At 33.5% G+C, this 54,401-nt stretch overlaps 5 protein-coding genes and 1 pseudogene across 10 annotated transcripts; 1 reads left to right on the top strand and 5 right to left on the bottom strand.

Annotated features, from left to right (window-relative positions):
- Positions 1–3,239, bottom strand: part of LOC129310178 (probable phospholipid hydroperoxide glutathione peroxidase) — a 4,502-nt pseudogene extending 1,263 nt beyond the window's left edge.
- A 5,061-nt stretch (positions 3,240–8,300) lies between these two features.
- Positions 8,301–10,568, bottom strand: LOC129308335 (uncharacterized). Its single transcript, XM_054949419.1, has 2 exons — positions 10,012–10,568; positions 8,301–8,559 (listed from the first exon to the last, which is right to left on the bottom strand). Exons 1-2 carry the CDS (start codon positions 10,566–10,568, stop codon positions 8,301–8,303), a joined length of 816 nt encoding a protein of 271 aa, XP_054805394.1.
- A 10,086-nt stretch (positions 10,569–20,654) lies between these two features.
- LOC129308189 (CMP-sialic acid transporter 3) lies at positions 20,655–29,121 on the top strand. 2 transcript variants are annotated; one of them, XM_054949234.1, is made up of 17 exons: positions 20,655–20,982; positions 21,168–21,334; positions 21,476–21,680; positions 22,397–22,513; positions 23,841–23,897; positions 24,377–24,454; positions 25,049–25,093; positions 25,995–26,054; positions 26,235–26,357; positions 26,510–26,587; positions 27,135–27,204; positions 27,479–27,586; positions 27,727–27,860; positions 27,980–28,059; positions 28,279–28,324; positions 28,411–28,473; positions 28,691–29,121. In XM_054949234.1, the coding sequence occupies exons 3-16, from the start codon at positions 21,513–21,515 to the stop codon at positions 28,459–28,461; spliced, it is 1,215 nt and encodes a 404-aa protein (XP_054805209.1). In that variant the 5' UTR covers positions 20,655–20,982; positions 21,168–21,334; positions 21,476–21,512; the 3' UTR covers positions 28,462–28,473; positions 28,691–29,121. The 2 variants fall into 2 exon arrangements, with proteins under 2 accessions (XP_054805209.1, XP_054805208.1); XM_054949233.1 differs by lacking the exon at positions 21,168–21,334 and having other exon boundaries at positions 20,656–20,982.
- Positions 29,122–29,652: 531 nt separating this feature from the next.
- Positions 29,653–36,277, bottom strand: LOC129308188 (uncharacterized). 2 transcript variants are annotated; one of them, XM_054949232.1, is made up of 7 exons: positions 34,808–35,972; positions 33,775–33,830; positions 32,804–32,913; positions 32,515–32,674; positions 31,437–31,529; positions 30,315–30,446; positions 29,653–29,946 (listed from the first exon to the last, which is right to left on the bottom strand). In XM_054949232.1, exons 1-7 carry the CDS (start codon positions 35,553–35,555, stop codon positions 29,893–29,895), a joined length of 1,353 nt encoding a protein of 450 aa, XP_054805207.1. In that variant the 5' UTR covers positions 35,556–35,972; the 3' UTR covers positions 29,653–29,892. The 2 variants fall into 2 exon arrangements, with proteins under 2 accessions (XP_054805207.1, XP_054805206.1); XM_054949231.1 differs by having other exon boundaries at positions 29,653–30,446; positions 34,808–36,277.
- Positions 36,278–36,414: 137 nt separating this feature from the next.
- Positions 36,415–40,993, bottom strand: LOC129308190 (PTI1-like tyrosine-protein kinase 3). Of its 2 annotated transcripts, none has more exons than XM_054949236.1 (8): positions 40,761–40,993; positions 39,341–39,515; positions 38,717–38,970; positions 38,480–38,606; positions 38,127–38,400; positions 37,441–37,573; positions 37,241–37,327; positions 36,415–36,944 (listed from the first exon to the last, which is right to left on the bottom strand). In XM_054949236.1, exons 2-8 carry the CDS (start codon positions 39,429–39,431, stop codon positions 36,822–36,824), a joined length of 1,089 nt encoding a protein of 362 aa, XP_054805211.1. In that variant the 5' UTR covers positions 39,432–39,515; positions 40,761–40,993; the 3' UTR covers positions 36,415–36,821. The 2 variants fall into 2 exon arrangements, with proteins under 2 accessions (XP_054805211.1, XP_054805210.1); XM_054949235.1 differs by lacking the exon at positions 40,761–40,993 and adding an exon at positions 40,351–40,649.
- A 5,248-nt stretch (positions 40,994–46,241) lies between these two features.
- Positions 46,242–54,116, bottom strand: LOC129308187 (2-isopropylmalate synthase 2, chloroplastic-like). Of its 3 annotated transcripts, none has more exons than XM_054949228.1 (13): positions 53,164–54,113; positions 52,658–52,871; positions 52,501–52,581; positions 50,540–50,632; positions 50,358–50,444; positions 49,216–49,316; positions 48,160–48,193; positions 48,012–48,086; positions 47,663–47,746; positions 47,439–47,573; positions 47,114–47,259; positions 46,827–46,996; positions 46,242–46,605 (listed from the first exon to the last, which is right to left on the bottom strand). In XM_054949228.1, the coding sequence occupies exons 1-12, from the start codon at positions 53,892–53,894 to the stop codon at positions 46,837–46,839; spliced, it is 1,941 nt and encodes a 646-aa protein (XP_054805203.1). In that variant the 5' UTR covers positions 53,895–54,113; the 3' UTR covers positions 46,242–46,605; positions 46,827–46,836. The 3 variants fall into 3 exon arrangements, with proteins under 3 accessions (XP_054805203.1, XP_054805204.1, XP_054805205.1); XM_054949229.1 differs by having other exon boundaries at positions 46,827–46,960; positions 53,164–54,111; XM_054949230.1 differs by lacking the exons at positions 46,242–46,605; positions 46,827–46,996; positions 47,114–47,259 and having other exon boundaries at positions 47,440–47,578; positions 53,164–54,116.
- Positions 54,117–54,401: the final 285 nt, after the last annotated feature.

A 54,401-nucleotide genomic window follows, 5' to 3' on the forward strand; every position in this document is an offset into this window, starting at 1 on the left:
ATTATAAATATTGCTAAATAAGAGTGTATAGGACAAAATAAAGAAAATAACATATCCCTATAATCAGCTGATTGCAAAAATACAACACCGTGTGTCACCAAAGAGATTATGTAGTAAAGAGTTCAAGTGTCCGAAGATTTTGAAGTTATCACTGTCATAGAGGTTTCTTTATAGTTAAGCTATAATTCATGATTGTCAGAAGTTGGCACAGCCAACACAGAAATCGTCCATGTTTTGGTCCAATGTCCTTGGGGATTGATTCCTATTAAACATACCAGTGAAGGTATTGTGGTATACAGAAATATTTTCATTTCTCTTCACGTTAAAACTTTAGAATTAAGATCCATGTTGATAGATTGAAATTTATTCTCCATCAAGAATATTCGGCAACCAGACAAAGGGCACCAAATAAAATCAACATTGTCATAAAAAGCTTTCAAGAATTCTTGTTTCTAATAGTATATCACTATCACAAGAATGCTTCCCCTAAACATATCTGAGACATGCTTGAACATTAAAATTGCAGTAAGGGAATCATTTTTGCCACAAATCAAGCAATGCAATACCAATGCACGAGTCAGTACTACCAGGGATATGAGTCTCCTTCTCCTTTTCTAATCATAACCCATTATCTACGATCCGAAATGAAGACAAACTTTTCAGAGTTCAATTATTTCACTAGAAAGCAAGCTTTGGACATTAAATAAAAGTATCTATTTGAATCTTTCTTCTGTTCTGGTTTAGCCTATTGCAATTGAATAGCATCTTCTAAAGCATCAAATTCAATAAGAGAATGCATATATGGATCAACAAAGTAAAGGCATGAAAACAAGGAGATGGTACTTTTTTATGCCAAGCAACAGAGAATGAAACTGATACAGTTTTAAGCAACTCTCAACATTGACCCTTTGATTACATAGTGATTCTTCAAACAGCAACCATATTTGAAAAATTGATGGATCAGTTGCATAACTGAACTTGAAAATGAGATGTAAAATTTAATAACTTCTATTTTTATTAATTTAACACAACTGGACTTCCTCACTTGCTATCTCTGAAAGTGCTCCATTGTCCGTGAGAGGTGATTGATGATGCAAGGCAGAGCAACATAGACCATAATTTTGAACACCATAGAGAAGGTTGAAATGCACATACACATAACACACTGGAGAAAAATAGGTTATGAAACAATTTATATTACCAATGTGACGCAACGTTCACTATCAGGAGGACCTTCCCTCTGTATTCACTGAGATTAACATCATTTCTTCGTATGTCCTGCAATTATAGTTCATACCAAAATAACATAAGGAAGGAAAGTTGTGAATAAAAATGGGGGAAACGAATTCAATAAGACAGATGAGAGATCAACATGCAAACCCTGCAGTGCCAGGCTGAGCAGAAGTTGAAGTGACAAGGTCATTAATTGCTAACACAATTGCCAAACTCAGCCTCCTGTGAGGTTGAGAGACTCCACTTACTTCTAGAGATCACCATTAGTCAAATAAAACCAATTACTGAAAAATAGATGAGTCATTGAACTGGTCAAAACACTAGTTGAAGGGTCAAAACTGTAATTGAATTATGGTAGTCTGTTTATAAATAAAACATTTCATTGAACATTTATTCAACGATTTATTGGTTTAACTGATCAATGATTTTCAACACTATGAATAAAACGATGTATTTATCTAGGCAAAACAAAAACAAAAAAAAAAGGGAATCAAAGGAATGAAACGATGAAATTCAAAGCAGGGAGGCTTTTTTACCCCCTACTTACATGGCAACCCAACACCATAAAATTAACACAAATTGCTTTCATTGGTAGTATCTTTGAATTACAATAGCTCTGAAACTTGAGGGTGTCAAATTTGGGTTTCCATTTTTTGGTGCCTTTTTTTTTTTTTTTCAAGTTATTAATGTCTGGTTTCATGTTATATGGATCCCCATGATCAGGAAACCAAACCATGGAGCAGAATAACGAAAGTTCAAACAATTTTCACTACATCGAGTTTCAACGTATAGCAAAAATTGAAAAATTTTAAGTGGAGAAAAGAGACCTTGACAGTGAAATCGTAAATGGATTGCTGAGCCATGTGAGAATGAGGAGATGAATAGGGGTGGAGGTAGAAGAAGAAGGCAAAACCCAGAAAGAGAAGCGACGCCCGATTCCGGAATGCCCAAAACTGCATTCCCGCGGACGTGGCGAGGTCTTGGATTATCACCGATGACATGGAAATAGCAACACGAATCTCCTGGAAACGCGAAATCCAGTTTTCTTTCAGTCATGCGTCTCTAATGGCTCGGAATATTATATCAGGGGATAAAACTTGCATATTAAACCTTATATGCTTAACGTGTTTAATTTTAATTAAATTAAGATATATGAATCTTTTATAAAATATTTATTTTATAATAAATTTTTATTATTAATTTTATTAATACATAAAAATTTACCTGTTATAATTTAATTAAATATAAGTATATAAATATATAAAATTAAATATATAAGAGTTATCCATTATATTATATTGGATGACAAATTAACAATACTTACAGGAATAGGTGGAATCCATACAAGAAAAATCGTGTTCAACACCAAATCGGGCTTTACCCATTGGCAAACAGGTCTTAATTTAAAAAAATTGATATGGACAGTAAAATTGTAAATAGGAATAAAATTTTAAAATTACGTTTGATTGGAGTAAAATATTTTTTTATTTTATTTTATAATTAAATATAAATTATAAAAAAATTATAATATTTCTTAAAATTAAAAAAAAAAAAAAAACCTGTAACCCTAACTCATTCCATCACTCTCCTTCTCTCCCAAAGAGCCACAAGGTGGTGCAAGAGGCTTCTTCTCGTCCTCCTCCTCCTCGTTGTCTTCTTCCACTTTTTCTTCTTCTCATCGCTCTTTTTGTTATTTTTCATGACCCTAGAAGCAGTTCAAGGACAAAGCCACAGGGAGGGATTGAATCGTGAAAGGAGTACAATACTAAAAATGGTGAGGATGCAAATGACGATGAGGATGTAAATAAGAGCAAGTTCATGTGCAATTTTTTACTCTTGGGTCATCGTCGTTCTCCTCCTTCTCTCATCTTCAATCTTCACCTTCACCCTTTAGATTTGGCAGTAGCATCGGTGGAGGAGAGGCTAGCGTCAGCATCACTTGGTCTGAAAGGAGGGAAAATGGTGAGAGGCGTCGACTAAGTGAGGGCAAAGGGAGAGAGTTGGGGGGCAATGTGTTCTGAAAATAATTAAATTCAAAATTAATTTTTCAGTACTATAAGAGTGATGATATCAGGTAATCTCATTTAGATGAGATTAAGATTGAAATTAAATTCCTCATTCTCTCATATAAATTATAAAAGGTGAGATTATTTTATCTCAGTCTTAGCCCTACTCTTCTAATCCTTCCTACCAAACAGAATCATAGAAAAAATTAATATGGAAACTTATTATTTAAGGACCATTGTAGCTAATTTATATTAGTCAAGCATTATAAAATTCTAAAATTTCATTGCAATCCCTAGCTTTTAGCTAAAATTATTTTTTCACATGAAATGACTTTATTATTCCTAAAAGTTAAAATAATAAAAAAAGTCACCCTCACTATTATTGATGTTGGCCACCAAGCCCATTTAATTATATATGGCAAAAAAAAATATACATGTAGTAATTCAAGCAAATCTATATCACTTCCAACTTATAACATAATTGTGTAATGTCAATTCCAAAATGACACTTATTATTTTACTAATATTATTTGTTAATCTAATATGGTCAATTATAAATTAAGAGTTTTAAAACTTTATACATTTTATTTGTTAATGTCCAAACATATGATTGGTAATCATGAATGAATTGTTATTAAAATATGAATAGATACTTGTTAATAAATATTTAACACTTGTATAATTAAGCACATTTTATCAATTTTTCTAAATTGTTAAAACTTGAATGGATGGTTGTTAATTTTGAATGAGTTTTCACTAAAACTCGAATAGATACTTATTGATGAAAGACTAACACTTGTATAATTAAACACATTCTATCCATTTTTCTAACTTGTTAAAACCCAAAAAAATGTTGTTAATTTTAAATGATTTGTTGTCAAAACCAAAATAGATATTTGTTGTTGGTGATTAAAGGCATAAGTCTAGTGAAACAAGTGTATAAACAACAAGTCATTCGGATTTTGATAATAGTGCATTATAAATCAACAACAATTCATTCAAGTTTTAACAAATTAGAAAAACGAATAGGATTGGTTGGATTGTGCAAGTATTGGTTTTTCATCAATAAGTATCCATTTTTATTTTAACAACAATTCATTTAAAATTAACAATAATACACTCAGGTTTTGACAAGTTAAAAAAAATTGATAAGATAGGCTTAATTGTACAAGTGTTAGTCCTTCATTAACAACATTCTTTCAAGTTTTGACAATAATCCATTTGTGATTAGTAACAATACATTCAGACTTTAATAAGTAGAATGCATGAAATTTTGAAGCTCCCTATTTGTAATCGATTGTGTTAGATTAACAAGTAATATTAGTAAAATAACAAGTGTCATTTTGAAATTAATAATATACCATTATATTATAACATAGAAGTGGTTTAAAAGATTAGGTTACTTCACGGACACACACACACACACATTGCCATATATGATTAAATAAGTTTAGTATCCTGTGGTAATCAAGTTTTTTAGATGGTCAAGGAATCGTGGGATCAAACCTCCTTAGTTACCTTTACCAATTATCCTTCAATAAAAGTGTCACCATCATCGGAGCTCTAGTAATTAGCTGTCGGCCACCTCTTTAGTAGTGGTCTGATGGTCGATACTGGTGCCAGTGTGGGTGATTTTTTTTTTATTATTTTAAACTTTAGTGATAATTGAGTCATTTCACCTAAAATTAATTTCATTTAAGGATCAAGGGGTTGGAGTGAAATTTCATAATCTTATGGTCCTTGACTGATATAAACTAACTACAATGATTCTTGATTGATATTTTCCCAATTAATATCTTCAAGCATTGATTGCTATGCATGTGGAATATAGTAGGATAAAATTAAAGGTTAAGGGGTAAAAATGTCCTGAAAATATTCTAAAAAGAGCATTAAGTATCCTTGCTTTTTAATTAGAACAATTTTACCTTGAAACTTATAAAAAGGACATAATTTCTCCTGTTGTTAGTGAGACCGTATGTTGATTATTATTTGACTTTTTTTTTCAGGTGGTAGACGCCTAGCATTTTTTAAGAAATAAAAAAAATCCCTTACATGGAGCAATAGCATTTATGATCTTTCCTTCCTAGAAACCAAATTTAGATTGATGCTGAGAAGGAATCAAAATAACGGCAATGACTCATTTTCATCCTCCATTTTCAACCATCATTCACCAATTTTAAAAGAGCACTTGACTTCATCACTCACCATCATTGAGTTTCTAGGCTCGCAATGTCCAATCAAGTTATTGCTTCTTTGTCAATAGTTAAGTGTAAGCATGTTGGAAGCTCATGCTAAGATGGGATGACATGTTGTGGCTTCTCTTCATTGGAATCGATGATAAGGAAGGTAGGTGGTGCCATCTCCACAGTAGATGATAGTAAGGAGTGTTCTTCGAAGTCTCATAAGTTGTAACCAATAAAGGTCCAATTTAACCCATAGGGGAACTTTGTAGCTAGTTTTTATTAGTAAAGTGGATGACGGTGATGGCTAAACTTTGTTATTGTACTTAGCCTTAATGGCTTCACCAAAACACCCCCCGAGCTTGCTCATGTTATTCAACAAGACTAGTTGTAATTCAGGTCCCATATCAGAGGGACTTGGACTGGGTCCTGGCTATATAAGCAGATGTGTTGCATGCCCTAATGAGCTAGCTTGTTGGGGAGAGAGTAATGATCTCGTAATAAAGTGGTATCAGAGCCAAACTCAAGTTTACTTAATTGATGGGCTTTTCTAGTGGGCCACTCATGGCTGAGGCATTATGGATTGGCCTGAAAAGCTGTCAGATCTTATATCAGAGGGATTTAGAGAGGGTCCTGATTATATAAGCGGATGCTCTGTACATCCTAATAAGCCAGCTTTTTGGGGAGAGCATAATAGCCTTGACATGTAGCTAAGAGAGACCTTCATAAAAAGCTGCGTGGCTAGGATAGTTTTGTGAGTTGCCTTTGTTTATCAAATTAAAAAAAATAAAAAGAGGAAGCAAGAGGAATGAGAAGGCGACATGTAAAGTTATTAGTGAAAAATAAGGTTTAATGATCGGCAATTAGTTTAGATTAATTAGATTAATGGTGGAGCAAAATTACTCTTTTTTAAAAGTTTAAGGACAAAATTGCTTCAACTAAAATGTAAGAGTATTTAGTACTTCTTTTAAAAAAATTTAAAACATTTTTCCCCTTAATCCTAAAATTAACCATGCTGAACATGGATTGAAAAATGTATACACTGAAAACTTGTACTCTTATTTATAGTCACCATGTCAAATCCCAACATAATAAAAAATTGCCAAATGATAGTCTTAAATCAGATAGAGTCTCGTTGAAATACTCAATACATATGCCATTATCCCCGAACATATCCATGGAAGCGTAATAATTAGAACTCTTTCATTGCGCAAAGCCACGATGCAAGCAATTTATCAAGGCTTCTTATCAAGATAATCTATGCACCGACTTTCAACCTTATTTCATGATTAGGAGATGGACATGGAAATTGAGTTCATGAAATTCGTGGAATGAAGCTTCTTAATTTGATTCACACTTCCATTATTCTAAACGTACAACCGTACAATGCACGTATTGATTAGGCAAGCCTATGTAAGTAACTAATTTACAATATCGGTCGGTTCACATCGTCAAATCTTCCCATAAAAAGTAAACATTTTTTCTTTTTGTAAACTAAAAAGTAAACATTTTAATTGTAACAAAAGATATGTCGGCCAAAAAAAAGGAAGGGATATGATAAATATAAAAATAAAAAATTGACAAAGCAATGGTAGAATTTGGTGGATTTGACAGAGAAACTGTCAAGACAGTTCACTGATTAAAGAAAGAGAGAGATTTGACAGTAGCAGGCAACCAATATGGACCATCATCCACACCGTGCTCTGCTTGAACCTTGTCGGGAAGAACCTGAAGATAGACTTGTCTCCAAAATCAAAACCCATAATTTAAAAAAAAAAATCCATAATCCGAGAGAGTAATAATATGATTTGAATAACCAAAATTTAGGTATTTAAGGCGACCAATTTGCTCAGACATTCAAATGCTCCCAACATTCAATAACAAGTAAGGGAAGTCCGTTCTTTTTCTTTTTAATGTCCATGTTTTATTTACTTTTTTTATTCCGTATATCAAACATATCAACAGGATGCAGATTCTTGAAACTATCAAGAAAGAAAAGTTTGAACTCAAATCAAGTGAAGGACCAGCCGTCTTTGACCACATAATACCATCAAAAACGTTTATTGTAAGAAAGGTGCCAAGCATGGTGAACTGTAAAGAGCTCGCAACTTTCTCAGGGTATGCAACTTCCAAAGTCAAGACATCTTGCTTCCACATAACACCATCAAAATCTTGCGTGTGGCATCATGAATCACAGAATTTGACGATCCATTTAAGTAGAGTAGGTCCTTGAAACATCTTGCTTCCACACAGTTTTATTCTCTAAATAATCAAAAGAAGCAACAAAATGCCATTAGGCTGCAAAATTGATTGCTTGATTTCATGTTAGAGACCACCAAAATCATGGTCATGATTATTTCCAACACGAAATCAAGCATGCGCATACACTTATTACAGCATCAACATCGTCAGCTTCCTCTCACAAGGATTGACACAGGTTATGATCTGAATTGAGACAGGACATAATTATATAGATGGAAATAATCAAATAACTCTGGCACCGCCCTATGGAATGCTAAAATTTACAGCGAGAGTAATACTAAGCTAGATAAGTCAAGCATTCTAATGATAGCATGCAAGCCTTCACTTCGAGAAAGATTGACATCAGTCTCTATCACATAGGAGTTACCGAGGGAGAAGTCAAACACTGAATCACTGGGGTTTGTTGTGAACCAACTTTACCAAGGCCCAAAAGGAGCTTGTAGCCAAATGAAATTAAGGGAGCCATAATAAAAATTTGAGCAGAGGCAACTCGAAAAATGAGAAAATAGAAGTTAACACAGAAGATGGTGAACTCTATAATGTTAGAATTACATCTCACCTCTGGGTTTCCACCACTTGTGTGTCAGAGTCAGAGATGAGTTTGCAAGTATCTGCAGCCTCACTTATCCTTTTCTTCCTTTACAATTATTCTTCTGTTTGATGTTAGTTGTCTTCTTCTCATTTGAATTTGACGAACATATTCTGCAACTATGACATGAAACTTAGGAGCCTGTTTACATGCTAAGGAATTGTTTAGGCCTGCCTTCTTCAAGGTCCTTGTGAGATGCTTCTGAGCCTTCTGAAAATGGACGTTGCAGAGAGAAGGAGTAGTGGATCTCAATATAGGTTTTCCGCATGTTATAGGTCCAGCCTGGGCACTGAATATAAACAGAAAATCAATTACAAAGATATCCCATCAAGAACTCAAACTCTCCTATTTATTCATCACAAGGAGTAACCGTTATCATTTTAGCAAAAAATTGATCAGATTTATTTCAAATGGCTATACGTTTAGTTAAAGAGACTTTGAAAAAGCAGACAATTCTAGAAATCAATCCATGGAAATAAGTATAACTAGCACAAGAATTGGGGGGAGGCAGTCAGGCAAAAAAGAACAACAAATTGAAGTGGTATTTTCATTTGGTGTAAGTTCTTGTGAGATGGTAAGCAAGAGTATCCAGGCATCACCCACCACAAGATTAGAAAGCCCAAAGGCTGCCAACAGGAATATCGATTTGATCCAAAGTACAACCACTGGAATATTTGTCCATAACCACACACAAACACAATAAAATACAATTTCCATTGTAAACTCAAGAAGAAGGAAAAATTCTGCTCTGCGTACTGAACACCGAGTCTTTCTGTACTTCACAATGTCCTTATCTAGTATACTTGTATTTGACATACGCAAGAGGATAGGAGCCATCGTGTTCCTACAATCCAAAAGGCATGTGACAACATCTAAGAGAAATCAGAACCACTTCAAGAGTATGTTTGTCCCTAACTTGACCATTCTATACAAAAAGAGTACTCAGCAAGTTCAAAATATACATAAATGCATATTCAGCAATGAGCATTCACACCAGCAGTTGTGCCCCCATTATACACTTATGATACTTCATTCAACCTTTGCTGGTCAAGACATTGGTAGAACTAAATCATTCATAACGTTGACACTTACAGACTTAGTGAACCTCTAGACCAGCAACGGTTAACTTCCAAGATCTTAAATTCAAAAATTTGCATTATCCCATCGCACTTCTGTTCCCCGCTGTTGCAGGGAATTCCAAATATTGAGCTATAAGGTAAAACTTCTATAATAACATCAGACAACAAACTTTTAAGTGGTACCAGATAACACATGGACTCAACTGTTAGAGAAAATGTTCATTATACTTGACCAAGGTATTGGGTTTACATAGTTTCCATATGTATTTTAAGTGAAACTATTAATTTCTCCAAGTTTTCACTGTTGATTTCTCCCATTTATCAAAAGCCTGAGGAAAAGAAAATAATAATGGAAACTAAGGTGGTATTATCTGTATTATTAACATACAAGATTAAACTATAGCTTCAGGTTCAAACCTACAAACTTGCTGCTAAGACATTCTCTCAACAACAGATATTTGTCAGAAACTGAAGGAAACAAAACACATTAATCTACCATTTTAAGACTAATTCAAACACTCACATAACGCAGCTATTCATTTCAGCGCATCACAATTAGACCAGATGCAATTTACCATAATTCACAAGCATCCTATCAAACAATAAATGTCTTTGACAAGTGAATAAATCGAAATTGAAAGCGGCATTAAGCAAAAAGAAACCTCTTGATAACATAATTGCAAGCCTTATAAAGCTTTTGCTTGCAATCGGAAAGAATATGCAAATGGCAGAAGCTTGTCAATGGCATGGCCTTCAACTTACAACCCACGAAAGCGCATCTCTGATTGTTCACAACATCCAAAACAGCTCGACTATTGGATCCATTACAGTCGTTATTCTCACCATTGCCTTCGAAATTGCCTCTTTCTCTCTCCTGCATGTTGCCTTCCCTGAATGGGCTTAGCCCATACTCCCAGGAGTATTCTCTGTACTGGGTCTTGAGGTCCTCCATGAGGGCCCAGTATAAGTCTCGGTAGCATTTGGAAAGCTGACTGAGATAGTGAAAACGACGCTTGAGAAGCTCATGGCGAGTGAGGTAGGAGGCGCGGGAGAGGGAAAGGTTTTCGTGAGAGATTGTGAAAGGAGAAGAAGAAACAGTGGGATTGGGAATGGAAATAGAAGCGGGTTTTGATTCGTCGATAGAAATTTTGGGAGGTTTGGAAGAAGAAGAATAAGAAGAAGAAGAGAGGTTGAGATGCTTGGAGGCAGAGGCAGCCATGAACGCCACCCAGGGGTGAGGAGGGAGTTCGCGCTTCGGCTGAGGAGACAAGGAAGGGATTTATAAATCATAATATAAAATTGTCATACATGGGCGAATAAATAATATATAATTCAACAAATCATTCGAGATTAATTTTATTTCTTGGTTATTTTATTTTTCAAACGTAAACAATTATGTTAGTGATCCATCATTTAAAAATACATTCATATTGTATTTAAACATGAGTTATAATTATAATACATATTAGGGTAAAATATACTGATTACCTTTTTATTATACTTTAATTATATAGATTTTTCCTTTATTTTGAAAATCATATAAACCTCCTTCAAAATTAAAGTACATACTTTCTCCATTTAAAGATATAAAGTATTTTTAATTAAATTTCATTTTAACAATATAATTATTTATTTTTAAACTAACTTTATCTTTTTATATTTATTCTTATTTAATAAGATATTTTATCCTAAAAAATATGAAGTAATTTATTCAATAAAAGTACTTTTGAAAAGCAAAGGTCACGATTACATTTTAAAAGATTAAAAATACTTTATATTTTTTTAAAATCTAACACTTTAAAAAATATTTTATATTTTTTAATGGAGAAAGTATTACATAAACATCCCTTATATATCTAAAATTTAATTTTCATTCCTTTAATCATTAGTTAGCTGTTAAATTTGATTTTTAAACTTTTAATTTGGTCAAAATATCCCTTTTAATAAGAATTATCTAAAAATATATATTTTTTAAAAAATATTTTTCTATATGACTAAAAAATTATAATTAATGTATTTTAAATTTTTTATTTTATTATAAAATTTATTAAATTTTATCATAGAATAAAATTTTATAATTTTAATTTTTATCAAATTTATTGAAAATTATTTATTTATATTTTTAAAAAAATTTAAAAACATATCTCAAACATATTTTTATTTGTCACATAATATAAAATGATATAAATTTGATAGATTTTATAAGTAATTTAAATTTAAAATTTAAAATTTGTAAACATATTTTTTAGGTTAAAATTTGTATATTTGACAGAATAATATAAGTAGGATTTATTATGATGAGCAGTAAATTAATAAATAAAATTTTTTTAATATAAATTTTTATTTAAAAATACATTTTTAATTTTTTTTAGAATATCTCTGACAAAATTAATAGATTGAGTTAAAGTGTATATTTGTAAAATAGAGATAAAATCTGTATAATTAAGTTAAAATATAAGAGTGGTAAAAATATTTTTACTCTATATATTAATATGTCATTTAATTTAATTGTATTGCTATGGAAACTCAACTTTTCAGAAAGTATATTCCATGAAAAGTTACTTGTTTTTTTTAAGAATTTACATTTACCTTTTAGAAATATACTCCCTCCATTTAAAAATATAAAATATTTTTTTCTCACCCTTTAATAAAGTAATTACTTACGTTCAAACTAATCATATCTTTTCATATTTATCCCTATAAATAAAAAGTCATTATCAATAGGAGTACTTTTAAAAAAAAAGATAATAATTAAATCTCAAAAAACTAAAAATGCCTTATATTTTTTAACATCTTACTTTTCAAAAAATGCCTTACATTTTTAAACGGATGGAGTATATTATTATTATTTAAAAGATAAGATGTTAGAGAATATATCCTACTTGAGTATGTATTAGTTTCATAAATTTTGATTAGGTATAATTTTATTTTTTATAATTTTACTTAGCTAAAACTTAATCATTAAATTTTAACCAAAAATGATTTAATTCCTATGATTTGATCAATTAAAATATTGATGTTTATATTTTTAAAAATAAAATTTTGATGATTGAAATTGTTTCATTAATCATAAAATCCAATGGTTTAATGTGAGACTTCTTTTGGTTGAAAAAATTGCGAGACTTCTTTTAATGTACATATACACAAAATTACAACAACAACCCACATGTGTTAAAAGAAAATCATCATATGAATTACAGTTATAAATATAATCATATCAAATTTGATATTCATATTATCTTTTTAATTATGAATAATATATAGATCTATACTACTCAATATATAGAGAAGTCAACAAAACATGTTTCTACGAACCAACAACTCTTGATTGTATATTGAAAGCCTTAAAAGAATATCATCATATAAATTATAGTTATAAATATAATCATATCAAATTTGGTATCCATGTTATCTTTTTGATTATGAATAATATATAGATCTATACTACTCAATATATAGAGAAATCAATAAAATATGTTTCTACGAACCAACAACTCTTGTTTGTATATTGAAAGCCTTAACATAATATCATCATATGAATAATTTAAGATTAATAATATATAGATGAACTTTCTTGAGATAGTTTTTTTTTTTGTGGCTTTAGTCTCATATTAGTTGATCTTTATCTTGAATTTTTTGTGTTTGGCATTTGAAGATCAAAGAATACACAATTGTACACTAATTTTGTCATGATAATAACAATGGAAGCTAAGTGTGATAATCGTAATTTGTTAGCATAATTAATTTTGCTATTACATTATATTATTCTTATTTAAGTTTTAGTTTATTTTGAAATTGAACGTAGTTGTTATTGAAGAATAGGAGGTTGAAATTTAAGAGGAAACTCTTGCCTTAATTTTTTTATTGTATTTGTTAAATGTTCTAATATGCATATATTGGTATTCTTGGTTTAAGATTATAATTGTATTAAGTTAATTGAAAAACTAAAGATAAATTACAATATTGTTTGATAGATTTTAGTTACATTATGCTTAAAAAACTTTGATCTGGATGAATTGATATGCTATATTATTGAATTTGGTTATTTGGGATGTTCCACTTTTAGGGAGAATTTTGCCAATTTTTTTTAATTCTAAGTCTTTGTTTCTTTAATTTCTATGACTATATATGAATCGTAAGTAGATGTTAGCTAATTGACTATCTAGACAACATTGGGATAGTATGGATGGGTTTATCAAGTTTGCATTTTATTTTGATCAAGACCCCTATGGAGTCATATGTCCTTATTTAAAATTCATATGTCCTTATTTAAAATGTTGCCATGAAAAAAGAGTAAGGTCTATAGAATTGAAAGATCATTTGATATGTAATAGAATTAATCCAACTTACACTTGTTAAACCATTCATGGGGAGACAAGAAATAATGCAAATAAATGAAGGAATAGTGCGAACTACTTAGCATTTGATCATAATAGTGGGACATGTGATGTTGACCATCTCAACGAAATGATTGATATGATTAAAGAGGATCTAAGAGACTGTCTTGAAATGTTTGAAAGGTTGAAGAGCGATGCTGATAAATCATTTTACATCGGTTGTAAGAAATTCACAAAATTATCAGTTGTTATGAAATTGTACAATCTGAAAGCAGTTAATAGATGGAGCGATAAGAGTTTCACGAATTTGCTTGAACTCTTATATGAGATATTATTGGAGCATAACAAGCTTCCACCTAATACTTATAAGGCTAAAAAAGTGCTGTTATATTGAGATGAGCTATAAGAAGATATATGCATGTTTAAATGATTGTGTCCTCTTTTAGAAAGAGTATTCAATCTTAGATAAGTGTCCAAAATGTAATGCATCATGATAAGAGAAATAGATGTAGCCCGACAAAGGTGTTGTGGTATTTTTCAATTATACCAAGATGTAAACACCGTTATAACATTGTAGAAGATGATAAACACTTAACATAGCATGCTGACGAGAGAATTAAGAATGGCAAGCTACGGCACCATGTAGATTCTCCTCAATAGAAAAAAATTGATCTTATGTACCTCGAGTTCAAGGTTGAATATAAAAACCTACTCCTTGTATTGGCCACTGATAGAATGAACCCTCATAGCATGCAAAGTAGTACTCATAGTAAATGGTTGGTGATTTTGATGATCTATAACCTTGCTCCAGCATTGTGCATGAAGTGCAAATTTATGATGATATCATTGTTGATTTTTGGGCCTCAACAATCAAGAAATAATGAAGATGTATGTTTAGCTTTATTGATTGAAGATCTGAAGATACTGTGGGAGACAAGTATGGAGGTTTATGATGGATATAAAGAAAAAAATTTCATCCTGTGAGTAATGTTGTTTAGCACCACGAATGACTTTCCTGCTTTTGGTAATTTGTCAGGATATGATATCTAAGGGCAAGATGCGTGTCCAGTTTATGAGGAGTATGCTTGTTCAATGCGATTAGAACATTGTAGGAAGAACGTTTTCACTGGTCATCATCAATTTTTGTTGCAAATACATCATTACCGACAGTTGAAGAGGGCCTTTTATAGCTACTCAAAAAAGAGTAAAGTTCCTTTACTATTAATCGGTGAACAGCTTTTAGAAAAGGTTAAATATTTAAATATTGAGCTTGGAAAACCATTTGTAGGTAAGGTTGTTAAAAATGATTGAAAAAAGAAGTCCATATTCTCTAAACTACCAAACCACAAGACTCTAGATATTAGGCATTTTTTTGATGTGATGTACATTGAAAAGAATGTCTGTGACAACTTTATTGACACATCATTCTACATTTCAGGAAAGAACAAGCATGGTATCAATGCAAGGATGGATATGATTAGTAAGGAGCTAAGAAAAAAGTTGGCACCAAAGAAGAAGGAAAAATGCACTTTTCTCCCTCCAACAGCTCACACACTATCCAAAAAGGAGAAATTGACATTTTGTGAGTTCTTGCATGGAGTTAAAGTGCTAGAAGGATATTCTTCAAACATCAGTAGCCTTGTATTTATAAAAAACCTCAAACTATTTGGCTTGAAAACGCATGATTGTCATATCATCATGGAAAATTTATTACCGGTAAGTACATGTGTAACAGCCCTCCTCAGGATCTCACCGTTACCCGAGGTGCTGGACACTCTCCCCCCAGGCCCCACAACAGGGCGACCCCACCCCTTACGGTGAGCATCAGGAGACAAAGGCTTCCCCGCAGTAGTGTGCGGATTATTCCCCTTGCGGAGAGCCTCCCTAGGTTTAATCCTCCAACCTCTCCTACATAACAAAGTTGAGGCTGAACCTGGTACCATTGAACTCTATTTTGCCAAAGAAGGTATAGGGATGCATTACTAGACTTTGTTTCTTCTTTAAGGCAATTGTAGCAACGTGATTGACTTAGAGAAATTATTAAAGATGGAACATGAAATAGCTAAGATTTTGAGCATGATTGAAATGTATTTTTCACCTTCATTCTTTGACATCATGATTCATTTAGCATTTCACTTGATTAAAGAGACAAAGTTACGTGGCCCTGCTTATTTAAAATAGACGTACCTAATAGAGCATTACTTGAAGTTATTAAAATGATATGTAAAAAATTGAATTTGGCCCGAAGGGTGTATTATTGAGAGGCACATTGTGGAAGAAGTAGTTGTATTATACACTAAATATCTCTGTAATGTGGATACCATTGAGTTGTTTAAGTACACAAAGGACACCACAGGTGAACAAGGTGGAACCATTGAGAAAAAACTCATTAACATAGATAAGACATAATGGGAACAAGTTCACTTGTATGTTCTACACAACATTATGAAAGTTCACCTATATATAAAAGAACACAAAGCAACATATCACAACCGACATTTTAGATATTGTTTAAAACTCGTATCTCTAATGAGTCTCACCTATGAGGAAGGTTGAGGTTTTTGGCCAGGGGTCTTGGATTTGAAGTATAATCATAAGAAAATGTTGTTTATGAATTCAAATAAATAATAAATATAATAAACTTAATGTGTAAAATTGAAAAAATATTAATTATTTTAATTTTACCTTATATTAAGGATTGAAAAAAACTTGTGAAGTTTGCCTTTTATTATGAATCGAATGGAGTAATTGTTTCTTAAAATATTATTTGCAATAGAAACTGCCTTATTAATGAAAAACCCCTTTAATTAATATGTTCAATCAATAAGAATTGTTTGAAAAAAAGATTATGAATTTTAGAGACAAGATAGACCCAGATCTTACATTTAGCACCAAAACAAATCCTTCAACTTGATCTTACATCCATCTTCATTGATTGCATTACATGTCTTTGCCTATAGTAGTGCTCTCTAATTGAGCGCTCCCGTCGGACAATTTTTCGTCTACTTTTTAAATGCTTTTTTGTGTATCTACATAGAAGCACTTTTATAAAAGCGCTCCTATATTCCAATAAGAGGGAGATACTTTATAAAGGACTTCGGTATATTTTATAATGCTTGATACGAGAGCACTTCACAAGTGCTTTTGAAGGCTAAAAATAAGCACTCTTGTGAGGTTATTTTGTAATAGTTAGTGTAAATTTGCATGAACTCGCATAACAAATGATTTTGTTTTTTGGTTGAAAGTAATTGAATTTTTCTTGTCACTTGTGGACCTTTTTGTGTTATTTTTCTTTAATTAGCTTGTATATTTTATTTTCCTCTAACACGATTGTAAATCCATATAAACTCTAGTGAATAAATGAACCTTTTGTTATAAGTAATTAGGCTTGTTTGTTATCTTGTAAACCTTCTATTCCTCAATTAACTTATAAATTTTTTTAAGTATAAGTGTGCATGCGCATATAATTGAATTATCACGACAAGTAACTTGCATGCATGTCAACCACTTCATGCAAATTTCCTTTCCCCCTCTGACTGTCTAAAAGAAAAGACATATCTTCAAATTTGCCGAGTTTCGTAATAGTGCTATTTTTCCTCTTTCCATGGACAAAACGTCCAAGCATCTTTTTAAATTCTTCAACTATGAAAACTTTAATTTAATTTAGTCCTTCTTTCCCGAACAAGAATTATAAAATATGAATATCAAGGCACATAATGGGATCTTGATTTCCAGATTCAAAACCATAATTTAAATTTTTGAAAATCAGAAAATCATTCAAAGGAAAATTGAAATTAATATATACTTCTCTGTCAAGTGGAATGGAGGAGACTTCACTGGGATGCAAGTGGACAAATGAAATTTTCTTCAATAGGCAATAACTCTTGAGATTGTTAAAAAATCTAATAGATAATTTGATTCAAATTATGTCCGAAAACACCATCCCTTATAGTTATTTTGCAACATAGGTTAAATGTAACAATTCTTTATGATTAAACGAACCTTTCATTAAAAAAAATAGCGTAACAAAACAAAATAAATATACAAACAAGAAAGAGCTCAAGAGAGAGAAGAGAAATGTTTGAAAGCTTAAGAGCACTAGACTCATAACATGCACGCACTATACATGCACCATCTTTAAATGCATGTGAATGTTGGGCACCATTGAAATTTTTTTAAAGTTTTTAAACGTTGGATCATTGAATTTGGATTAAGAAATTCATCATTGAGCACTTACAAATTTTTAAAGGCTGGAACATTGAATCTAGATTAAAAATTCTGTTAATTTCTAATCACTAATTGTGCTCCAAAGTCCAGACAAGATAATAAGACCCTTTTTTTTTGGTGAAAAATAATAAGACACTTTAATGTTTCATAATCACAACATTTCAAACTCCAAAATAGAAAATATCAAAGCTTTTCTGGTAAAGTATTTCAAATAAATAATTTTAAAGTTTGTAAAAATATTTCTAGAAAAAGAACTCAATACAACACGTTATTCACGCGCAACGTGCATGCGAACCCATTTATTTTCTCAGCCCATTTCTTTTGCCAAAATTTTCATCTTGGTGTGTGTGTGTGTGTGTGTGTAAGGTTTCTTCAATTTGCGAAAATGTGAGACTTTTTTAACACGTATGAGTACACAACTATAACAGATGAAACATTATTTTGGCATGTCACACAAGGTTTAATGGGAAAATTTGAGAGATTAAACTATGGGTTGATCCATGTAATTAGACGACAAATAAACCACACTATCCAATTTTTAGTTAAAGTGCATTGCATATATATTTAATATTATTTATAAATCACTTCTAACTATTTCACCAAATTAACTATTGTCTAAATATTTTTTTGCAATTTATATTTATTAAATATATTATCTTTTAAAACATTTTATCTTTCTAATAAATTTTTTCTTTCTACTAATTGAAAATTGTAAAAGAATAAAATTAAAAGAAAGTAGTCAATGATTCGCTTTTTTTAATGCAAAGTGACCTGATCATGAATTTGTTTTTGTTTTTTTGTAAGAAATAACTTGTATATAAGATTGAAAGGAGTGTATATATTTGTATCTTATAGATAGGACATGAAGATATCATGTTGATGCACTTTCTTATTTATTATACTTTTTTCAACCAACATGCTGATGCACGTTGAAGGAAGAAAACCCATCAAACAGCTTTTCAACACAAGAAAGAGGAGGGACCATACGACGATTGTTAATAAAATTGAATATTTTGGGAAAATGAAATAATATATAAATGATAATGAGATTTTTGGAGTGTGATAATTTTTTCTAAATTTACTGAAACCTTTCTGATATTTATATTTTTTAATAAAATAACTATAATAAAAAATAAAAAAGAAATGCACCAGTGATTACAAAAATTTCATTGCAAAGCTTGTCATTTGACATATTTATAATTGTTAAATTTTTAAGTTGACTCTTTAAATTTAACGTTTTTACATTTTTAGATTATAAAATTATCTTATCTAACTCATAAACTCAAATTAAATATAAATCTGATTAAACTTGTGAGTTTACCTCTGAATTTATTGTTTTTATATTTCTAATTAATAAAATCATGTTAACAATTTATAAACTCGAACTCGATATGAGCTTGGTTAAACTTATAAAGCTTATCAATTTTTTTTTTTAAGTTGAGTGAGTTAAGTATATACTATGAAGAATTTTGTTCATGAAAGTTATAGGATTTAGTTCAAAAAAAAACTTAAAATGTAAAAAATAATATTAATAAAAAAGAAAATAAAAATATCAAAAATAAGGTCCCCTATTTTAAAATTTTTGTTTTGTATATGATAATTTATTAATGTAGATAAGTTTAATTTCAATTATTTATATTTTTTAATATATTTAATTAAATTACATGTTTTAATTGCTATTTGTTAATAAAGGTAAATTCTCATGAGTTTACAATATAAATTTATATTCTTATCATGAGTTTACTTAAATTTACAAGTTTAACAACCTTAGATATATCATTTTAATGATTGCAAAAAAACTAATTATTATTTAAATCAAAGTAGTAATTGACATTTGTAACATTTAAATTTTAGTAATTAAAAAAATTGTAAAGGAGAAGTTGTTATTACTTATCCTGTTCTAGTTGTTGCTAAAAAATAATCATTATTTAAATTAAAATAGTTATTAATACTTATGATTGGACTTCATTGATTAAAAATTTGCATAACGAAATGTGTTTTTTGCCATTTTATTTTGGTTATTGTTAGAAAAAAAATAATTATTATTTAAATCAAAGTAGTTACTAACATTTTAAATTGGGATTACTATAGTCATTTCACAAATGACATCAATGTTAGAAAGGTACCAATGACTTATAAAAAATTATACTATCTTTATGCCAAATTATAAAATATTTTTAAATAAAATTAAACATACCAAGAGTGCTTATTAAATATAATTTATAATTTTATTTTTTTAAAATAAAAATATAAACATTTAAAATCACTCTTCATTTAATACTCCATTTATAAAAAAATATCAAATAAATAGAATATATAGAACGGATATTATTGAAAAATATCATTAATAAAATTTTATTTTTATTAACTTATCTTATATTTTAAAATATAAATTTTTTTTAAAAATATTTTATAATGTAATGAGTTGATTTTATAAGATTTCATTATTATTGTATATTTCATAAAAAATTTTCTGTCATTTTTCCCTCTTTCAGTTTCAATCCTGGCAATTACTGAAGCGAAAGAAACAGCCGACCAGAAATCCCTAATTTGTACCCTATTTTGTATTTTCCTTTGCGGGTTAATGGAGCAGTGATGATTCCACCTGGCTAGTGACTCACCCAACTCTTGAGCCATCTTCCACGCCACTCCTTTTCCTTCATTTTCTCTCACCTGATTGGACTGTCACGCTGTTTCGGTGACTTTCTTCATTTTTTATTGCCACATTTTGAGACTTTTCCCCCTTTCCATCCTCAAAAACAACGCACGAAATTCGTGTTTGTGTAAATTCAAAGCAAGCCCCCTTGATAGTTCGTAATTATATCGCACATCCCCCCTTCTCTCGTGTGTCAATGCATATTCCTCGCATATATCTCGGAATTTAGACTCCGATTCATGTAAAACAAACAGAGCACATTCGAATTCGAATCTGATTTGTCCGTGCATATCCTTTGGCTCCGAAATCAAACTATTATCTCTCGAAGGAAATTGAGCTGGTTGAACTTGGGCGTCGTCTGCTGCAGATCAAACCGAGTTTTCGGTCCAACGCTCGGTTTGGACTCGATTTAGGTGGATCATTGCTGATTTCTGGTTCCTCAACTTAGAAGTTTGGTCCTGATTGCATGTATTTTTCTTTTGGTTTTTGCGTCACCATCATCCTGGAGCTAGATCTGAGCTTTGCATATTCATATATTTGTTTCCGATATGGGATCTTTAGCATGTTTCGTGATTTGTTTTTACTTTCGTGTTTGAAGGATTGTTTCAAATTTCCCGGAACAAGATCTGATGGAATTTCATAGTGCAGCTTTCATTTGTTTATGGATTTAGCGTGCGGATTTTCTTAAATCACTGAATTAGTTGCTTGCAAAGTGGAGTGGGAAAAATGAATTCATCTGCTTTCCTGGTGTATTAAGATTGCATGGTTAGCTGATCTTATGGTTATGCAGTTTATAGTTTTGGAAAACAAGGATGGCCGTGGATTGTCAAACATAACTGCTTCAGTGGTCGTCTTTTATGAATTATGGTTGTTGTTATCCAGACTTTTTTAATTTTATCTTTGTAGATCCTATTGTTCATACCCAGCCAGTGGTTGCAATCACATGAAGAACGGGATGATAGAATGCAGTGTATGCCATTCAAAATTGGTTTCTCCTAGTGCCAGAACTATATCACGGGCTTATGACAAGCACAAAAGTAGGATATCATCCAAGCAGCGTGCCCTTAATGTCCTCCTGGTTGTTGGTGACTGCATCTTAGTTGGCTTACAGGTGATTGTTACCTTTTAATTGAAATTTTTTTGTCAAATGCTGAAGAAGAGGCGCGGAAAAAAATCACATTCAATTTTGAAAATTTGCATGTGAGTACAGTGAACCTTTACAGCGCATGTTTGGTGATTGTTGTGAAACCAAACACGATTGAATTGCTTGCGGATTGTTGTAAATTGTTGCATAAGAATATTCAAGACGCCTTATAGTGTTAGGTCAAGGGTACTATGTTTAGATTATTTTGTTTCTATGGGTATGGAAAATAAAAAAAAAAATTATTCCTCCATGTTTTTTGGCTGAGGGCTAATTGAATTTGATATTCTTGAGGCTTATCTATAATTAGTTTTGCTGTTTGTCTATGCATGTGGCAGGGATAGTTAGCATTTTTCAAAGTCTTATCTTGCATGGACATTGGTTATTTTTTGGGGCTATGGCATAGTCATTGATTTTTTTTGGGACCAGAACATAGTCATCGAATTGAATATTACTTAATAAGTAAAATTGCGATTGCTTAGCCTGATGGGTAATTTATCATCTTATTCTCTCTCTTTTCTGGAAAATAAGCTCTTTAATGCTTGGCTGGTGTCTCTCTTAGTTTTAGTGTTTGAATGTGTGTTTTATTTGATGGTTCCTATTTTTTATCATCTCATCATAGTAGAGGAGAAAAAGAACCTGCTTATTGCAAGTCACTGACACGTTTTATTTTCTTTATGTGGCAGCCTATTCTTGTTTATATGTCCAAGGTGGATGGGAAATTCAATTTTAGCCCAATCAGTGTTAATTTTTTGACAGAGCTCACGAAGGTTCTGTTTGCTATTGTTATGCTTTTATTCCAGGTACATATTACATTTCCCTATTTTTTATCCAAGTGTATTCAGTCTTCTTAATCTTGCATTATGTGTTACTTATATTTGAAGCATGTGTGAAATAAGATAAGATCAACACTGTGGGGGTAGGGATCAAGTGGCAAATAAGTGGCTATTGATTTCTGGAAAATCATTATCAATATCAGCAATATCATGTATAAATCATAAAATGTAAAATCTATGCAAGCCACACCAAGCAGAAGCCATGAATAGTGGAATCATTCTTAAGATTTTGTGAAATGCATGGGCCCAATTTCTAGTTAGGATATTAAGTTTGGTAATTCTGGGACAGATTTATGCAAGAATTTTTAGGGTGGGTTAGAAGCAAGGACCCATTCAATATTTTTAATCCTGGAAATAAGGATTAAAAAACCACAAAGTGTGGTTTTCCTAGTTTGATATTTGAACTGGATGGCCAAACTTCATAGTTATTTAGTCCTTCAGAGTAGAAAAAGCAGCTACACCTAATTAAGTATTTATTATTCTCTATTTTAGTGTTTGTCGAAGAAAAATGAGTGTTGGAGGCTGAAGATTTGAATGGAAACAAATTTAGAAGTCATGGAATCAATGAGTTCGTCTAGGCTTTACTTACGTCTTGGAATGATAAACATAAGCAATTATCTAGGATTGATTACTTGGCACATCCTAGAAAAGATTGATCTTGAATCTGGTGATAAAAACCATAAGATTGATCATTGTTCTGGAGGGGTTGGGAATGGAGTTGTTATGACCCTATATGCTCAATGCCTTAATCTTTGCAATAAAAGTAAACTACAAGGACCATTTAGCATTGACCCAGTAAAACTAAAAAACTTGAAATTTGAGCCCGAAAAAAGTCCTTAACTGTGGGCTGCAAAATCAAATTAAACACTTCATATGTTTTTACCAAAATACCCATATGACCGAGTGATATACTAAAATAATAGTGGCATGAATTGGTAGTTTTCAACTTCCTACTGATACTAGCCTATTGAAAAACGCTTCTATTTTAATTTTTAAATTAGGAACCAGTAATTCCTTAAGAACAAACTCAAGCCCAAACACATGCAGCAATTATCAATGAACTATTGCAGGTTTATTGATATATCCTAGGACAGGTAAACTGAATCAAAGCAGCATTTCTTGGCAGCTTACCAAATGTAAATTCAAAATGTTCCTGATCTAATAAAGTTCATAGAATATTACAATGTATGCCAATATCAAAGTAGAACTAGCACAATTAAATTTTTTGATCTTTGTGCCTCTTCTTTCCCCGATTCTCTTAATAAATTGGCCAGTATGTTTGTGTGTTTTGCAGTCCAGGCATAAAAAAGTTGGGGAGAAGCCTCTTCTCTCAATTTCTACGTTTGTGCAGGTACTATCTTATCATTGATATAGAAGATTTTGCATTATTAATTTTGTGCGAGTGGAAGGATTTGTGAAGTCCTTCTCTTAGTTCAGTTGTTCCCACTTTTTTCAATGTTTTGTCACATGTGATTATTTTGTTGTGCGCAAAGCAAACTGCGTGAGCATGTCTTTTTTAAAATAAAATAATAATTAAATGAATTATTTTTTTTGGGGTACAATAGTATCGCATTTTGCTACTCTTACCTTTGATCCTAGACAATTTTTCTTGGATAATGGATGTTTAATGGAGTTAGTAGAACTGATGCAAATAAAGGACATCTTAAAATGTAGCAGTGCTTCATTTCCTGAGTCTTTTTTAGAAAACAGAGGACCTTCTGATCGTTTACTCTACTGGCATTAATATTTAATTACCTTTTTTTTTTTTATCACCAAACAAGAAGATTTTTTTAGTAGTTATCGGATGTGTTATAATCTTGTTATTTGCAGGCAGCTCGTAACAATGTTCTTCTTGCTGTTCCCGCCCTTCTTTATGCTATAAACAACTACCTGAAGTTTATTATGCAGGTACTCTTAGTCCTTGGTACACTAATATCACTTCTTTATGCATCAACAAATTAATTTCCTGTCATTGCGAACACTTGAATGTCTCATAAAGCTACCCAATCCCTAGGTATATTAGACAAAGAATTGTTACAGAAAGCCATGAGCAGGGCATCAGAGGGAGGTGACAAATTAAACCCTACCCCATGCTAAATCCAAGGGTGTAGAGATCCCTAGAAAATATGGCATTATCATTATGTTCTAACTGAATATGTTGATGACCTCTAAGCCAGAAGAAATTGTTTGGAAACTACTGCCGCACAAACGAGCCTTAGCTTGTTGATGGAATTGTAATCTAACTGATGATGTTACAACTACCTGTCTTGTGCAAATGAATGGAGTTCTTTCTAATATGACGTGGTTTCTTGTCTGTTCCTGTGTTAATTTGACTTTTTGGGTGTCCTACAATATCTATATTTCTAAAGAAGAAAAGTTGAGTGTTGAGCCATGTTACCGTACTATCCTGCTATAGTCACATTTTATGCCTTGAAAACAACTCTTGCATGTTGGACTTCAAATTTCTTGCTGTCTGACAGGTTGATATCACATTTCATGCAGCTTTATTTTAACCCTGCTACTGTGAAGATGCTAAGCAATTTGAAGGTAATTTGTCACTTGCTGTGCTTTTGGGCGGTACATTTGCATCACCAGTAATGGTTTACTGAGTTTGCTCATTGTGCTTCTTTGGTGATGGGGTGCTGATGCTTCTCATTGCAGTGTTGAAATTATCGTGCAGTGTACATTGTTGACTAGATAGTGACTGATGCTTTGTCTTGTATCTTGACCTCTCAATTGAGGATTTCACACTGCTTTGACTCACTGACTACCTTTCATTCAAGGGGTTACATGAAAAGAAGAGAGGAAACCCTTTAAATGAAATATGGTCATTGAGTCTGACTGCATGAAGTCCTCTCTTTATAGTTCAAGATACAAGGTATTTAAAGCTTTATTATGACTAATTAAGGACTGCCTGATTACAGCCTAAACAGTCACTACCTCTTCAGCATATTTACACTGTTCAGTAATTCCAGTTGTTAACTATTTGTTCAAAAGGAATTTGTTACACTACTCTTCTATTATATCCTCTTTTTTTCTTCCTTCTTTATTCTTTCTTCCATTTCTTAGCGTGGCCTAACATTAGCTTCACTTTTTGGGGACACTATGATAAAAGTATTGCATTTACCTGTCCCTCACATATTTCCCCTCTTGTTTGGCTCTTCCCTATGAGGATATAAAATGCTTTAATTTGTTGAGCAACTGTGTGCTGGAGGGTTTTAGGGGGATGCATTTGGCATGTACTGTTATAGAAGCAGTACTGATCCCTTTCTGTGATCTCATTTATTTGGACTGTGGTATATTACGTGAACAACTAATACATTCCTTTTGTGAGACCAGGCATTAGTTGTCTCTCTGACAATTATTCTTCAAAACCAGTTGAAAAATCATTTTCTCGATGATTCTCTTTCATTGACCTAATTTCTCATCTTTGACTTTGCATGTGCAGGTTCTAGTGATAGCAATTTTGTTAAAGATGATTATGAGACGTCGCTTTTCCGTTATTCAGGTGTGTTTAGCCCATTGTCTTGCAAATATGAATAAGGCACAGTGTGTCTGTGTAGCCATTATTTAGATCTTTGCTGTTGAATTGACAAGTTTTAACTTTTAATCCTTGCTTGAATCCCAGTTGAGCTTAATCCTTGAGTACCACACTTATCTGCAAAACTGATTCATTATTTCACTACAGTGGGAGGCTCTTGCTCTGTTGCTTATTGGTATAAGTGTTAATCAGCTGAAATCTTTACCTGAAGGAACTACAGCTTTGGGTCTTCCCATCACTATGGGTGCATATGTTTATACATGTATATTTGTAAGTATAATAATTCTCTGTTCTTTGGCTGTTCTATATCTGATTGTTGTGCAAGAGATTTTTAAAGTAAACACAGCCAGCTTGCAGTTTTAGATATTCAGTTTCCGTTCATTTTTTGTTGTTGGTTTCTGAACCAAGGAATTATTTTGCAGGTAACTGTTCCATCATTGGCCTCTGTTTATAATGAATATGCGTTGAAGAGCCAATATGATACTAGCATTTACCTCCAGGTGAAGTTTCTAACGTTCTTGTGATTTTACCATGTGCTGATTTAGACACGACAGTCCTTGAGAGAGTTGAAAATTGTGTTGCTGCATGAGTGTAAACTTTTATCCAATTCTCTAGCTGAATGGTCTGCAAAATAATCAGTACTTTTTTTTTTCCCTTTTTCATGGTCAACAGTTTAACAATTTTCCTGTTTTGATTGTTTAAATCCTTTCAATATTTTTGAATGCCCTGATTAGTCGTGAAGTGTAGTGCAGTACATATCTTAATTGTGCGTAACTAATTATAGCCTTAGCCATTGGGGTTTGACTTCAGTGGTTAGGTTGGCTGATGGTTTGCGGATATGTGTTGGTTCTGGGTTAAGTTTCAGCACTTTGCAATGGACCAGAGAAGGGGAAAAATCCTAAGCAAAACTGAGAAAGAAACTAACAAGATGCTTAACTTACTAACTGAAAAATTATGGGCAACTTAAAATGAGGAAAGTTTCAATTATAGCACTTGATTCTACCATTGTACTCTCCCTATATTAATTTAGAGTTTCTTGATTTGCAGAACTTGTTCTTATATGGGTATGGAGCTATATTCAACTTCCTCGGAATAGTTGGCACTGCCATTGTCAAGGGTGAGACATGAATCTCTATCTTCTGGATCCTGGGGGAACTTCAAGCAAGTGGCTTAGCAATTAAGAAAACAGACTGGAAGCACATCTCTCTTTGTTATATCAAGATCTTTTTTATATTTTTTAATAACAAACTACTTTAAATTTACACATAACAGATGAAACATTGACATCATTTTGAATTTCAGCTAATTCGAATGGAGCCAGGTTTATTGCTTTTATCTGATGCTGAAATAACTGTTGATCGGTCCTCATGATGTTGCTTTAATTGTTTCAGGTCCAAGTAGCTTTGATATTCTGCAAGGTCATTCAAAAGCCACCATGCTTTTGATAGCCAACAATGCTGCCCAGGGGATTCTATCATCATTTTTCTTTAAATATGCAGGTCAATAGTTATGTTTTTATCATATATTGGTTTCCACCGAAACCTAAAAGCAAATCACTGGTTTATCTTAAATTTACATTGTGCTGTATAATTGAGCTTTTATTTGTTTTTTTTCCTGAATAACCCACTTATGTCTTCAGATACAATTTTGAAGAAGTACTCCTCAACAGTTGCAACAATCTTCACTGGCATAGCTTCTGCTGCATTATTCGGACATACTTTAACAATGAACTTTATTTTAGGGATTTCTATTGTCTTCATCTCAATGCACCAGGTAAATTAAATTTGGAGGATTTTGCAAATAAATAAAATTGCTAGTTATAAACCTTTTTTAGAAAGAACAGTTCTAACAATGACATCTTTTTGTATTACATTTTTACGTTTTGTCTATAGTTCTTTTCACCTCTATCAAAAGTCCGAGATGATCAACAAAATGGTTTGATGGAACTGCGTGATGTTCATGACGCACACAGGTAATTGTGAATTTCTTTACTCATTGGCTGATTGCAACGTTGCTTTGTACGAGGCAACGTCATATGATTAATTTTTCCGGCAAGAGTTTGTTTTCTTTTTCCAGTTTCTGAAAGGTTTAGTGCATTGGATTATAGAGGGGATTTAATATAATGAAACTTTTGGAAGAAATCCCTTTTCCTTCTTCCTTTGAAGTTACAAATGTTTCATTTTTATTCCAGGACTAAGGAATCCTTTGTCAACATGGCTGCTGGAGCAAATGAAGAGGTGAAGATCTATGTTCACCTTCCTTTTCGTTTGGGTTTTTTACATTATACTCATTTAGGTTTTGTTGTTGTTGTACTTGTGTACAGGCTAGTCATCGTGTCGGGCATGACGAGAGACAGCCACTTCTTCCCACCTAAGACTGACCCACAGTATGTTTTCCTGCTTCTATATTATTTGCTTCCTTCAAATCCTAGTTGTTTAATTTTGTGGGTACTTAATAAAGTTGCTTGACCTGATGAATGGTTTTGGTTTCCTATAATCAGTTTTGTGCTTAATAGGATTATTTGATGTTGTTTCATTATGTAGCATAACGGCTATGCGCTCTGGGAATGAATGAGTTCTTTTCTGACTTATGTATTGTTGCAGAATCTTACTGAGGAAATTTTTTTGGTGATATTTATCGGCGGTAGCAATGGTGCAAACATTTTTACGTCAAAATAAAGCAAAAGTATTACTAGAGAACTGCATGAATCTTCAGAAGCTGATGAGCAGTTCAGGACTTCTGATACGGACATAGGAAACGGCTTCGTACTTTTTGGCGCATATGCTCTATTCTTTTTGTCTAAGACCTTTCATTTTATTTTTTTTCTTATTTTACTTTTTTTTTTCTTTTAATGTTCACTTTAGCCTCTTTAATGTGTTATTCTTTTAAACCATTTACGAATTAATAATGATTTTGGTCTTTCTTTTTATATGAGACAACGGTTGAAGACAAGACGTGACTACAGCCTTTTGTTGTATGTAGGAAACATTTTACAGATATCTTTATAGTACTGTCTGCTACCTTCTAAGCTTAAGGTCACCCTCACGCATTTACGCTTGCCGAGCTTGTTTTCTTTTTTCATATTTTTTATTATATTTTCAATTTTGTATTATCTAATCATGCCGGTTCTCAATGTAGGATATTTTTTGTAACTTATTATTAGTCTAAAATATAGGATTTTTTGTAGCGTTGAGGAATATTTATTTTCATCTTTGCCCATATTGGTTAATGTGTACTAGATAATTATGCATAGAAAATTGCTAGCGTAGACAAGAATAAACCTGAAAAATAAGCTCACTTTTTTTGAGATTTAATAATATATTCTCAATGTCCATAATGAATTGTGAAAGTGTTTTGTATTGTGAATCAATAAGAATTCAGAATGAAGTATTTATAAAAGTAGTCCATAGAAAGTTTTTACTTAAAAAAATAATGGTCTATAGAAAGTTATATTGTAAATCATAAATAGAATAACACACTTTCAAAATTCTATTATAAACACGAGATGTTCACCCATAGAACAGTAAAAACTGATTAAAAAAAAGAGAAAAACTTGATACTTGCATTACGTTTTATAATTTGTTTGGATGAAAATTACTTGTTATATTTTAATCATTAGAGATAAATGTAGATCCCATCCGAATGACGTGACATGATTAAATTATCCCACTGAGAGCCATTTCTTCCCAAGGGAACCCTATGAGCTTTATTGAGGCTACTATCAAACAAATAAGCTACCTAAACAATCGAATGAACTACATATTTTTAAAAGAATACAAATTGCAGCAAATATATTTATTCAAGTTCAGAGAATTCTGTCTTCAAGTTGATGATCGCTGCAGCAATTTTGCAAATGCATCTGCACAGAAGAAAAGAACAGACAGAAATTAGTAAAGAAATCAAACATGAGCCGGAAAAGTGGCTTGCATTGTATGCATGATTTTACATTCCCAATCAGGAAGAAGAGCTAACAGAAAACATTAGCTTAACACCATGCAGAGTATGGTTCAGTGTACACGGAAAGTTCACAATAAAAGAAAACCCAAAATATATGCTTGGCAAAAAGAAAGATAATTTTAAATAAGCAATTTAAGTGCCTCCCGATAACACCAATAGCTAGGGAAATTCCTTCAGAGCACTTTCTGCTGTTAAGTTCAGTTGCCGTTATTACTACCGTAAATCTTTTATCGTGATTTGAGTTGAAAAGACAGAGAAACAGATCCGCACCAAACCAAGGGCTTCCCTTGCAGTTTTATGACTTCCCTCACCACAAACTTCTGCAAAAATATCCATAAGGTGTTTTCTTTGTTCTAATTTCAAGTGTTTCTCCAAGCCCCGAGCTACCATCTCCATTTCTGGCTGCAGAAACCCACCCACAAAAAATGTTATTAGCATTACAACACATGTTTCACACTTTCACTGTCAATGCCCCAAAAGTAGATTCTGAAAGGGTGAACCATGGCCTACTTATTTGCAGACATGAACAGCATAATAGTTATTAAAACAGCTCCCGAAATAAAAAAAAAAAAAAAAAGGTCCTGGGTACCTCAGCAGCACAGAAGCGTGAAACGAGTTTGCAAGGATGAATAACATCGCAAATTTTTTTTCTAAGTCAATGAATGAGCCTTAACTAATTCGTCTCTAAAAAAGCAATTCATTTGATGTAGGGACTTAAAAACAGGAAAAGAAAAAATGCAATATATCATCATGATTAGGAGCAAACTGATAATAAGCCTTGCAAAACCGTTATTGTCTGAGGTTATGGCACATAGATTATGAAATCTTTAACTTACGTAAAATATCGCCATACATTCACTCAAATACCCTCATTTAAGAGAGGCATGGAGAAATAAGATTACTAGAAGAGAATCTCCTTTTGTTTCAAAACAAAAGATTATCAGAAGAGAAAAATAATAGCTGGAATTAAGTTTCAATAAAATGTAATAATTATTAAATGAGAATACAATTGTAAAAATAAAATAAAATCCCTTGGATTTCTAAAACAACAAAATTTGAAACAAAACAAAAGCCTAAAACAAGTAAACAACAATAGTTTTTGGAATGGATATCACTAAGCTCAAACTAATATCTAAACATTGATAATTAAACTTAGATTACCCAAATTAAAGTAACAAACCTTAATTCTGAAATCAAGAGGTACCAAGCACCAGCCGAGTAACACAACTGACTAAATTATATAGAAGATAAATGCTTTTAAAAATATAATCTCACAAGGAACACCCCAAAAAATCTTAACAAGGAATGATTATGGGGGGCACCCAAAAGATTAATATATTCTAAGAACACTTTCCCCGAAAAAAAAAAAAAATCAGTATTGAAGACGCTTACTGAGGAATCCTCAGGAGGAAATATGCGCAGAAGAAGGCATATCTGTGACAGTTCCAGCTTAGCTTCATCATGTTTACCTTGCATTTCCAGAGCCTGTAATTAAAAGGACACCGAGCATAAGCATGAAGATAAAAAGAAGATCCATACAAATTATCTAGAAATGAGAAGGTTTGAAAGTTCAAATATTCAAGCATGAGTCTTTTGGCAAAAATACATTTGGCTTTCTATAAGCCAACAATTACATTTGAAATTTTCAACATGTGGCAGATTTAAACTAGCATCCTCCTCTATCTGCGTGATTTTTCATGAAACATTTACCAAAATTCAAAATGTATGGCAGACTCTAGGTCATAATTCTAGCCTTATCTGAAGTCTTTGTTTTGGGTTCTTGAATTATTTGAGCAGGGAAATTGACTAAGTAAAGGAGCTGAAATATAATAAAGAACCCTTTCATGAACCAGAAATTTACTCCAGAGCTTTGCCTAAAAATTGTCTACACTGTTAGTATCATGGTCATGAATATTTATAAATAATTTTCTGAAGCAGCATCTTCTAGAGACTTGTAGTTGAGACTTTTGATGTTCATCCTTACTTCGCTGTTTATTTTTCTGCGCCATTAAAATTTATTTCTAAAAAGATTGAATCACAAGGAAAAAATTAGATATATTAAAAAGTGGAAAGATTGAGTTAATCCATAGATTAAGCATAAATATTATTAGAGTCGATGCAAAACTTTTTGTTTCAACCAGCAAAAAGAAATCACTAACATGTGCATTAAGAGTACTCAAACGAATGAAGAAATTAATAAAGCAAAATGATATATAGTTCACTTTGTATCAATTATAAAAGAAAAGGAAAGTGACCTTAAAGAATTCACAGATTTTTAGACATTTATTTTCCTCATCACAAGCTTTTGTGATTTACAAGATGTCACAAATATGAGATATTAACTGCTTTTGCCAATTATTAATTTTGGAAATGAGCTTTGCCTGAGATTCACATAGAAACAAAAACAATATTTTTTTTTGAACAGAAACGAGAACAATATTACATCACAAGAATTATGGCAATAAAGTACCCAGGCCTGCAGAAGACAAGAGCGAGTACGTGCAGCAACAGCTGCAGACACAATTGTTGCAGCGCGACTATTTTCAAGCCCAATGTTTCCAGCAAAACCAGCAAGAAATTCCCGAGAATCCTCATCATTAATCTCAATGGAGTTAGAGTTACTTGGTGCCCTGAAAAGACAAAGTAACCAGTAATTGCATAATTTACAGAAACAGGACTGATCAGCATAGATAAAAGATGACTAACAGCAGAAGGGAAGAGGATGTCATGAATGCAGGAGTAATATTATACAAAAGTACCTGCCACAAGCATTCAAAACAAATTCAACAGATGCTCGATATAAGGAATCCCGTATGTTTGGTGGGTCAATAGATACTTGCACACCAGAAGTTCTGCAAATTTGCCGTAACTGCAAGGCAAAGAAGATAATGCACAAAAGCATTTCATCAGATATGGCTCAAAAATATTAACGGTAGAGATAACAAAAACTAGAATATCAATAAAAGAACTGATAAGAATTTGAAGTTAAATTTGTTCTTTTGTATAAAGAGAATGTTAGTGATATATATTACAAACCACGAGTAGAGAATTTGGATTGCTCACAACTCATATTTGCATGAACATATTAATTCACATTAATGCTTCCATGCATATTCCAGAATGAAATCCTTAGTGCCTAGAAGGGTTTCGGATATTTAACTACTGAAAAGAATGTAAGCAGTACAACATACAAATTAACTCATATTAAACCTAAGCTGCCAAATACACGGCAGATTTTTTATTTCAATCACATTAATGCTTGGCATGCATATTCAAGAATGAAATTCCCAGCGCCTAGTAAGCCTATAGCTAATTAAATAAACACAAAGAGTGCCATTATTGGCACAAGGCAGTACTGCATACATGTTAACTCAGATTAAGTCTCAGCTGCCTCATACAGGCCAGATTTTTTCCTTCAATAAAGGACCACATGAGTCCTACTAACTTGAGATAGTGTGAGCACCGCAAATGCATGATGTCGAAGAGCATTTTTTTCAAATAAAAAAGGAAACAAAAGTAGTTTCCAAAAGCAACAAACTACTTTCAAAAGAACATTAGCTAATGGTAACTTTTAAGAAGCCGTAATTGAAGAGTTTATCAAATACCAAAAGACAAACCTCAAATGGAAGAATAACATAAATAAGACAACATAATTCCTAACCTAGAAAAAAGATACTACGTGCAGATACATACGTCATATGAAAATCAAGTAAATCACTAGAACACTGACTTGAATTATCTCGTCCTCCATGATGTCCTTTCCGCTCATTCTACTATCCTTGATTGCTGGAAATTAAGTGAATAAGTAGCAACTTCGATTTAAAGGAGAGCAAAGTATGAAAATCAGGAATACTTTTTTTTACCTACAAAAAAGAAGAGTCTACATATAAAATCATATTTTAACCAGATATAGCAAAAAGAAATTTACAGAACAGACAGAATACTACTTGTCAAAGCTATTATCCAATTGAGATAACTGAAGCTGCTTTCTGGGATTGATGTAACTATCTCTTACCATCTCACATAAAAAAAAAACTCATTATTTACAACGTCACTTCAAAGTTTTTTAGCAAATAACAAGCTCACTCTAATATGACCATCATACATATTTCTCTACAACTAATAACAACCGAAACATAGTTCAAGGACACCCTTGTCATTTGCCTTTGTAATTTTTTACTCTTCTGGTGATTTTTTTTCCAACTTGAAACTATATAAGCATAGCAACAAATTGCACGGACATATGGTAAAATGGATATGTGGGGGTATGTGTGTGTACATTACAGACAAAAAAATGGGCAGAGAAAGGAGAGCAAGTGGACTTTTTGGAACAACTAACACGTCTTAATCTAATTCCAGAAGCTTTGCGACAGACAAAGCATTACTTCAAAAAGCTCCCTAAGGAGATAACATCAGATTTAATAATAAAAACGCTGGAACTCAGAAAACGGTGCATACAAAAGCAGAATCGCATCAATATGCTCCATAAATGACCCATCAGACTGATAATAAAAAGAATGAGAGAAACGGACCATGGGATATACAAAACAGAAGATACAGCTTGTAAATCAAAAGAAGTGGTCGTGTTGTTATGATGCTCTAATTATATATGAAACGACTGCTAACACAGAATTTCCCAATTCATGCAGCTTATCAAAGTCCTCGACCAATTTAGATATGTTTGAGATTGCTAGCTTAAGATTTCTGTGTACTATGCGAACTGCCGATCCTGCAATGAGAGAAATGAGGTTGTCAGACCAAACCTCGAACTAGTCTGTATGCATCCCTTTTATATTCCTGCTCGTCCTCCATCGAGATGGCACGCGTTACTAGAGTTGGCCACCACCGGGGCAATTTCCCTTCAACCCGTGCTCTAGTCTTAGCAGCTCTCTTCGGAATGCTGCCCATCAGAGGCCCCAGAGGCGGCGATAACGGATTCGCTGAGACCCTCGAGGGAGAGTTGTTCCTGCCAACAATGACCTCTTTTCCCCCAAGACTCCGGTCCCTCCGAACCAAGGGAGCGTAGCCAGATGCATTTCGACCACAAAGCCGAAACCGAGAAACTGACTTGATCAAAGCCCTCAAAACAGAAATCGAGACGAAGCTGAGAACCGCTGAAGTGGCAAAGAAATGCAGCGTAGGAGGGCGACAGGAAAGCACAACTCTACGGTTTTCATCGATGATGATTAAGGTTTGTAAATCCCTACAGGCTTCAATACCGGACGAAACGAAATGGGTGAGATTGGATTCGAAAGAAGGGAAAAGAGCGCGGAAAGAGGAGGAGGCTTGGGCAGTCAGGTGGTTAAGGTCGATGACAGTTTGAAGCTTGTCGGAATCGGAGGAGGATTTGGTGGAGATGGAAGTGGGAAGGTTGGTGAGGTTCTTGAGCCTTCGGCGAGAACGAGGGCGGGGGCGGAAGCAGCGAGAGACAACGGGGGATTGGAGACGACACAGAGGGATGGAGGGAGGGAGGGCATGTTGGGAGGAAGAAAAAGAGGGAGAGGAGGACATGTAGATTGCTTGCTGGGTCGGCCAACCTTAACCGAAACCAGAAGTGCGTCGTCTTTCTTATCATCGAAGAATCAAAAGAGTCTACTCCGCGCGAAAAAGACAACCCAATAGTTTCTCTCTTACGAACCAATCATCCATCACTCTTTCAAGAAAAGTTTCATTAGTCAGGACTCGAGACATGCTCAGTTTGGAAAAGGCAATCATCAATCTTTCTTTTATGCGGCAAAGGGCTCATTCATCACTCATCGGGTTGACCGAAAGCTCCGCTCCCTTGCAATTCCCAAGAACTCTCTCAAGTAATCGAACCTTCTCTCGCAAATGATTAATTCTTTATCGTTTATTATTAAATTTTTGAAATTAATCAGATGGTTTTCTTATGATGAAGATTTTAAAAATATTATACATTTTAACAAAATATACGTACACGCACTTCGCATAAATTTTTTTTAATCAAAAGAAATCAATAATTAATGTTATATTACTAGCCTGATTGGAGAGGCTCAGCTCCACAATCGGCAAACTGAGTTGCAATCTGCGTTGTACCATATCATATACTATAGGAGTATTGTTCAGGGGAGGAGAAGTCGGAAACATGTGTAAATTCAAGATCAATGCGCAAGAAAGTGTGAATTTCCGAAATTGCCCAAGTTCTTAATTTGTTTCTCTCTTTTCTGTTTCATTTTATTTGCACATAAAAAGACATGTATTTGCTCATTAGGTGCCAATGAATAGCTCAGCACCCCGCAAAAATCAAAGAAAGGACTGATATCAAACAATTCGATGCCCGGGGGGCAGGAGATTAAGAATTAGTGTGAGAGAGAGAGAGAGAGAGAGAGAGAGAGAGAGAGAGGCCCAATGATAAGCTAGAGAACAAAAGGGAATATCAGCGTTGAACAACAAATAGATAGGAGAACTCAACAATTAGTGCCAAACGCCATCCTCCTCGCCACCCAACCCCAGTGTTTGCTCCGTGGCTGTTTAAAACTAAGCACTCCCAAGTGCAATTCCAGTAAGTGAAAAATCTAATCCAATGAAATGAAATGGACCAATCAAATCCTACACATCCAATCTAATCTCAGAAAAAAAAAAAAAAAAAAAACACACACACACACATACACGCGCGCGCGCGCGCGCGCACACCCCGCACACACGCACACAATGTTATATACGGATGCATGCGTGAAGTATTTGATAAAATCCGGAATCAAACTGTGCACACAATGCTAGATTCCCAGAAGTTGGAAGAAGACTGGGTTTAATTTGTTTTCAAGTTTCCGGTGTTTGAGCGGGAGGAGCCTTCAGAAGTGGCTGCAGCGCCTTAACCACGATGCTCATATTCGGCCTAAACTCAGCTTCATACTGCACACACAGTGCTGCAACAGCAGCCAGCTGCACGGTCATAACCCTAGTCAGCGTCAAGCTTTTCCATTGGACCAAGCACCATTATATTATTTTGTATAGAGAAAAGGTACAAAACCGGAATACAGTTTTATTTGCTACGGGGTTTTCGATAACATCATAAAGAACAGATAATATTTGCAATTGCAACCCAACAAGTTATGATTGGAAGTAGACACTTCCAAAGCATTCCCACCCTATGCTTTTATTCAACAACCCAAATAGAAGTTTTAAACAAGTATTTCCCAGCGAAAGGAGGAAAAGAGGGAGGGAGGTAAGTTAGATACCTTTGCAACTCCTTTTGGAGGATATTCTCCCTTCAGTTTTGGATCCACGCATTGTTTGACTTTATCTTCACTCAGTCTTGGAGTAGCCTACACAAATTTGTTCACATCAAGAACATATGAAGAGAGAAGACATAGGTACCGTAAACATAAAAGCAGAAGAAAAAGATATAGTAGGGATAAGTTTAAACAGGTGCACTAACCCATGTAACCAGACTTTGCTGTCCTCGAGGCATGGTATGGTCAACAGGTTTTCTCCCTGTAAGAAGCTCAAGAAGAACAACACCAAAACTGTAGACATCACTTTTTTGAGTCAATTGGCCAGTCATTGCATACCTGTAAAGCGTAACAAAAGAAGTTTATAGCTAATACAGCTCTAAAATCACAATAACAGAGACCTCAAGAGCTGACATGTTTTTTTTTTTTTTTGGCTTGGGAGGGTGGGGAACGTCAGCAGGATTGTACAAAAATTCATAGATCTTAACAACAGGAACATAGATGTTACACATCCCCCGAAATTGCAACAATCTCCAAAAGCATACAAATTAAATAGATATATAATATAATATATGAAATCAAAAAAATATAATAATAATAGCAGCAACCACAATTGAAGGAAAGAAAGTGGGGGAAAACTTTTAAGCACAAATTCATGCATGAAATCCAAAAATTGGGAGGAAACATATTATAACTTGTAGAGATGTCCATATCTTAAACACATCTAACAAAATAATCACCAAATTAAACAGTTGAGAGTAAGCTTCTAAGTTTGAAGTGGAGTACAAAAAATATAAGCCAGATAAAAAACATATTAAAAACAACTCGCTAAAAAATAATATTAATGACATGAAAATATAAAATAGAAAACAAGGAGGACTTGGAAATTTACTCTGGAGCATGATAACCAAAAGTTCCCAACACTCGAGTGGAATGAAGGCGTGCAGCCATGTCAGGGGCCTGATTTGAAAGATTAAAATCAGCTATCTTTGCTTTGTAATCATCAAAAATTAGTACATTGCTTGATCGGATATCTCTGTGTATGATAGGCGACTGAACTTTCTCATGTAGATATTCCAACCCCCTTGCCGCATCAACTGCAATTCTAACTCGTTGCATCCAGTCAAGGGTTGGCCCTGGTTGTGCCCCTTGAACTCCCTTCCTACCTATAGACCAAGAAAGGACCAAATTCTTTTGAGGAACTTCTTAGAAGAAAAAGTCAATACATGAAATGGCATTACATACCATGCAGTATGTCATGAAGAGATCCCATAGTTGCAAACTCATATGCAAGTATACGAAGATTTCCTTCAACACAATAACCATGCAGCTCAACAAAATTTTCATGCTTCATTCTTGAGACCGTCGAAATCTAAAACAAGGAACATCAAATTAGAAATTAAAATCTTAACTCTAAAAATTAGAAATTAACATCAAGAAAATAAACAATAATTTACTAAAGTTTTAAAAGTCAAGCCATGCCTGGGTCAAAAACTCAACATTGGATTCAGGTTCCGATGAAACATCAAGCTTCTTCACAGCCACAGCCTTTCCACTGTTTAAAGTAGCATAATATACTCTCCCATAAGAACCTTCACCAATCAATGCCTTTGATCCAAAGTTGTCAGTCATTTCTTTTAGTTCATCTAAAGCTAATGCTGGCACTTCAATAGGTGGTGCAGCCTTTTGTGTTTCAGGTTTAACAGGAGCTGAAGCCTTTGAGCCTTTTGGGATACCTAGAAAGTACATAAAACATGACATACGAGAGACATTTACAAGTACATAAAGAAGCAAACTGACATCAACCAATGATTGAAAACAAATTATATTACACACATGCATTCCAATGTCATTCTGAGTCATATACAAAACACAGAAGTCATTAGATCCCTGTTGTCACATATTCATAAAGACTTTTAACCTAAAGAAACCGTGCAATTTAAATACATCAGAAATATTAAGTTAAAGAACAATGAATACAGTCTGTTCAATGACATAAACTAGCAGAACTCTCCTTTTTTCAGTCTAACAAGCAGAGCTCTCCCTTTTCCAATTTTTTAATAAGAAGTTTACTGCAACTATAGACTGAGGCTTACAAAGACCTACCATCCCCATAATTCCTTGGGCTTTTAAGGTGCTCATTTTCAGAAGGGTAAGGCTCTTCAACATAACAAGAACAACAAAGCCACCGACGCATCCCAGTCCGCTTCCTCAAATATAAATCGTCTTTGGAAGTTGTATTCTCTAGGCGAACAAAGTAATTAGGAGGAGAAGCATGTGCCTGCAAATGATGCCACAGAAAGCATTAATACCCTGAACATAGATGAACAGAAGTTCAATTTGGAAACATTTGAAAACTGAACATATTGAACAAATCTATCATATTTTGATCTACTACTTCCAATTATAATGAAATGTCATGTGTTTTTTTGTGGTTAATTAGCAATTTACTATATAGAAGCAGCACACAATGACTGACGAAGGATGTCTTAAAAAACTGGCTTTAGAAATTTAAAGTGATAATGGTTGATGAGAAGTTTACAAGAAATCCTCTATCCGGTGCAAGCATTAAAAGTTTTAATTAAAGTGAGAAATATGATTGTAATGGATGACCAGACACTCTATGCTTGACATCTTTGGTTCCTAATGCAGGGACATCTTCCAAATCCCCCAAAACATGAAGTAAAAATTTACCACACATAAATTTAAAATAAAATCTGTCTCTCAGTGCCATCAATAAATAAATTATAAAACTGTAGAATAAGAAATTTGAAACATTGCAGGGGACCCCTGGTTCCTCTAAAGGATCACACAAGAATACATGAATAGAATAGAAGTCATTGTTCAGCTGGGTCCAGAAAATTATTATGTATGAGTCAAAATCATACATTGAGCAGGTCCACTCAAGATATACAGAATTTCAGATTGACATGCAACACACAGGAATTGGCCGAGCGGAATGCTTAGCAGTTCAGAAAAGCTTGAAAAAAAATAAAGAAGCAGAGGTTTTAAAAAAACCAGGAAAAAAATCATCGGGTAAGACATTGAACAATTCATCAGATATTTGCACCTGAAAGAACCGAATAAATAGAGATAATATCATGTGCATATCTTACCATCGGATTACGACGACGGAAGTCTCTGTCGTCCATCAAAAAAGAACACGGAAATTTTAAAATGCAATTATCAATGGAAAGCACAACCCAGAAATGAAATTAGAAATCCGATTCCTTTCTGATATATGCACAACAGCCAGGACCCGAAAGATGAAGAGAATCAAAACCCACAAAGGCGAACAACAATTTAACAACCAAGTGCGCAAATATGAGCTAACAATTTTTCCAAATATAGAAAAATCTAGTAAAGCAACGAAATGAAAATGGGCAAACAAAATTAAACAAAAATAGTGGGAAATGGAATGAACAGAGTAGATAGAAAACAGGATATGACAGACTGGCGAACCAAAATTAGACCCAGATCAGAAGTTGAAATTACAGGTGTTAAGGTGAGAGAAAAGAAGAGATACCTTTCGGATTGAGTATGCGTTGGTTGGGAAACCGGAAGGCACGATAAGATAGAGACAGATGGATAGATGGTTTTGATTTGGTTTTCGCTTTGAGGTGTGTGCTAGAGACAGAGAGGCAACGCGGCGTAAAGGTTCTCAATAGAAAACCACTCTCACTCACTCTCGTCTTCCGTTGCGTTCCTAGAAAGGAAGAAGAAGAAACTGTAGCCTGGAAGCGAAGCTCGGCGTTACATAATTCTATATTTCTTTAAAATAACTAGGCAAAATTACACTCAAAGAACCGAACTTAACGATATTTATAATAAACGATTTCATCGAATTAAATTGTTATTTTTAAAAAGTTAAAAGATTTTTTTCATATTATACTTCGGATCCTTAATGGTAAATATATGTATTCCTCAAAAAAAAAAAATTATGACTTGTTCTCGTATTAAAGGAGTAGTTGAAAATATAATTACCCTTTGAACAATTAATTAATAATAATTCTTTTCAATCATTGGTTGATAAGGAAACCATGGGCTGAACATGTAATAAAATAGTTAAATAATTTATCAATTGTCAGCGTGTTTCTGTATAATACTTTATTCGTCCCTATATATAAAAAAGATATTTTTAATTAAATTATATAAATTAATAAAAATTTATTATCTAATTAAAAATACTGTAACATTTTAATTTTATCTTTAATTATTATAAATACAAAGTAAATTTTTTATAAAATAAATTAATGAGAGTTTTCATAATTATTAATTATTTTTTTATTCTTTAATTTAATAAGGATATAATAATTTATTTATTAAAAAATGTTAATAATTTTTTATATATTTAAAAATAAAAAATATTTTAAAAAAACTCCTAATATATAAAAACCGATGGAATATATATGCATCCGCGTAAGATAACAGACCCGCGCTGTTGTCCAAACACCAAACAAAAGGCTGAGATTCTTTCAGACTGGTTTTACGGCTTTGTTTTCTCACGGAGGCCATGTGCCCCACTTCAGAAATATTCGAAGTTTGATGATTTGGTTAACTACTTGTTTATTTCTCTCACCTCAATAATCAAGAGAACAAAGAATATGGGGGGACACGTAAGCTAATGATTCCTGGGCATGAACATAGGGAAAACTATGTTAAAGTCGGCACCAAAAAATTAATGAATCTGATAATAATTAATTTTTTTACATAAAATATATAATTTTTATTATTATTATAATATAATTTTATATATAATATAGAAGAATAACAACCATAACTATATGAATAATAAGTGTCATCTTCTTCAAATATTTTGATTTTATAAATTTACATAAGATTTTATTTATGAAATTATTTTCATTTGATGAATATTATTTATTTCTATTATTTTTTTTTTCAACTTCTTTACTCATGATCTAGGCGGTTTGTTTAAGATTATAAAAATAAGTGATTTTCAAATAATTTAAAAATGTTATAAAAAATGATTTATTTTGCAGAGATTCTGAAAAACTAAAAATTATTGTATTTGATAATAATAATAAAAATCACTTTTTAAAATAGAAAGACAAAAATTTTAACAAGTATATAATAATAAAATGATCAAATGTATAATAATAAATTTGAACCCGAAATTGATAGCCTCCACTTAGACCATTCATGTCGTCTTCAACCAAAATACTCGAATGAAAGGAAGAGAAGAGCGTGGGCGTGGGGACTTTTCTTCCTCTCCCTATCGGTACGGTAATGAAAGAGCCAAGCGTCAGGCTCTCTTTTTTGTTGTTTTGCTACTCAGTCCGTTGCTTCTTCCTGTTGCTCACTGAACTCTTTCTATAGGATTGACTTAGCCATTCTTTATCTGATTCCTTGGCAGTGAGCAAGTCCAAGCCTTCTCCTTCATCATTTTTCTCCACACCCCGCCTTCTTCAAGATGGTGTGGTGGAACAAATGACGATTCGATACGTGATATCGTAAACGGTTTTAGGATTGAACGTGGGTACCATGGCTCTTTCCCTAGCAGTTGTGGGATAAAAGACACAATACTCTAGCAATGTCGACTTGTATTCTTGGTCTACACACGAGCCCGTGATCCTCCATGGCTTCTTGAAGAAACACTTTAGGTTCTGGAAGGGAGAAGTGAAGGTGGACTTAGACATGGTGAGCGAGCGATGTAGGGAGCAAAGGGGATGAGGAAGAACGACCTTTCGAAATAGAACGATCCAATTTCTGCAGGTTTTGCAATTCCTTGCTTTATGAATCTGACACGGGTTGGCCTCTCGAAGACTCGAACCCTCGAATTGTCGGACTTGGAAAAAAGTTGCAGAGTGTGAAGGAAACTCCGTGAAATTCAGACTTGACTCCTCTCCAATTTTTTCTCTCTCCACTTTTCATCTCAACCGTCAGATTCATTTTGAACGGTTGAGATTTGATGTTTATAAAAATAAATATAATAATAATTTTATGAAACATCAAATCTCAACCGTTTCAAATAAATCTGACGGTTGAGATAGAGAGTGGAGAGGAAGTGGAGAGAGAAAAAATGGAGAGAATCTGGGTTCGTGAAATTCGTCGTGTTTTTAAGCACCCTCTCTCTCTCTCATCTACTATAGGGTTTATTTAAATAAATTTAAAAAAAAACTAGTCAAAGCAGCTTCTTTACATATTTTGATTATTTTTAAAATTTTAAACAAATACATTAAAATTGTCAAGAGTATTTTTTTATAAAAAAGTTCTTTTTTAAAAATTAAAAAGGTTAAACAAATGGGCCAAATTTCCAACTCCATAATCACTTTTGTAGATGCAGCTAGCTATTCAAAGTATTCCATGATTTGCATCATCTATGCTCTTATTTTTTAAATATAAAAAAATATAGAACTACCCTACCTCCCGAATTTCTCTCCATTATTCTAACTTCCCCTTAATTTATTCATAATTTCAGATTTAAAATTTAAAAATGATAAGTAAATTATTATCCTAACTTTCCAATTTCTTACCCATAAATTTTAATTTTAAAAATATTTCATAATTACTCATAATTTTAAATTTTAATTTTAAAAATATTGCAATTTTTTTCATAATAAGCAAATTCTGTATAACTTTTCTACTCACAGATTTTTTTTTCATTATTCTAACTTCCTAATTTTTTATTTATATTAAAAATCTTGAAAAAATTTCGATAAAAAACATATTTCATGTGATTTCTTTGACTAACTTTCATGGAGCACCCCCTTGTCTTGTAGAGCATTTTTCTCAATATTCTCTAGATGATGTGGGTTAATTGTTTCTTTTTAGATTTAAATCCCCCTCCTCAATTTTTTTTATATTCATTTCAAACTAAGCAAAGACCAATGACCTTGATGATAAATAATAAGAAGATTTTAACACGGGATAGCAATATCACTGGCCCTGCTACCAATTGTCTATGACTTCACTTAACCCCATCATTGTGTTTAAGGTGCTAATTGATGATAGTAATTTGGTAGGACAATAAAAACTAATACTTTGTTTTCAAAATTATTCTCCTTTTATTGTTTTTTCATATTTTTCAAAGCGCTATGCTTTTCTCTTTCCACATGTTATTAAGGCACTTAATCTTTACAAGAAGAAGACTGGAAGTGAAAAGTTTTTTGGGATATGACTTAGATATACTGCCCCTACTTTATGTTCATCTTATTTTAAGTTCAAGCATGCATGTTTGTTCTTATTAACTTGCATTGTGAATAATATAATATTTAATTTTCAAGCCTATGCTCATGTTCTTAGCAAAACCATTAATTAACAGGTGTCCAATGGAGGTAAGATTAGGTGGTAGCAATGCTGCAACTACACTATGGGTAACAAATCAATTCAATGGTTGTCTAAGTCTTGCTACAAAGAAAGAACTTTAAGAATGATCAAATGAAATCATATCATGTATTTGTGAAGTATATATTATTCTGTCCTATTATGAAAATTAGATTCTTTTTGTGGCTTTTTTCTTCTAGATTAAATTTTGTTATTATTTTCAAATTTATTTTGAAGATTGCTTTAAATTTAATTCATCTTAATTGTATCATAATTGTAATCACAAAAAATTTACATAAAAATATCACGGGTATCCCAAATTATTTTATTTTAAAGTTAATAGAAAAACATTATTCTAATAATTTCAATTCTGCTTTTCACTTCGTTTATGTTATGATCTTATTTTGATCTATTATTTGAAACTATTTTACTGTGGCTTACTTTTTTTTTTTTTGGTGAACGTGACTTACTGGTTTTAACTGCATTAATAATCAATTTTAACTTATACTATATTTTTAAATTGATTGAGAACTACTTCTATAGTATTCCTATGTGCATATGGTACTGGTGATATAATATTTATGCTTAAAAAAATATTATTGCAAAGATGATAGAATTATAAGATCTCATACAATGCATCACGAGTGTATATAGAAGTAAGTGGTTGTGTGTGTTATATTTAACTTTAATTTAAGCATAGACAAGAATATAATTTTTTTTTTCAAGAAAACAAACGAAATCTCTCAACTATATGTATTTGTGTGCATCTATATATGTATGAATATGTGTAAATAGAATTAATATAAATAATCAAACCCTTTAAGATAAATGAAATGATAATTGTAATTAATTTTTGTAATTCATTCAAATAATAATAATCAAGTTAATATGTAAGAATAAAGGTAACTTTAATTTTGCAATTATTTTAATTTAAGAAAAATATAAGTTTTAGTTATGACTTGAATCTTATTGATTTAAACTATAAATTATATAGTCACACCATGCACATTGCACGGGGCATATGCTAATTATTATTAGCAAAAATAAAGAATTTGAGACTCAAATAACGGGAAGTCTATTCGGTAGTAGTCGAGTCTATGGGCTCAAAGTGAGACTCTTTTTTGAATGACGAGGAAAATCATCTAGGCCCACATATGACATAAAGCTCGCTAGAGGCAAAACCTAATTAAGTGACACCACAGTCGACGAATCGTGGTGGGATCTCATAGAGTCCACCAAGTCGAACGTTGTACCGTACAGACATATAGTAAGAATTGTAATGGAGAGCTTTGAATCAAGGTTAATGCATGAAAAAGACGGAAATACCAAAAGTGAGGGCATAACGTACAAGACTTGAGTCAATGTGAACGTCCTATGATTGTAAAACACGTTGGGTACGAAACGTGTGTTGACCTCATGATGCTGGCTTACATGCAAGCACGTGGAAGACCCGGGGATTAGAAAAAGATGGAAGGTCAAAACAGAAGAAACCAATAAGTATTGTATTACTTACCTAATTTGCTTATTCTTTCCACATCCCAATTTCTCGACTTGCAGAAACAGTAGAGAGAGGCTAAGATTTGCGCATGGTTGATCAATTTTGTAGGTTTCAAATTTTACCCGAGCAGCTAGCTTCAACGATAGAGGACCAGTCGGTGAGTGAGAGTAGCCTTGGATTGGGATGGAATACACACACTGATAGCCGCCGTGAGGAAGGCGAATATGAAACACAAAATCAAATCGTTTCTTTTACTTGCTTTCCAAATTTATTCAAGTTACAAATATCTTTCCAAACACTACGTAGATTATACGTGTATTTCAAGTTACCGTGCAATTATACAACTTCTAATCATGGCAACTAACAACCTCCCAGGAAAAGAAAAAAAACCTCTTATGTGCCAACATCTAACGCGAACATGGCTGCACCTGCACTTACTTCTAGTATCAGTATAATTAACAAATTCCAGAATACAACCCCAATCCACTAGTTTGGAGAGGTTTGACGAAGATCTGGAAGCTCCAATCAGCACAAATTCTTGAGCAAGCACCTGTTCCTCTTTCCACAGCTAACAGGAAATCGCAAAGCGCTGTGATACAAGCAGCAACTCACATATAGGTAGAGTAAAAATTAAATACAGTTCTTAACGTCTGGGATTAAATTTTTTACTTAAAATATGATGAATGATTTTACGTCTCACCATCGTATAATAAGACCTTTTGAAAAAGTTTTTCCATATATTATATTTATTAAATAACCTGACTGCAAACACTTGACTCTTGAAAAGGTTTGACTAAATTTTTTCCTTACCATAACTCCTTCATACAGCAACTTCGGTTCTCTCAGCTGAAATACTTGTTTCGCTAAAATCCATCATCTTGTTTAGTGCAGAAACATAAGCCTTGACACTGGAAACAACAATGTCCATGCTAGCCCCTGTCCCACTGACCCAAAAGCAGAACATCCATACGCAAATTTGTCTTAAAAGAACAAAATACGCTCAAGGGGAGGGGAAGGGGAGGGGAGGGGAGGGGAGGGGCCTCCCTTTCCCCCCAACCAAACAACACCTAAAGCAATCAACTCTAAATTCACCATACCTAAATGTTCTGTAAACTGTTTCTCCAGTTAAAGCGTGAGTGGATGGATGACTTGCCTTCCCTCGAATTACAACTCGGGTTGTAGCAATTGCGTCTATGCCTTCTGTAACTGCATTCAGTGAGTACTCCAAAAGTGTTGCTGGTTCCTGCATATGAATGAAGGTAGAAGATTCCTCTGTCATATCAAAAGAGTTAAAACAGATGCCGCATAATCCCAAGTAAAAAATGAGAAACGTTCGGAAATCAAAGTTTGCAGTATATTAAATGATTTCCAATATGTTCTCGAAAACTAAATAATATAATGAGAAAGCATCAAACTTTAAACCTTTATAATGAGATCGACAGCCTTGTAAGCTGAATCTACTGGTCCAGTACCGACAGAACAAGCAACATGAGCTTTACCATCAGCATCAATAAGTTTGACAGTTGCTGTCGACAGACCAAGAGTCCCACATGTCACCTGCACTGGATAGACAATGATCAATTTGGTTTATTCAAGCAACGCCTAGCTATTACATTAAACATCTTTCAAAGCATATTCAAATTTACCTGCAAAGCATCAAACTTCCAGATTGGTTCTGCCTGAAAAACTTCATCCGATACCAATGCTCGTAGGTCAGCATCAGTGATTCTCTAAAGACAATAAAAATCACATCCAAGTTAGGCCATGGTCAAATTTATTTTCAATACTGAACCTGAGAAAAAAAAAATTGTAGCATAGGCTGCTCGGTTGAAAACCTCATCCATTATTCTTGATTCTAGAGAGAATGGAGAGGCCATTGCTGTCAATGACCACTATTAATTCTTTGACATACAACACCAAATAGCAAAAACCTAGACACTAGTTTAACCTGATGGCTTTACAAAGTAAGGAAATTTTATGACTTATCATATATACCTTTTTTTGCTCAGCCACTGCTTTGAAACGCCAAAACATATTTTCAACTTGGTCATCTTTGAGCTCGTAACCAAGCTGAAACAAAATAGAACGAATCATAACAGCAAGAAAGATATAGAACTAATCTTTAACTCAAATATTTTTATACCTCTTCAAGTCTTCTTTTCAAAGCATGACGTCCACTACATCAAAAGAAGCAGTCATGTTTGTTCAGGGCTCCGGGGATACAAAGACATAAAAATATGAGATTACCAAAAACAAAATTATAAAACAAGAGGGGAAAAAATCTTGATTCAATATTGATCGATACAGCACAAAACATCTACATCCTCAAAGTGAAATAAGTGTTTCAGAGAGTAAATGTTAGATGCCATAGAACTAGAAGCATTTAAATCGCCAACTAGCTAATCATGGACATCTAACTATAGTAACCTTAAAGTAAACACAGAATTCTCATAAAAAAATGTAGTATATAGAAAAGGGCCTTCCAATGTTTTTAAACAATATGGACATTACTAAAAATATTTCAAAGCTCCATACGCCTCTCAAACAATCAAGCAGAGCTGACTTGACATTAAACATCTCATATTACCATTCTGGTTACGTGTCTTCATTAGGCTGGGAGAGATGAATTGGCAAGAGTGCTCTCATATCCAGGTGAAAAGAATGTCAAATGTGCGTACATTATCAGCAACGCTACAATTTCCTGGTCACGCTAACTTATAAGAGAATTTCTTACATTTACCTACAGCTCTTGTAACGATCCCCTTTTATCAAGTTAGACAATAAAGTAGTACAAAGAGAGCTCCTGCTCCACCCTGTTAAGATATGGAAGAATACGGTGCCATGTTTTGAAACCGGAAAATGTTTAAAAGTGATGAGGATAAGGATTCTCACATCTTAAGTCATATAAAATCAAACTCACACTTTACACTTAACTAACGGAATCTCATTGCACTAGAATTGGTAAATTATCGATACCACAGTAAAGACACGTTGAACATAAAAGTCCCCATAAAAGTCAAGATCATATAACTAAAAGTAATTCCAAACCATCCAGATTTTAAATATTGAAAATATATACAACAGTCAGTTTATGAGATGATAATTCCAAACAATTTAAAATAATACACAGGGATGAGCAGGGAGCAGAAGACCCACAAAGATAAAAATAACAGTTCAGAAAAAAGAGAAAATAGCATACCTAAGTTTCCCCAAAACAATACCAGCTTCATTGGATCTTTCAAACCCAATATCCTCTGGAGCTATTATTTCATATGTACCTTTGTGTTTTAGCATTCCATCCTACAACAACAACAACATTATTTAAGGCGCGCCCAGGGATAAGCCTGCTTAAAAATTAAAATGCATCCAGAGAATAGTCTGATATGGCTCAGACTAGGATCGTAATGAGGCTGTTAGGATGAACTAGTATAGCTTTCTCCTCATTTTCTTCAAATGAAATCTTGTAAAATTAAAGCAAACATTAATTTTGGATATTAATATGTCCTATGAGATAAATGATTCACAGGGTACCTGATCTGACTGAACTGAAAAACTCACTTGCACGGAACTTCTTTTTTAAATAAACTGGAGTTAAAGAAGAGAACAAATACAAACCAGGGAGAGGATATGATAGCCTCCAAGTAAAACGGAAAACAACAGAGAGCAAATGCAGCAAAGGTGAGCATTCCATCCGCATATCAGGAAAAGAAGCTCCCTTAAAAAGTTAAAACACACATTTAGAGCACCAAAGTGAATCCATAACACAACCTACCCAGTAACAAATGCCGCAACAAAGAGATGCCCAAAAGGCTTCTTAGAAATTAGCCATAGACAAACAATCTTTTCAATGCATTATGCTGCTCAGGCTATGAAGACAACAATCCCTCACTAGAACCAACAAATTGGACAAAACGGAGAAATAGAAAAACAAAACATGCATATAAAATAACTATCTAGACCTGACTTTTGATTCCTAAAGCAAGAACAATGCATGAGACATCAGATCCAGACATCATCAAGTGCAAGAGCCAATTTTGTCATAATGCACACATGACTGCTACCTGCCGTGCCTCAGGTAGGAATTTCATTTTTAAACCATGGAGACAAATTGGTTCTGCAGTTCAGCCAAATAACACGGTGGACTATTCTTAAAATTATGTCTTTTTATTAGTAATATGAGCATTTGTGTCACATGAGAAGCTGCAGCTGTTAAAGGTGAAACCTCATATTCAGTTGTAAAATAGTTTTATGTACAAAATATAAGCCCAAGAAGCATACAATAACTGTGCTGGAGTCTTAACCACCTTATAAGCATAATGTATCAGTCAATTTGACACTAACCTGATGAATGCCACTTTCATGAGCAAAAGCGTTAGCACCTACAAGAGCCTTGTGTGGCTGCAATTGCAAACCAGAGTACTCTTCAACCTATTGAAAAAGATGGTGAAAACCAACATTAGATGTCATTAATTGTAAAAAAAAAAAATAGGAAAAGAAAGGGAAATAATCGTTTGATACAAAACCATCTTGCTCGTCAAATAGATGTGACGTGTATTAATTCCTGTATAAAGACCGCCATAGACATGATCTTTCCCACATTTCAGAGCCATCACAACCTTAAAAGAAAAAGTAAGTCAGAGTTGTTAAAATCATTTGAAAATTTTAATCACTAAGAGAATATTAGAACAAGGACAGTGAACACAGAAAATTTTGCAAGGGTAGCTGCAAGTAGTGGATTCTACAAGAGCAGATTGAGTTATTATATAGGAAAAACTCACAAAAGCAAAGATTACTTAAAAAAGGAAAAGAATTTAAAATAAGAGATTATATCAAGAAAATCAATCAAGTTCTTCACAGACGGGAACTTCAATGTTCTATTGATATTTAAAGGTCTGAATCCTTTAAACAGATTTTTTTTTTTTTTTTGAAAAAAAGGAGGTATTCAGCTCACAGCAAGCCAAAAGATGAAAAACAAGCACATAAACAGGATATCACTGGCTTTTGAGAGGTTAGAGGTTATAGAACCATTTTTCAAGGCTTTTCCCGCCTGCTGCCATTGTAACATGTCCCAAAAACCTTCTGCTATCACCCAATCTCTCTCCAAATTCCACACCCAGCACATGCAATACTCTCAGATAAGACTTATATTCTCTCATGCACACCACCAGTGGTTAGCTCATTATATTTCCCTCGCATCCTTGTGTTTGATTGGTTTTTCCCCCGCTAAAAGCCTTGCTAAAGCCAGGCCCATGAGGAACTGGACCCATCATTCACATATTAACACATCATTATATAAATCCAATTACTCTGGTAAAAAATTATGAGAATGTGCACACTTGCACACACAGAAGATATCCGCAGTATATTCATAGAATAGTGTTTAATGTTTAAGAGATAAAGCGAATGGTATTTTAATATTATTAAAATAAAACCAGTAGTGTTATAACAAAGAAATCAAATTAAATTCGCAATTGTTCTCAACAAAATTATCATGAGTTATGCTGATCTCAACGAAGACAAAAAGAACGTCAGAGGGAGAAAAAGATGCTCATGACAAAGTGTGCAATGATACAGAAAAGGGATAGATGGATTTGTTCTGACAGTTTTCATGGTTCTAAAATTAGTATTACTTTTGCGAACTTCTGAATCACGGACAGATGTGTGATTGGTCATTGGACCATATATCAAATTCCATTTTTATATCAAAATAAGGCAAGGAAGTAGTCCTCCATCAGATAAAAAAACAAATGTGAGCACTGAGTGTGCACTTTCACATGATTTTTCAAATATAGACAAAGATTGGCATATACTCCTCCGGAGGGTGTGTAGGACTACAGGATCTCAATGAAATAGGCCCATCATTAACTACTAATCCTCAATAACCAGGACCACTCTAGGGTGGTGAACTGCATTGTTGTAAAAAGGCTAGAACTATCAGCCTGCGGCTTTGTGAACATTGTAAAATCTATGTGGTTACAAATTGATTGAGAAATTCAAGATAAGAAATTTATTTATGCTAGATGCATGAGCACAATCTCTTATGGACACAAAGGCCGATAGAGATGCAGAGTAACAATGAACAATAATCAAGGACAAATAGAAATAGCTTCGAAGGCACAATAGTCATTTCCAGATATAATACATTGCTGCAAAGGACTGAAGTTAATCAGCCTACTTGGATACTTGCATGAAAATCAAGTCTAATTATATCTGAATTTTATTTTGCATATAATTAACTTTTTAATAGTAACTACTGAGGATGCTACTTCTGAAGTTAATGTTCTAAGATGCACTATCATTTCATTTAGGGGCTGAATATGTGATGTTGCCCTGGCAGTATTAATCCTATTCCTACTGAAGACTAAAGAGTAATAAATTCTTCACATAAATTACATAATGAAAACTTAAAATAAACTGTGTTCCACTGTATCTATGCTTCAGTGATAGTCATTACATCTGTTTGGACAGTAAGATTAAGATTCACCTCTTCTAGAGATGCATTGCCAGCCCTCTCACCTATCCCATTAATTGTTACTTCCAATTGCCTTGCACCAGCACGTGCACCCTGAAAGCAGCTAAGATTAGATAAAAAATGCAATATATGTTTTTTGTCAGCATTAACTGTAGAGATCTGTGTATACCTCTAAGGTGTTGGCAGTAGAAAGTCCTAGATCATTTTGACAGTGGGTTGAAATGATGACATTTTCAATTCCAGGAGTATTGGCTTTTAAGTCAGCAATCAATCTTCCAAACTCACTGGGCATAGTTATACCGACAGTGTCAGGTATGTTTAACGTCGTTGCGCCAGCCTTGATTACTTCTCCCAATATCTGATACAGAAACTCCCTGTCCGATCTGGAAAACATGCCAGATTGAATCGGATGAAAGTCAATAACAGAAGTAGGAGTGGTCTCCAACACGTATCATTAGCTAACCAAAAATTAACTATATCTCTTCTTAAAAAATAAAAATTAGACGGAACGAATTGTAGTAAGATCACTCCTTCATCAGAAACGGATTCAAAACCCATTGCATGCATTGCTTCTCTGTATTTGCAGGTAGACTTTTCATACTTATTCCCATAGCCAAAAATCAGGCAAATTAAAAGAGGATAGGCAGAATCACGAGAAGAATGGACAGGAGAGACCTCCCAGCATCTTCAGGACTGAACTCCACGTCGTCGCAGCCTAAACTCCGGGCAAACTTCACCATATTCCGGGCAATCTCAACCACCTGCTCCTTAGTCTTTTTCAACTTATACTCCATGTGAATTGCGCTGGTAGCTATAAAGGTGTGGATTCTTGGCCTTTTAGCATGCTTCACAGCCTCCCACGCAGTACTAATATCCTTCTCATTACACCTGGATAATCCGCAAATGACAGGCACGTATCCTTCATCGTCAACAGCATTTCCAACCTCGTTGGCTATCATTTTCACAGCCTCGAAGTCATCTTTGGATGCAGCGGGGAAACCCGCCTCAATAATATCCACACCAAGCTTGGCGAGCTGGCGCGCTATGTCGATTTTCTCCTTGGAGGTCATAGAAGCTCCGGGGGACTGCTCGCCGTCGCGGAGCGTGGTGTCAAAGATCCGGACATAGTTGGGGTCAGGGATGTGATTGGGAATGTACTCAGGGCGACGGCGAGAGGGAGTGTTGTTCTGGGATTGAGAACAGGAAATGGAAGTGGATTTAGGAAAGGATATCTTTGAATTGGTTAAGATGGCGGATGTTGAGAGGGAGGAATGCGAAGGGAATGTGGGGTTTGAGATTCCAGGGAAGTGCAGGAGAGTGTGGGAAGAGTGACTGTTGGAGCTGAGAGAGGAAACGGAGTTGACTCTGGGCGACGACAGAACATGGCTGCGGAACACAGTTGCCATTGACGAACACACAAGCGAGAGATATCAATACCCTAAAACCTGTAGTGTAGTGAAGAAGGAGGACAGTGGGCAATGGGGTTAACAGTGCTTCAACTCAGAATGCTTCCTCTCAGTTGAAAATTCGGAGACGAACACGTTGAACGAGGGCCGGCGACTATTTTTCTGGAGTGGGGAAAAACATCGATGTGCTGGTTGTACAACTTAGAGGCTTTCAATAAACAATCCAATTAGTGGGTGTTATTCATCGAGATTCTTGTTCTCGCTCGTGCTACCCTTGACTCGTGGAATGGATTCGGATCCCTTATCCGGTTCAATTGAGAAATAAATCAAGCAATTGCCCACCCAGTGAGCCCACTTAATTCAAAGGGAAAATTTCACCCCAATTGCACTGAATGAAAAAAAAAAAAACTTTAAAAATATTGCATGACAGAGGCATTGATTTAAAATTAAATTTCATAGCCAAATGATAATATTATCCCTCCCTGTAAGAGCAAAGAAAAAAAAGTT

This window comes from Prosopis cineraria, unplaced genomic scaffold, assembly GCF_029017545.1.
Source record: "Prosopis cineraria cultivar Desert tree isolate PC_DT_omini unplaced genomic scaffold, ASM2901754v1 PC4, whole genome shotgun sequence".
NCBI classification, from domain to species: Eukaryota; Viridiplantae; Streptophyta; class Magnoliopsida; order Fabales; family Fabaceae; genus Prosopis; species Prosopis cineraria.

Excerpts from the sequence above, each read along its gene's own strand:
- LOC129308335 (XM_054949419.1), bottom strand. The coding sequence starts at position 10,568 with ATGGCTGCCTCTGCCTCCAAGCATCTCAACCTCTCTTCTTCTTCTTAT. Across the intron at positions 8,560-10,011 it reads TGCAATTATGTTATCAAGAG|TGCCCAGGCTGGACCTATAA; the intron begins GTTTCTTTTTGC and ends GTTTATATTCAG.
- LOC129308189 (XM_054949234.1), top strand. The coding sequence starts at position 21,513 with ATGAAGAACGGGATGATAGAATGCAGTGTATGCCATTCAAAATTGGTT. Across the intron at positions 22,514-23,840 it reads TTGTTATGCTTTTATTCCAG|TCCAGGCATAAAAAAGTTGG; the intron begins GTACATATTACA and ends TGTGTTTTGCAG. Across the intron at positions 27,861-27,979 it reads TCTTCATCTCAATGCACCAG|TTCTTTTCACCTCTATCAAA; the intron begins GTAAATTAAATT and ends TTTTGTCTATAG.
- LOC129308188 (XM_054949231.1), bottom strand. The coding sequence starts at position 35,555 with ATGTCCTCCTCTCCCTCTTTTTCTTCCTCCCAACATGCCCTCCCTCCC. Across the intron at positions 32,675-32,803 it reads GTTTTGAATGCTTGTGGCAG|GGCACCAAGTAACTCTAACT; the intron begins GTACTTTTGTAT and ends TTGTCTTTTCAG. Across the intron at positions 30,447-31,436 it reads TTCCTCCTGAGGATTCCTCA|CCAGAAATGGAGATGGTAGC; the intron begins GTAAGCGTCTTC and ends GGGTTTCTGCAG.
- LOC129308190 (XM_054949235.1), bottom strand. The coding sequence starts at position 40,386 with ATGGACGACAGAGACTTCCGTCGTCGTAATCCGATG. Across the intron at positions 38,607-38,716 it reads ATGTTGAGTTTTTGACCCAG|ATTTCGACGGTCTCAAGAAT; the intron begins GCATGGCTTGAC and ends TCCTTGTTTTAG. Across the intron at positions 37,574-38,126 it reads TTTGGTTATCATGCTCCAGA|GTATGCAATGACTGGCCAAT; the intron begins GTAAATTTCCAA and ends TACGCTTTACAG.
- LOC129308187 (XM_054949228.1), bottom strand. The coding sequence starts at position 53,894 with ATGGCAACTGTGTTCCGCAGCCATGTTCTGTCGTCGCCCAGAGTCAAC. Across the intron at positions 47,747-48,011 it reads CAGTGGCTGAGCAAAAAAAG|AGAATCACTGATGCTGACCT; the intron begins GTATATATGATA and ends TATTGTCTTTAG. Across the intron at positions 47,574-47,662 it reads GGAAGTTTGATGCTTTGCAG|GTGACATGTGGGACTCTTGG; the intron begins GTAAATTTGAAT and ends TATCCAGTGCAG.